The 72,089-nt window shown below is 37.9% G+C and overlaps 2 protein-coding genes across 3 annotated transcripts; one reads left to right on the top strand and one right to left on the bottom strand.

The window, feature by feature from the left end:
- Window positions 1-21,021: 21,021 nt before the first annotated feature.
- s100b (S100 calcium binding protein, beta (neural)) lies at window positions 21,022-22,161 on the bottom strand. Its single transcript, XM_057325802.1, has 3 exons — window positions 22,082-22,161; window positions 21,633-21,793; window positions 21,022-21,520 (listed from the first exon to the last, which is right to left on the bottom strand). The coding sequence occupies exons 2-3, from the start codon at window positions 21,768-21,770 to the stop codon at window positions 21,371-21,373; spliced, it is 288 nt and encodes a 95-aa protein (XP_057181785.1). The 5' UTR covers window positions 21,771-21,793; window positions 22,082-22,161; the 3' UTR covers window positions 21,022-21,370.
- Window positions 22,162-43,042: 20,881 nt separating this feature from the next.
- sh3bp4a (SH3-domain binding protein 4a) lies at window positions 43,043-69,140 on the top strand. 2 transcript variants are annotated; one of them, XM_057326406.1, is made up of 5 exons: window positions 43,043-43,149; window positions 56,229-56,428; window positions 56,801-59,172; window positions 67,452-67,640; window positions 67,841-69,140. In XM_057326406.1, exons 2-5 carry the CDS (start codon window positions 56,308-56,310, stop codon window positions 68,063-68,065), a joined length of 2,907 nt encoding a protein of 968 aa, XP_057182389.1. In that variant the 5' UTR covers window positions 43,043-43,149; window positions 56,229-56,307; the 3' UTR covers window positions 68,066-69,140. The 2 variants fall into 2 exon arrangements, with proteins under 2 accessions (XP_057182389.1, XP_057182390.1); XM_057326407.1 differs by having other exon boundaries at window positions 43,061-43,149; window positions 56,226-56,428.
- The last annotated feature ends 2,949 nt before the right edge of the window (window positions 69,141-72,089 follow it).

The raw sequence follows: 72,089 nt of genomic DNA, 5'->3' as shown, positions 1-72,089 counted from the left end.
TGCTCAAGGGTGGAATTCCATTCTGTGTTTGAAAGGGGACAAAATGATGAATGATTTTGCCGCCGTTGAAAATTACTGAAGCAGGGTCACGTCTTAAATGGAATAATTCACACCCTATTTCGACATCTCCCTCACTTCCTCTCTCGCTCCCTCACACGTCGCTTCACTTCTCCATCCCCAATGTGAAGAACATCCCGCTCGGTACAAATAGGTCTGATTGCCGTCCTCTTAATGTCCAATCTAGAGAAGACAAGTTCTCCTGTCATTATATTCGACCCCGGTGGGTGACAAAAAAGCTGTGACCTTCTCTCAAAATAACACATGGTACAGCTCGTTCTGTGATTTGAAAGTACGGATTTCTCCACCATGCAAATCAAAGGCTTTACAAAACGAGGTGGAATTCGAAGATTTATTCACTATACAAGCATTTCTGTAGGGTTTCATGTTGGCATCTTTAAAAAACAAGTAAAATGCCTTTGAAGCAAAACCAAAGTGCATGTCTCAGAAGAAAAGGATTTGCTGTTGATGCTTGTGATAATGACAAGCCGTAATGAAAGTATTTCACATTCTCCAGCTGTGAGGTGATACGTGTGGGAATGTGCGTGATGTCCTTCACTCTCACAAAGAATGCTGTACGTCGCAGATAAAAACACTTAATAGTCACTGATGAACAGATTCATTAACGCATCAATGTTGCGACCTGCAACAACCTGGCGAAGACCAATCCGTCGTCTGCATCGACTTAAAAAACCTACTAATACAGTACTAAAAATAATTACAAAAAAAACGATTGTCGCTGTCCAACGATTTATTGCGATTAATCTCATCCAGAATAAAAGTTTGTGTTTACATAATATGTCTGTGTACTGTGCATATTAATTTTGTATTTATAAACACATACATGAATATATATTTAGTAAATATTTGGATGTATTTGTTTATAATTTAAATTAAATATAAACGTTTATTAATTTTTATATTTGATAGTTTTCTTAAATGTATGCATGTGTGTTTATAAATACAAAATTGATATGCACAGTACACAGACACAAACTTTTATTCTGGATGCAATGAATCGCGATTAACGCAACAACTCAGACACAACTACTCAGTGTTGCCAGATTGGGCTTCTTTTGAACGAGTTAGACCGGAGAAAAATGCATTGGGCGGGTGGACAAAACTTGGGCTGCTTATGAAATTTAAAACCCAGCCAAGCAGCTTGCCTTTTCATTGCTTTTGTTTAGTCAAGTTATTTCAAAACGTTCAAAAATAATGTGTAGCGAGTGCAGTCATAAACACATTATTCCTCAACACAGTCCTATTGGTTCAGTTTAACCAATCAGGTCTGGGTCTGGGATAGGGAGACCTGTCAATTAATCTACCGTTGAGATGTGATGACTCGTGAGTGTTGGGGTTTTGGCGCGATAAAGGACCAGACTATGTATATTGAAGTGATCGCAATGCCAAAGTGGCCCAGATATACTGTATATGCGCGGTAGGTAGAGTAACTCAAATGTCACAACGTGGATTACACATGTGGTGACAGACTCGAAGACTTTGTAAACTATAACTGAATTCAGTGCACAGTTGAATGATTTAATAAAAATCTAACTGAATATGGGATTATAGTAAGTTACTTCTGTTCCTCGTTAGCACACCTTTAAACTGTACAGACTGTAAATTACTCTGGCAAAGTCGTCCTTGACAGCTGCTGGACTTTACGGTAATCGCATTATTGTTGCTGTGGTTCTTTTTTGTTCTGTCGTATAAGTATGTATCAACAAATTGCACATTTTTGGCTTCCGTGGTGTGTGCATGAAGTTCATGAACGAGTGTAAAATGCCTATTTACGTTGCTTTCCTATTCATTACAGTGGGCACTTTTTGCACAAAAATTTGCATGCATGTGTTTTTTGAGGGTGAACGTCATTGGTTAATTTCTTGATTGTCGCTTTGAAGTTGTTTCTGGACATATTTTCTAACTCTCTTTAATGCATTTGTTATGTTTGATCCATTTTATCTGTTTTCCTGGTTTTTATTATATTTTGTCATCTGGTCATACTTCGTGTTAGGAGATAAAATGGTCATTATCATCATTGATTGACATTGCAATACATTTCTATAACATTATTTGGCAGTTAAAATTTGAGCTGGTTTTTCTTGGAGTGGGCGGGTTTTAGTGAGCCTTTGGGCTGGAAAACTGGCAACACTGCAACTACTGTAACGTCATATTTTGAACGACATCATAAATGAGGCTAATGACTAGCTGCTAGCTTAGCAACTCTCACAATACAAATAGACATTTCTCCTATGAATAAAAACACTCTTATCATCACTATTTGGACTAAAACGAAGCCCATCTTGGCATGTTTGAGTTTGCCCCAATAATGTCATCATACAGTACTAGAAAGTCCAGATCAAGATGGCTTTATTTAGTCTTTAGCGGCTAATTATAGTTGCAAGCTGTTTGTCATGACCGGCCCAGAGTGTGAGTCACAGATTGCTCAAATGAGCAGAAGTGTGTGTTCTAGATACTCATTTCACATAATCAACAAAATATTTACTAGAAATATCGGTGGATAAACCCGTAGGGTTTGTATATGAGAGGATTCATGAGGTTTTAACCAATTTTGGGGGAAAAGTCTAAAATGTTAATATTTTATTTTAAACAGTACTGTATGAAATGTAACACCGTGTCTACACCAGACATGGCGCGGCGCAATGCGACACATGGCTTGTTCTAATGGGATTGTCTCGCCGCATTGCGCCACGTCCGGTGTGGACAAATAAAAAAATTATAATGGGTTCTAATGCGTTCTATTGTCTCTTGTCGCGTTTCATCGCGCCGTGCCGCATCCAGTGTAGACACGGTGTTATTGTGTGAGTGAGAATATTCTGTACACCACATAGTGAAATATATGAGGTAGATTCTGTAAGGTAAGTTATTGAGGTATAAAGTGCTGTGAGGTAATTTATTGAGGTACAAAGTGCTGTATAATGCTAAGTATAATGTTCTGTAAAGGAAATACGAGGTTTAAAAAAGTGCTGTGAAGTACATTATGTAACAAATAAATATATTAAGTATAAAGGGTTGTGAGGTAAATATACATATGTGAAAAAATAAGAGACCACTCCAAAATGATTTTGAGGTTTTTTGAATTTACAATTTTGTGTTTGACTAAAACGATCATTTTAGTTTCCTTTTGTAAACTACTGACAGCATTTCCCCAAATTAAAAAAATAAATATTTGCAAAATATATGTTTTTTTTCCTGTAGCTCAGTGGTTAGAGCATGACGCTAATAACGCCAAGGTCATGGGTTCGATCCCAGGGATGGCACATAATTAGAAACAATTATATAGTATAATGCAATGTAAGGCGTTTTGGATAAAAGCGTCTGCCAAATGCATAAATGTAAATTTATATTTTTTTTACTTATTTATTTTATTATTTGTAAAAAAATGGGACAAATGGGTCAAAACAACAAAAAAGATGCAATGTTTGCAGATCTTGAATACATAGAAAACAAGTTCATGTTCATGTTTAAACAACACAACACTGATGTTTTACATGTATTTTAGAATCAGTTCAAAAATTAATATATGATGGAATGAGTCTGATTTTTGACAACTTTCATGCGTCTTTGCATTAACATTGGGAACCTTTATATCATTCCTGATGCTTATTTCTGTTTAAATTCAACAAACAATGGACTAGAATGACCACAATACATGCAGAAATGCTGAATAAAGTCTCTTATTTTTTCATGCTTGTATAAGGTATAGAGCACTGTGAGGAAATGAGACAAAAGATGCTGTGAGGTAAATATGAGGTAAAAAGCTCTGTGAGGTAAATATATGAGATAAAAGTAAATATTTGCTAGCAAATAATCTGTGGAGGGTTGTTTCTTTGCAACTATGCGTTATGTGAGCTATTGCTCAGTTCAATTCGTTGTAATGTTTCCACATTTAGATTCAAGCTTAAATACATTTACATCCAAATGTCTTTAGCGAATGCATGTTGCGATGTGATGTTAGGCAGCCTCAGTTTTCTAAAAGAGAAAATCTCTCAACTATGCTGCCAAATTTAGAAGCTCTTGATAAAGACCAAACACGTAAAAAAACTAATCTGAGGCAGGTGATGGCAGAGAAAATGTTTCCAGCTGATTTATGGAACAATAAATAGCCTCTGCGTCCATCATTGAAGTAAACGTCCAACATTGTAGAAAACTAGGCCAATGCAACATTATCAGACATTATCATCCAACTGAGAGCCATTTCAAATCTAACAGACCTCTCAGCATGAGCCTTACGGTCATTCATGGACGACTTCTCGATATCCTATAAAGGCAAGTGTGTCAGTCAACCCTAGAGATGTTAGAAAATGCTGTGATGTCTAAAACAATGTAACTGCAAATGGACTTCAAGCATTTACTGCAAATGTGATCTCAAGTGTTTTTATTATATGTTATATATCTGTCGCCATCTCTGTTTCAAAATTGCAGGTTGCTTCATATAAATTTTTATGCAGATTTTAAAGTACCTGCTCAATTACTGATTTTAACTTATTTTTAACTACAAAAAGTTACAGATTGGACGAGCCCCATTTGAAGCCTTTGTAAACTAGCCGATACGCACTCACCTGTGAAAATTAAATTCTGAATTAATGTGCCATTTTGTGGCTTTGCTAGGCAACCATAAACTACTTTTGTTGTGCCAAAGACCCCTTAATAACAACTTCTTGTGTTTTTACTTGTTTACAACACATTCATCTCTGTCTTTTCGCATTCCCCCGTGTTTGGTAACAATTTACCATGTGTAAATAAAAATTATATAAAAAAATCTCATATTTGACACATTTCTATATTCACACAATAGAAATCCCTTTACCGTCCAGCTTTATGTGTAAGTGTGCGTTACTCCAGATCTATAAGCTCTAAGCATCTTCAATTCGAGGAATCGAACGTTCTTTTGTGTTGCAAAAAGCCTCAACGCACATCGAGTAAATCTCTTTTTCAGGGATTTTGCTGTTACACTTGTACAATTGTCAATTCATGCATCTGTTTTCTTGTCTTGCTCAGTTCGCACATGTTCGTAGTGTCAAAGACGGCGAGTGCCGGGGAGCCGCTGTTGTCCGCCCGTTTCAAATTGTGCCTGTCTATTCAGAGTATATTCAATGCTCCATTGTGTTGCTAGTATGTTTCCAGCGAATTGCCACCAACGGCTCACTCCACCCCTCCCTTTCGAAGCACTACGGTGGCTGACGAAGGACTTGGATGTCATCACATTTTCGCTTCTTTGCCGAAGAAGATAACGTATTATGAAACGCGCTCTGTACAGTTTGTCCTTTTGGGGCTACTGTAGAAACAACATGGCGCATTCCCAGGGCTGGGAAGGTTACTTTTAAAATGTATTTCACTACAGATTACAAAATGCATGCTTTAAAAAGTAATTTGTAACGTATTTCGTTAGATTACACAAGTTCTGTAACTTAATCGAAATACTTTAGAATACTTTGGAATACTGATAAGGTACGTAACACAAAGGGATCACCAAACAGAGGACTTGGTTTTCCTCTGCATTTTATTTTAAACATTAGTTTTCCAAAATATATCTCAAAGCAAAAAAGCACACAATCTAAAAAAAGAAAAGGAAAAATGCTGACGCTCAAAAAGGCAGCACAATGCATTAAGAGCCGGGGTGTGTAAACTTTTTTGAATTGGAGGCCAAATGTCTTCTGGGAAACATGTGGTTATACATGCTTAATGTGAAGGGAAGAACTACATTTTTTTTATCTATAAACAAAATAAAAATCTTTACACATCATCCTGTTTAAACATTGTCACCCCCTTCTCTGAATGCTGCATTGTGTTTCATGGAAACTTGTTTCCATCACTAAATAAAAAATTACAATTTTGTTTTTTCAGAATTGCGAGATTTAAACTCGCAGTTGCAAGTTATGAAATCAGAATTGCATGAAAAACTCACAATTGCGAGATCTCTTAATTTTGACATTTGTATAGTAAGTTTATTTCATGCAATTCTGACTTTATAACTTTATAACAATTCCGATTTTTTTTCTCAAGCTCGCAATTCTGAGAAAAAGTCTGTTTTTTCTCTCATTGGACTGACAGATGCAATTGTGAGTGTATATCTCTCACTATTCTAAGAAAATAAATCAGATTTGTGAGTTACAATCTTGCAATTGTGAGAAAAAGTCAGAACTGTGAGATAAAAGAACTCTGAGATAAAAAGTCGCAATTACCTAAACAAATTACTTAAACAAGGGACTCGCAGACATTAAAGTTTCAAGGGTATGTCAATTTGTTTATGTGGCAATTTGTATGAATTGGCTCATATTGTGTAATGGATTATATGAAAGCTTCTATTGCGTGAAATACCTTTTTCAGAACAGTTCTAAATAAAATTAATATGCAATTTCTATGAACCCAGATCCCTCTTATTTAGTTAAAATTATTCAAATTTTGCATAATCTGCGAGGGGCATGAAAATGAGCAGTACTGTAGTTTGGGATGCTTTTGCAGATTGTTAGAGTCAGAGAATCACCGATCGCCGTTTACATGAATTGCCCGTTACAGTTAATATAAAGTTTAAATGAAATAAATGCCATTGAAATTCCAAGTAATCACTTTGGTAATCTAAAATACTTTTCGGATGTAACTGTAATTTGATTACCACCATTTAAAAAGTAACTGTAATGAAATACAGTTACTCAAATTTTGTATTTAAAATACGTAACTAAGTTACATGTATTTCGTTACTCCCCAGCCCTGCTTATTCCATGCAAGGGGACCCGCGGTGTATGTAGACAGAAAGATCTCATTCTAAGGTAAAGATAACGCTTCATTTTGTAAGGTCTTTATACATTCAAGCTCAATATTAAGTCTCATTCAAAATGAGAAAGAAATCCGAGATTTTGAATCCAATTAAATGAGACACATTGAAATGAAAATGCCTCTTTCCTACAGGGCTAAACATCTTATATTAATAATAACTCATGTTCTCATGTTATATTTTGCAGATGTATTCCTGTATTACTTCTGAGGTTTCGTCTTAAACTCCTTTAGTGGCGTGGAATCTGATTGCTTACACTTGATATGATCAATTCTGATGGTGGTAAATCCCACACCGTGATTGCTGCCAACACTTCTTGTCGGCCCTTGTGAACTCCTGACCGCCGAGTGGTCCGTGAAGATGTTTACCCCTGTGAACGGACAACTGAAAGGTATGAGGCACATGTGAACGATGAACATCTGGGTCCATCAAAGAACCATCAAGCTTGTTGCCATTCACAGAAAGAATTCGGCAAAGCATCTTAAACTAGCGTTTTATTTTCCTAAGAAATTCTGAATTGTGCTTGCACCTGCAAAACTCAACACTTTGTGGGTGTTATGTGTGGTCGCTGGGGTGTTGTCTGTGGTTGCCAAGGTGCTTGTATCTGGCTCACTGAGGTGTTCTAATGGGTTTTTAAGCATGTTGCTTAGTGGCTCAATACTCCAAATCTGTGGTCTGTAGATGTAAGCTCACATAATTTTCTATTTTGCAAGTATTTAGGTGAAACTTGGATCACCAGGCTGTACACACAGAGACGGTATTACATTCCACTCGGGGGCCGATTTCTCATTTTCTTTCCCATCTCTCGTTGTATTTCTCATACCATTGTCTCATTCCATCATTACTGAAAACATGATGGGCCGGGGCTAGGTTTCCCGCACATCCAAATGGCTCTGTTATGGGTGGCCGTGGTGAGGTAATCAGTGAGGGACAGCAGGATAGTGAGGTCATTAATCTGAGACGTTATTTCTGGATGGAGATTGATAGCCCCGAAAATCCAAGATGGCGGCATGCCGGAGCTAGCACGGGTATGTGCTGCGTATTAGAGGAGCAGAGGAACGTGGGTAAAACTGTGAAGGAAAAACTTTGAAACAGTGCATTATATTCCAATAAGAAAGACAAATCACAGATGAGATATCAGTTATTTCTGCTAGACATCAATGAGATTAAATGGCGAGCAAATAGAAGCCTTATCTTTGTCTGCTGGGTCTCAGATATGTCTTGGGAGAAAGACTTCACAAACGTCTTCAGTAGAGATCTCAAAAATCAAATCAATATTATTGAAGATCTCAATATGAACTCAAACATTTCTCATCAAATTTACCCCAATCCACATTATTTTACCTCTTCAACATTCACTTTACACCTCCGTACTCTTCATGAGTTTCTGTCTTACTTTCATTTCTCCTAAGCAATTCAGGAGAAACATCTGAGACTGGTTGAAACTAAAACAAAACACTGAAAACTGTAAATGAGCAATGTTTGAGCGATAACATTTTCAGGTCATATATTAAAACAACACTCCAAAGCCATCTTGAACAACAAAATACGGCCATCTTACATTTTATAAATTAAGTCTCTCTCTCTCTCTCTCTCTCTCTCTCTCCCAGAGCGCTCAGTTCATTAATTATGGATGTGACAATGAATCTCCAAAGACTTTTCTGATAAACATTGATTACAAACAACAGCAAACACGAGAAACATGAGGGAGTAAACAACACATCAACCGATGAAGTGAGAATTTCTATTTAAGGCCAAAACAGATACTCTAATGTATCGTTCAAAGCTATGAAGATATTAAGGTTTCATAATGTCTTGACTAAGACTTGAAGTGAAAGATCTTCAAACGGAAGTATATCTTCACACTGTGTTTCAGGGCAAAAAAAGAGACCTAGCCCAGTCATTTAGCACCAGATCCGTATCAAAGCGAGGTTTCGTAAAAGTGCGCGGTTCAGAATATTTAAAAGTTTGGAGAGAAGACTGCGGGCTCTTCTTTTGATCTGATCCTACGCTCCTCTTGATATTTCTAGTGTAAATCAGCTCAGGGTCAACCGCTGTGTAAACCTCTTTAATAAATGCATTTACATTACATTAGGCCTAATTATTCAGCGTTTCACATTCTCAAAGCTTGTTTGAGAAAGGAGCCGGTAATGAGATTCCAATAGAGCATTTAATTTGCATGAGAAATAACAAAATCTTCATTATGTTCAGATATTTTTTCTTTCCTAAGCACAGACACGGAGATAAAAGACGGCTTGTTCTTGAACTGATAAGAGCTTGGATTTATTTTATGACCCATAATATCTAACTTTAATATCTTTGTAAGTCCCACTGTGATGTTTTTATCCTGCGCTCTGTGTTCTTACTTTAAAGGGAACATGGGGAATGAGACACAGAATGAAACCCAATGGTGAAATCTACATGATTTGCTTTGTTTTTCTCCAGATGAAAATGTTATTCCTCATCAGGCATAAAATATATCTTGAATGTGTCTTTATTATGAAATGATATGAATTCAAAATGAAATCAGATTTTTGAATACAAACTTATCTTAGAGAATCAACACAGTTCAAGTAAAGTAACAAAAAGTTTACAAAAGACAAAAGTGAAAAAACCAAGGACTTGGCCATTTGCTCTCTATGGAATCTCATTCTCATTGTTATCTACTGTAGGAGAAACAACGGATAAATTGGGATCTCATTTGTGATTCTTCTTTCCTCAGGGTCAGAAGAAACTGGAAGCAATCTGCATCGAAATGTTTGAGCGCACACACACAGTACGTTTCTCTTATAGTAACACTCATCTCTTGTCAACAACAGTCTGTATCTAAACTGGCAGGTGCCACAAATGTACAAATCTACCAGCCTGTAACCCCCTCCTCTTACACTGTGGATTGTGGGTAATTTCTGGGATCAAATTTGGTCACCATCGAGCGAGTCCCTCTCCTCTTCATCAAAGCCGAAGATGCGTCTGTTCTCTTACGGCTGTGCCCTTTTTTTAGTCTGAAAGGCGCTTTGGTGGGTTTAATACATTTAAGGGCCCTCTGCAACAAATCAGGGAAGAAAAAAGAAACGGAGAGAGAAGAGATGACAAAATAAACCATCTTTCCTTAGAAACAGGGTCCCAGAGGAGAACACAACCTCTGCTCCATCTAGCTACACTTTTGATTGTCCTAGTCTCTCTCTCTCTCTGTGCGTTTGTGTGTTTTGTCATGTAGCATCTCACAGTCACCTTAGAGTCTTGGGCAAAGGGCTATTGAGGTGTTTATTTTGCGAACTAGAGTAGCTGAAAGGCCTCAATTGGTTGAACCCACTGCAATGCGGGTAAAAAATATAACACCAATTCATGAAGAAATTAATCTTAATGAATCAAGCTTGTTCATGAGATTGTAATTATGCATTAGATTACGTGTTAGGTTTGCGTCGCAAGTGTGAATGTGCAAGCCTGACTTGTTAAAATTCAATTTAAACATGTGAAAACATTCACATTTAAGGGAAAATAGCTGGGGCTTCAAATTTATTTTGGCCAGTTTTTCTATTTAAAGATATAATGAGAGAATGATTCAATGTTAAAACATTGTAGCCTTTTAGATTTATATGTTTAAGTATATGTTATTATATGTTACCTGTATGTCTATATACAGCCGCAGAAAGAAGAGACCATTTCAAAATTATTTTCAGTTTTTCTGAATTTACTATTTATGTGTTTAAGTAGAATGGTTACTTTTGTTTTATTCTGTGAACTACTAACAATATTTCTCCCAAATTTCAAACAAAAATATTGTTTCTATTTGCATCTATTTGCAGAAAATGAAAACCGGAGAAACATGAAAAAATAACAGAAAAGATGCTCTGTATTTTTTCAGACCTCAAATACTGCAAAGAAAACGTTTATATTCACTTTTAAGCAATATAAAAGTCATATTTCTACATGTATTTAGGAAAAGTTAAAAAATTGGTGTTTATTTGATAACCTTGATTTTATCACAGTTTTCATGTGTCTTGTCATGCTGTCAGTCTTTCACATTGCTTTTGGATGACTTTATGACACTCCTGAGGTTTGGTTTTGTTGAAATTCAACAAACACTGGACTGGAATGGCCACAATTCATCTAGAAATGATGATTAAATAAAACATTTAAATGGTCTAAATATATAAATATATATATACTGACTCTTTACTCTAAAGCTCACGGATAAAACATTTTTAAATTAGGTCAGAAACCGGCCCGACTCCAGGGACGGCGTTATTGCTACAGGCGTTCCTGACCCCGACCAATCTGACTTACACTAGAACAATAAAGCCGAGCGGCAGAACAGAAAAAGTCCTGTTATAAATAACCGTCAAAACTTTTGAGGAAACCATTTATAAGGCTGTCAGCGATCGCCATCTAACACGCCTCGAACCCTGTGATAAGGAAACTATTCTGATACTGCACATGTAGGGCTAAACTGGGACAGGGGGAACAGATGCTTCACTGTGTTGGCGTAACAAACAATGTGCCACTGTGAAACTGTTTAATATTTTTCACGCATCTAAAATTAAGTGGAAGTGTGAATTTGAAACGTACACCTAGAGTATGCAAACACAACATGCTACGCTTGTATCGTACAATTGTTTTCTAATCATTTCAGAGCTGGGAGGAAACACAGAAGAATTCAGCAAGTAAAAACAGGGAAAGAAATAATCTGTATACACTGTTTTGGTTAAAAATGAACAAAAATCGCAACGGCAAGTTTATAATAACGATTTATAATTTGAGTTGTTGCATACGATAAACAATGTCATTTTGACGGCATTTGGCATAAACCCATGTAAAGATAAATACGTAAAGTAACCTGCAGTCTTATGTTTCAAACAGAGATAGAGAGGCAAATGTTATGGATTGCAGCTATAATCCGACAATCGAATGAAAGTAAGAAGTCACCTAGCAACCACCCAGAACACCCTAGCAACCGCATAATGCCGTGGCAATCACACCCAAGACCCTGAAATTATAGTGGCGAGTTTTGCACCACAGAAAGCGAAAAATTTCATTTATACCTCTCTAGTGTTCGATTTTAAAATCACAGCATCACATGACTGACCTTTAATCCAGAGGTCAATCTCGCACTGCAACCCTGTCTCATCTCCTTTAAAAACAATCCCATCTACACCTGGGGTTAACCAGCCCCCAAAATAAGCACGCTTGTTTGTCGAGCAAGCTGTAAACATATTCTTCTCGGAGACGGCACAGTTATATCAGAAACAGAGAGGGATAATGAATTCGAAGAAGAGTCACTCGTGGAATGCAAAAACATCATTTCAGCACAAGAGTGTCCCATTTCCACCAGTCCTGTGGGTGTCCTTGAGCACGCGCTGGATATGAAGTGAAATTTGTTGTGACGTCCTGGAGTATTGGGCCGTGTTTTGCTGCTCGGCGAGACGGATAATTTTCCATCATTATATCGAACCTTCGGCTACAATTCTTTTTAAAGTGATACGGCCGCATGTAGTGTAGTGTAGGTATCGATGTTTAGGAGAAGAGTACAAATAGGATAAAATGGATAATGTTTGTTTTCCGGCGTGGGATGCTGATAGCTACCGAAACGGATTTGCCTGCTCGAGGCGTGATAAGCCCCAAGTCCCTGAAAACGAGTTCCTTTATTGAAGAAAGATAGATTACTTACGAACGTGTATTTGGAAAAGAAGTATAAATTAGGATATAGATATGCTTCTACTTAACAGCCAGTTCTTTTTTTGTTTTTTTACAGTAGACCTGGCTCTCCAGCAGGCCCCTTAGGGCCCACGCTTTAGCACCAAAGAGTTATTCCCAGAAATGTGTACTGCTTGTGTAACATAATTCCAAACCTGTATGACTTTCTTTCATCTGCAGAACACAAAAGAAGATATTTTGAAGAACGTTGGTAACCAAACAACACTGAACCCCATTGACGTTCATTGTATGGACACAAAACCTTTTTTTGTCATACACAGGTTACATTGACAGAATTGTTTTTTGGGTGAACTATCCCTTTAATGCATGATGCATTTCCCTAAAGGGCGGCGATAGCTGTGGGAATAATCTGATGGCGCTTAAGTGTGGGCCCCAAGGGACCTAGTGGAGAGCTGGGTAACGTCTAAAAAAACAACATGAGCCAATCAGCTTCTGACTATTAAACAAGCACATTTCCTTGTCCCAGTTTACCTCTTCAAAACTTTTTTCCAGAGCATTCTTACGTTCTTTTGAACGCACTTAATGTATGATCGGGTCAAAGGGCGAACGAAACACTGGCCCGTAAGTAATACTCCAATTAAAACGAGTTCGCTTTCAGCCTCCCCGTGAGCAAGGGCAGGTGCTAATGCAAGAAGGCCCGCTCACATGGAGGTCACTTACAGGCTGCTATAGGTTACACTTGGACATCTGTTCTCACTGCTGGGGTCTACGAGCTCCTGGGGATCCTTACACACACATACACGTGTATATATATGCATGTTCATATTATACTATAAGCGCACACACTTTCTTTCCCTGTCAGGGTGGTCACTGGAGTCGGGCGGTGTAAGTGAGTTAGGAATATTTGCAGGTGGGCTAATTATTCTTGTGCTGTCATGTTTCCAACCGAGCGTGCAGGACTAACCCTGATATAATCCCCTCAACACAATCAGACTTTATTTAATTTTGCTTCTCATATCATGTGCATCCATGCAGCCCCAAGACAGCATCTCGCCAAGCTTCTGAGACCCTTTCCATTTTTCTTTCCATTTAAACAATGAGCATCAGCGAGAGAGACAGGAAACAGGAGCAAAAGATTGCTGGCTGAAATTCAACGTTAAAACTGAAGGTTTTTCCAAGTGCGTCTTGGTGCACACTGACGACAAAGTCCATTAATCTGCTACTACAGGGTGGATTCACTTGACTAGATGTTTTTAATAAAGTGTAAATAACGTGTAAAAGACTAGAGAAAAAAATGATCACAGTTAGAGTAATGCCTGTCGCATACTTCTTTTTTTTTTATGTGTACGCGAGTGTACGAGTACAGCCGAATGCACAGCCTGGCAAAGTATACTGCTTTCGACTCGTACGCGTACACACGGGCATTGACGCATGCGCATTGTGACATATTGCAATACCTCTTCAGGTGTACAGGAGTCAGATTTTCTTCATCTACCTTGAATCTATGCTCCCAGGACTCCAAATAGTGGTTAAACTAATTACTGCAAGAAATTGAATGCCCATGCGCGACCTGCGTGTACTTTATACGCGATGTAACAAAATTCCGGCGGTGCGCGTACTATTCTGATGACGAAATTTGCATCACGCGCATTGTACACTGTCCCTCGCGTACGCGTAAAATGGTAACTACTGTATACTTCAGCCTTAAAGCGGCAACGAGTAACTTTTTGACCTTAAAATAAAGTCTCTAAAATTATTTTAGTGGTAGGACAACTTTTAACTGGACGAATTTTACTGCCGTTACTACCTAAGCAGCCTCCTATCGGCTGAAATTGCACTTGTAACTTTGGTGTTCGGGCCGGTACAAGCCCCGCCTATCCCCTGCTTTACGGCATACGTCACGTTTTACTCGTAGCCTGGGAGAAGTTAGCCAACAGCAGAGCTAACAGTAAGACGAAACGAACCAAAACATCACCATGGCAGAGCCAGCCAAAAAACCAAAGAGGGTTTTGTCGGAGGAAGCAAAGAAAAGAAAGCGAGAGTGTGATCGGACACGAGGCCGGTCACGAATCAATATCGGACGGGCTTACACTCGGTGGCGCGAGCAGCAAGAGGCAACGGGTTGCAAAATGGATGCAGACCTAGCGGTCTGGCTCCTGGATTTGTAAGTGTTATTTGTACATTTTTTGTTACTGTCCTGTACTTTTGAACGTATTTGTTATTAGTCTGTGTCATTGGCGCAACACCGGTTCGCACTTTATAAGCGTAAGGTAGCTGAGAGATAATATATGGTTGCCGGTTTCGATAGCTAGCATGTTTTCGTGTCTCGTCATGAATGTGTGTAGTGCTTGTAAATGAAGACTAAACATCCAAACTAAACGTGTTGTGGTAAAAAGTAGCACATTATTTTGTTCAGACCAGTAAACCACGCAAATGTTGAACAGTTCAGTCGTTGAGTAGGCTAATGTTGTCGTTATATATATATATATATATATATATACTGTATATACATGCTATGCGCTGTTTTCATAGCGTATCTGGGTCCGCCGGGTCCGTCGGCTTTGTAAACAAACTCATGTGTATTGAGCTGCCAGCGGGAAATCTTTCCGACAGTTTTTACGACACTGCATACAGACAATTCCGCTTATCAACGTGGGGCAACAGTGAGCAAAAGTTACTCGTTGCCGCTTTAAGAGTCATATACAACATGTGCACATATGGATAAAACACATCCAATCAACGTAATGCGGTCAAACTTGTCAGCGGGAATAGTCAGTGGAGTCTGAATATTTCTCTCACTTTCTTATTTCCTTTAAAGTCCACTGGGGGAAAGCGTTTGGAGAATATAATAAATAAAAATTCCAGCTATATTACAAACCGTCCACATAGGAGCAATACATTCAAACTATCCGATGCAATGCTATACATACAGTGGCTACATGTTCCAAGGTGTGTCCGAACTTTGTCACTTTGAAGGGACAGTTTACTCTAAAATGAAATTTTTTTCATTATTTACTCATCCTCGTGTCATTTCAAACCTGTCTGACTTACCTTCTTCTGCGGAACATCAAAGAAGATATTTTGAAGAACGTTGGTAACCGAACGACATTGGCCCCCATTGACTTCCATGATATGGACACAAAACCCCCGAGACATTTCTCAAAATACCTTCTTTTGTGTTCCACAGAAGAAAGGGTCATATACAGGTTTTGAATGACGTGAGGGTGAATAAATGATGACAGAATTGTTATTTTGGGGCGAACGATCCCTTTATGCAGCATCTTTCTGAAGGTGAATTCGTTGGATAATAACCATATGCATATTTCTCATTTTCACCAGTCCAATAATATATTTAAAACAGATATGTAGACTCTGATTTATAAAATATTCAACACCACTTTTCATAACTACAATGGCTTTTGATTCAACTTAAGCAATAATTATTGACTAAATCGTGACAAAATCAGCCCTCTTGGAATGTGTGTCAACCAATCAGAAAGCAAAACAGACAGAATAACAGAAAGATATAGAGGATCTTTCTTTCTTACCTTTATACCTCTAAAGATACAAACTATATAAATGTACAGATATCTATGCTGTCAGTTTAAAAGGATGCTGTTGAATTCATAATGCGTATCAAATCAGAGAGGTTTTGCACTCCCTGATGCACAACATTGAGATGAGTCTAACGTATGCACATGCATACAGACATAAACAATCAATCTGTGATTGGCTGGCACTCAAAGTGAGTTATGCTGCATCTCCAAGCATCTACATAATCAAAGAAGTGTTTATCCACGAAGGCGGATGCCATTAAATGCAGACTGTCTGCATATATATACAGTAACTCACCTTCACCTCTGTCTCTCGTTCTCTGTCTCTCGTTCTCTCTCACTCGCTCTCTCTCTGGCTGTTTCCTATTTTTTCCGTCAAGCATACTCAAAGCTTCCTCGAATCCCTAATGATGGAAAGAAAAAGCTGGTAAATGACTGTATATTAATCATTGCACATTCCAAATGAGAAACGCTATCTCTCCTGATGACATCATTTCCTTAGGGGTTTGTTGCTGTTTATGTTAAACATCTATTATTATGTGTTTCATCTATTATGTACTATAATGTTGACAAGGCAATGCTCTACCAATTACAGAACTGGATGGACGGACAGACAAACATCCGGACTAGAAAAATTCTTGTCCCCAATGTTTATTACATCATGTGGGATTTTCCTACCAAAGGACCAAAACGAGCAACAACCAACAACACACAGCAGGGTTAACAGCCCAGAACTGGCTTAGTTGACAGTCTGTTTGGTATTCACAATTGTATTTACTAACAGGAGTGACTCCTACTTCCTTCGGTTTATGTGGCCGCTTAAAGATACTTTCTGCATGAAAGAATAACCAGTCAAGCTTTTTTAATTCTTGCGATATGAGTCATTAGGTGTCAACGACTTCACACAACCAATTAGCATCGAAGGAAAACGAGAGCAAAACACCTATAACCTGCAAAACAGGTGATGGGAAGGTTTTGTAAAGACATTGCGTTGTGTTTCTGATAAGGGAAACAGTAGCATTATCCATTTATTTAATTTTTGTAGTAACAAAATTATTCTGGCGTGATTTTATATTTTTTGTCAAAAACAAACATTGAAATGCAACAAAATAAAAAAATCGTATTTTATATTTAATTAAGTCAGTACAAATGTTTTTAAAAACTAATTGTACACACAATTTCAACAGAAACAACAGAGTAAAGCTGCAAAATATATTCTTCAAAAGTATTCTTGAAATGATTTGTAATGCATAAATTGTATGTCAATTGATAAACTTACAATAGGTTGGCGTATGTCATTCAAGTGCCGCGAGAGTGAAACAAAAGTATACAGAGCAGTCTCCTCTCGCGGTACTATGATGTCATACGCCGTTCGGTCTGCGCAGCTCCTCATGAAATCAAACACCACCAGTGACAGGTTTTTAAACATGGCGCCTCCCTTCTCAATGGATACTTCAATAGGCTAATTATAAGTTTGTAAACATTCGGGATGCGCGCGCATCTCGGTTGCAGAAAAACCCGGAAGAGTTAGCCTTTATAACGACTAAAGAATTACACGGATACGGTATACAAAATACTTAGACTTAGAAAGATTATAGAAAACCTTACCTGAAATAAAATAAACACAGATCCGGATGATTTCGTCAGTCATATTCAACGACGGTATTCCATAGGAAATAATACCATAATTGTTGCCATTCTTATTCTGACATTCAACAACACAAAAACACGTTTTTGAAGGAACTGTCTCGTTGCTGCTTTGTTTCCAGTTTTTCTGCAACTAGTATGCGCGCGCAGCTGGCAATGACGTAACCGTGACGTCGACTCCAAATTGGTCCATACAATTATTTAACAAAGGAATCCAATTTAGTCCGTCTAACCAACATGTAACATGCAGCAGGGTCGAATGTTCCTGTCTTATTGATAAATGTGTAGCAAATAACTGATAGTCAAACCCATAATCTACGAAAAGGATGCACGCAGGTGCGGTAAAGACGCTGACTGGATCTCAAACCGTCGGCTCATATCGCCGTTTCGGTGAGTTATCGGTGGAAACAGACACTCACACCGGTGTTCTGCCAATTTATGCTACCCATGAATCCAAACTCTGTTCATGCTCACGCACGAGCTCTGGTGTTGACAAATCCTGTGACCGTCGTATTCCATGACCCTACAGTAGTAGGCGCTGTTGTCACTGTGCAAATAGGGCTCTCACTAAATCCTTGGTGTGTGGCTTGTTGTTTTTGACTAAATCCTTGCTGTTTCGAGTCTTACGAGACCCTTACCCTAACCCTAACGTATCTAAACCACATATGATTCTTAAACTTGCCTAAAAACAAACGTGAGGCAACGTATAGGTCACAGACGTCTGCATGCGTATATTTGACAATAAATAACGCTTTTTGCATGTTTTATACACCTAACGTTACCTTTTATGAAAATTAATGTTCACGTTAATTCAAACTAAATCTATATTATATACATATTAATTATGAAATATAGTAAAGGTGTAATTTTTTTTAATTGATTGTTGTCGTATTACCATAGTTTTACTCTTAACCATGGTTAATCTGTTGCCCAATGAGGACGAGACAATGGTAAATGTATGGTTTATGTGTTTTTTTTTACAAATACCACAGTTAACTATAGTTGCTGTTGTAAAACCTAATGTTTTAAAGGGGTCATATGGCGCGAATGCGTGTTTCTCTGTGTCTTTGGTGTGTTATAAATTGCCCATGCATGTATTAGACACGTAAACTTGCCAAAATGTAAGTGTCGGAACAAAAGATGCATTCTATCTAAAAGCGAATGCTCACCCAGACCTGAAACGCCTCGTGTAACCACACCCCCACAAATCCACGTCAGTTGGTGGTATGATTTGACTAAGACCGCCCAAATGTATACGCAAGTAAGGTGTGTGTACCTGTCGTCACAATTTCTTTGAAACCTGATGTTCCAAATATGGTAAGAGGCGTTACATTTCCGTCACACGCTTGCAGTATTCAACCAATCACTACGCACTGGTTAACTGGCCAACCATAGCACAGCTCGCTTTTCAGAGCGATGAGCTTTGTTAAAAATCTGCGTGTTTCAGAGAGGCGGGGCAAAGAGGAGATCCAAACATGCACGGTATGTGGAAAATACAGCGTTTTTGAACCTTAAATCGTGTATACACATTGCATTTAATCTAAAACAAACGATAATATTCGTTTTAGCCGTGTCATATGACCCCTTTAACCTTTTTCAATGAATTGTAACATGTAAAATGATGACTTCTGTATAACATGTCTTTGAATTTCAATCTTCAGATGAGGTTTTTCTTGATTGAAGTGATGCCATAATCGTAAATTTGGTAAACACATAACCACCTCTCTCTCTCTCTCTCTCTCTCTCTCTCTCTCTCTCTCTCTCTCTCTCTCAGCCCAATCCTGGCCCAAATTCAACTCACATTCTACCCAGGTGTCCAATCTCATGACCTCATGGGACATTATTCTGCCTCGGATGTAGCAAGACTGTTCAGAGTCAGACCACACAGCCTGCTGGGTAAACTCACACACACATAAATACACACACACCGCGTTTCTTGCTCGAACCAGCCAACGCAATCACCCGGCAGCATTTATCCTTCACTCCAAAAATACTATGGACACTTATTTCTAATTAAGTTTTATTTATTTATTTATTTATTTATGCTTTATTGCATTGTCAAATAAATCCAATGTCTTGATCATATTGCGTCCGCTCTCCGCCTAAACCCATTTCTTTCTCACCATCTTGAGGGAATTCTGCTAGAACTTTGTGATGGTACAACACTGCCTCTTACAGGACAAATTCTATAAGTATCTGAGTCAATACTTAAGAATTCCTCCACTCAAACTTGTAGGACCCAAGATTTGTGTGCTGCATATAAATGTGTGGCTTATATTCCATTCTGCTTAATGTCCATGTACACATAATTGAGGTGCGTTTGCACACGATATTTATCATATTCAGGGTGTTGTTGGGCATGTCTATGCCCCCATTGATCTGTAATTAGCACATGAATCTGAAGACTTCGTATTGATAGTTTGTGTGCAGTAATGAGAATACCTGAGCGTTGTCGAAATCAGTGCCATGGGGGTTGTTTAGAGACGTCACCTAGCCAAGAAAATGTACGTCCTTGTTATTCAGTTCAGTAAGTGAAGATAGATAATGCATTAGTCTGTTTATATAAAAGTGAACAGAGGTATAACAACAGCTCCTAATCACAAATGTATTTAGTAGTTGATTATTCAAATTCATAATTAATTTATATTGTTGAATTTATGCAGACGAATGGATGTGGATGTTTGTCAACTTTTAGTTCAACTGGAATAGAATCCATTATATAGAAACAACCAGCTTTACACGTTATGTTTCATTTTCACAATTTTATTCAGCTAGTTTTCTGTTCTAACATTCAGGCCTGAAAACTTATGAAGCTTGAAATTTGTTGGCCTTTCTGTTAGACTTTGTAGGAACCATGGGCCTTTTTCATGAGCGAAACCGATTTTTCTGTGAGCAGTTTTCGAAACCATTCCTGCAGAAATAGTCGTGGTGAATTCGATACAATAATAAAAGTAAGAATGGATTTATGAACGGCTCACGCAGGAAATCGTTCGGCTTGTGGTTCATGAATGAGGCTCAATAGTTTCCCTATAAAACATACGCTTGACATCGACTGTTAGTTTATGTTACAACTGCTATGGAAGACTGCACATTCAAGAAAAAAAAACTTTAAATTCAGCTCTGCTTGTAAAGTTGGAGAAGAAATAGCATTCGTAATACAGACAATCCATTTGAAGAGATTGATTGGCAGCTATATGTCTCTTTTACGGATGGTGATAAACATAAAACAAGTTGCTTAGTAGATATTTTGAAAAAAAGTCGATTCATGGCTTTGGTGGGTCTTTTTAAAGCAATTTGTGATTTGTCTAAGGCCTCAGAACAATAGACACAAGTCGATAGCAGCCTAATAGCCTAAAGCTAATCAGAAATACATTTCACAATCAGCCTGGAATTGAAGTGACAAGTGCGCCAGATTGGCCTGTTCTGAGAAAAACTTTAAGGCAAAATAACAGAGCAATGATTCAAAATAAAATATCAATTGCTGTCAAGGTACATTCGAAAAACAAAACAAGCCTTACGAAACAAGTTACATGTACATCCTGGCCGAACCAAACCACAATTCTATGATATGAAGTGCAAAGCAAAATTAAAGAGAAGGAATATATCATGATTTATTAAGCTACGGAAATCAGACTATAGTGACATAAGTGCTGAATTCGACTCATTCGTCCTCATGGTGTTTGAAAAACTCATGGCAACAGATGGTAACCATGGTGATGAAGGTCATGAACTCCTGAAAGTCGCATTCCGAGTCGGCGTCGGTGTCCAAGCTTTCCATCAAACTGTCCATTGTAGCTTGATCTTTCACTTGCTGAGCGAGAGAAAAGAGATATGAAAAGAGCTAAAACAAGCAATTTATGTCGAAAAGTTTGTTTATTTCGACAAGCTTTGAATCAAAACGTAGCTTAAAAGTGAGGTCTTACCTCGATGAGGGACGGAAATTCGTTGGTGAGCAGTTCCTTGAGTTCACTTTTCTTTAGTTTGTATATGTCGCCTTCTTTTGATGAATATTTATGGAAGACCTCAATGATGGTTCCCAGGCAGTTCTCCAGGTCTGACATCTTTACGTTGAGTTCAGCGATTTCTGGAATAATTACAGTATTACAGTAGACGCAGGGGTGACGCAGTAAAACCGTATTAAGATGTTTGAAACGCTTTTAAGCTGTTGAACTTTTTCCTCAAATCTTTTCTTTCTGAACATGGCTGGCAAAAGTTTTAAAGCTATTTTTGGAGTGTTAATTAAGTTTTTCACTTTCTCAAGTCGTAACTTTAAGTTTGCAATATTCTTTTTAGTTCAGGCAGCCTGAATTTAAAAAAGTTATCATTACTATTTTTTATGTTAAAATGAGGAAAAATGTTGATAAAAACTTACCAGCAGCGTGTCAGAATGGGGCGTTTTAGAGCAGTGTGAGAAGACACATTTATAGGTCCGTAATGGAGGGGGCTGTTGCTTTGAGGTTCTGACCTGTCAATCACCAGAAGTGACCAATGAGCTTCTGACCCCGTTCTCACTCCACCACACACACATGAGGAAATATCAACACACATGCACACACACATTGCACAAAGTCTCACAACTAATGAAATAAGTTATAAATTTATTAATATTCAAAATGTTGAATATGAAATCTGAAGTTTGTGAAATGTCCTTAACACTGCTTGCTTTCATTTTTCTTTATTTAATTTTATTTTATTTGAACATCGCAGATTTGTTTGTTCGTTTACGTCTTCTGTTTGTCTGTCCTCAAGCTCCAGGCCATGAGGATATGTTTTCTCTCCGTTTGTTTTCCTGTTTTCCTTTTGATCTGGAAGTTCTGTCGCCCCATAAGCATCCACAAGTATTTTGTTGTCGGGCAACTCTGTGGACGACAATAGTGTGTTTGAGGAAGCGAGTGGTGTGGCATGTTAATTAGCCGCTGCTTTTCTGTCATAGAATTGGTCCAGACGTGTGTTCTAAACACCAGTGGACTGTTAAACAGCACTGACGTCCAGACACACACACACTTTTTTTGGATTAAGAACAAGTCTGTATGGTTACATTATCAGGGTTCGCGACCTGGTACGATAAAAAAACAAATCATTTTTACAGAGCAGTTGTTTGTGTTTGTTACCCTAGGCGAGATGTTCGGGGACTGTCTGAATGTAAATGAACTTGTTGAATAGAAAAATATTGTTTGAATTGTAGCGCATTAAATTAAATAACTGTAATCTCCGAAATAACATAATATTATGGAAATAGAGTTTGTGTTGGACGTCGGGTAGCTAACCTGTTTTGTATTGAAAATGTTTATCTTATAAAAGTAAACAAAAAAATGTGTTTTTTTTCACTGCTTAGCGTTTTTATTTAACATTTTGTTCAATACTTGTTTGAACTATCCTACACTGTAAGAAAAGTCCTGTAAAAAAAAACAGCTTTTTTCCTGTAAAATTACACGTTTTCCTCCCTGTTTTCTTGTAAATTTGTGGTCTTTTTCTGTAATTTGATGGTTTTTGATCGTATTTCAAAAATACACTGAATTTTTATACACTGACCATATAAATATTTTTTACCCCGTTATTCTTGTAAATTTGCAGTCTTTTTCTGTAATTTGAACAAATAAGTGAAAAATCTGTTAAAAATTAACTGTAAAATTCTGTACAATTACATTTTTTTTACAGTGTACAGTTACATGATTAAATGTTTGTTTAGGTTATCATTCACATATATTGTTTTTGCATTCACACATTTTTTGTCATGACCCCACAATTGACAATATCTATATATAGAAAGAAAACAGGCAAACAGAGACATAAAAAATAAAAACATTGCGCTCCTGGCGATTGCCCAGGAGGCCGGACGGCTGGCAATTGTCAGACAGCCTTTTTTTCTGCCGCGATAAATGCGTCTTTGTGGCCTTGTGTACGCAGCACAAGCAAATCGTTGTTGACACCAAACACTGCATCTTGTGTGAGGCTCGGTGTCCTGACGGCCCCTCTGCAGGGTCAGATGGTTATAACACCCGGCGCACAAATCAATAACCCATCTCTCCATCCTCATGCGTTGATCTGTTCATCACGTTGCCATCCGAGCGGCATTTGCGACGGACTGACTCATATGACCGCTCAATCATGGGCGCTGTTATTTTGCCGTGACAAATCGATGATCTTGATTCAGTCTGTGATGGTGTGTGGGGTCAGGTTTTGTCTGTATTGGGGGGTCAAATGTGCCTGTAAGGATAGTAACACTTGAATAAAAACCCAATGCGGTTTATGCTGGGACTTGTGTCTTGTTTAAAAAGGTGCCGAAAGTTTAAAGCTGCAGGTCTAAATAATATGGAAGAGGGTTTTTTTCACCAACCCTTTTGGGTTTATTTTGTGACTGATGTAAAACCTAACCATATTTATTATAATTAGCTTGATAATATTTGTGTTTGCTTTACCACAAATAATTATGTATAACACAGCAGAATAAATGAGCCTTTGTTGACCGCTGGCTTGAGGAACCAGTTTTCTCCATGCCATTGTGTCAGACATACGATTGGCGGCCCAGTGCACTCGGGGATACTGGTGGTGTCCGAACAGAGAACCCATTCTGAGGACCAGCCACGCTGAATATCACATGTCCTCTTTGACTGCTGTTTACTTACTACTGCATGCCAGACCATATTTCTACCTTTTCCAATACAGAGTAGTTTTTGTAAATGTGATATTTTTGCTACGATAAAACCATTCAATTTAGTTTAATTTTTATTTATTACATTATTACTTTTATAACACAGCGGCATAAATTGTTGCTAATGCAACTAGCAAACTGCTGCTTGGTGGTTGCACATGTCAATCAAATGGTCACTTCTGGCCAATTCTTTATTTTTTGACAGAATACATTGAAACTGTAAGGTTTTGGAGATGTTGATTAAAATGAAAATATGAAAACCAAACTCATTTTCTCATTGTTATATGATGTATAACCACAAAATGTGAATGGCTTACTTAATTTCTGCGTATGAAGATAAATCTCTCATGCTATTTTGTATTATAAAAATTAATGATATCAAATAATACATTATTAACAGTTTGCATTTTTGCTGTCACACCATAGGACACATGGCACGGTTTATGTGTCATATACCCCTGTTAAGAGTAAAATATTTTAGCTTAGTTATAGACGGACTCGTTTTTTACCTGCTATTTGAAAAATTTCCTTTAAATATTGTTTCCTTGGCATATTGAATCATTTCTAACAGTGGCTAATAAGAAATACAGTACAGTTGGATATTATCCTAAAGGAAATTGTAAAATAATGCTAATTACAAATCCACAATCATTAAAATCCACAAACTCCAATACAGCTGACAAAGTTGATTTACTTTGAGTTTAAATACGATTCAATTTTACAAGAAAAGATCTGGCAATCCTCATAGGAAATTACAGCACAGCATTTCACTGGCTGATCTTTTGAACGTTTTTGTGTGTGCTTGATCATAAGATTTAGTTCGTTTTGTCCAATTTAACTCCTGTTTTTTGTAGTGCGCATGCGTGTCCTCCGTTAAAAGAAACAGAGCAACGAGGTTTTTTTTGGCATGTTCTTCAGGTGAACTTTTCTTCGCATACAAATCGGTCAGCGAGATTCAGCGCCCCTTCCTGTCGTTTCGGCCGTTGCCATGGTGATGACCCGTTGTCGCGCTGCTGCAGCGCTTCGTTCCCACCTCTGGCGGCGCAGGAAAGGTTCGCCAAAACGCTGAGTCATCGCCTGGCAACCGGCCATGGCAACGGACGAGTGCAGATCTCCGGCACCCCGATGGTGATAAAACTCTTGGTAGGACTTAAGAAGAAGTCCAAATATCAACACTTGACATTTGCTTGAGTCGAGCTCTTGGTGCAAATTTACCTCTTATGTAGGCTATGACCACATGGGGTCACTGCCGCTTTATCCCATGAAAAACCTATGTGGTGAGTCCAAAAACATCAAAGAACGATTTTATTTATAACAACAAAACATCTACAAACATCTTAAAAGTATTTTAATAAAAATTAAATGGATCGACTGATTTGTGGGCTCTGTGGATGCACTTGTATAACCAAACTGGATTTAACATTATGATAACTGAAATCAGGCTATGAATCTATAGTTGATGTCTGTATAGTTCACTTATTAGTCAACAAGTACGTAAATATGCCTTGTTTTGTGATAAGACTCTTGACCTCTCGTCTGTCTCTTCTGCAATGTGTGACCACTAGGTGGCAGACTCGGATTGAATAAAATTTGGATCACTTGCTCATTTACTTGCCATATACGAATGTTTACGCTGTTATGATGTTTACATTGCAAATACATTCAAATAATTATTCTACAGAACATTTGAATTTTACTCTATAGACTCAAATGTAGGAACTTTATGCAGTTTATTTTAAATTATTATGAACTTTTTATTGCATTTTTTTTCTAACAATTTGTATATAAAACAATTGGAGAATCACTTCAGTACAGACTTGGACAAGTTGTTAAAGACCCTTGTATTGCAGGGTCATAAGGGGTTATAAAGCTCTTGGTTCCTGTCCTAAAATATAGGTTTCTAATCTGACCTGTATGTCATCTGTTTTGTCTGGTCTGCCTCCACAGATAATCCACCGGAAATGCAGATATAAGATACTTAAACCAAGGCCATCCGACATATATCCGGCATATCTCCTACAACGTGGAAAATTGGTGAGTTGGTTCATTATGGGCTGCTTTCAGTGGCTCATATAAAAGGTTTACTTTTTTCGAGACTAAAAGTTTGTTTATTGACATAACTCACTAATAAAGTCCAAAACTAAATCACATTCTTAATAAGAATAATATTATATGTATTATTAAATTACATCCCAGTGCCGTCCTGCTAAATCCGTTATTTGGTCACTCTTGATCACAGAAATTTCCAATTGCAAGTGAAGGCCACATTTGACATTGATACATTGATAGTAATATCCAAAAAGTGTTGTGGCCTGCTGCAATAAACTATGAAATGAGCAAACCACATTCTCACTATATACTCCTGTACTATAGCCCTTAATACTCCACACAGGGCTGCAGGGTTGATTGGCAGCACAAAAACCTGATCGATATCTGGCACTCTGGAGCCACCTATAGAGAAAAGAGGTTTGATCTGGAGCATAGAATGGGTTTGGCTGTAAATCAAGGGTCATGTGTTGTAAACAGATGTTAGTCGGGTCGGTCTAGTGCCCACCCGTCATAGCGGTCATTACCGGAAGCAAGATTTAACCTTATACCTCTCAAAGATGAACCGATTACGTTCAACATCCCACAGCACAAACATACACGTGCACACGCTCGCACACTAACCTTTATTTAAAGGTGGAGTGCATCACGAATTTTAATTGCAAACATACTATTTTCAGATCATAAATATATAGAAAATAACTGTAGTATGTAGTATAATTTAAGGGGAGGGGCATTCTCATTCAGAATGAGTGAGTGCAACATGAGTCATCGGTATTTCTGATCCACGTTTTTCAAAGAAAACAGAGCATTATAAATAATCCCAAAAATAGCCACAAATCTCCAAATTTGATATCATGGGGTATCCTTAACAAAACCACCCACCGCAGTATAAATCACGTTTTTGCTGACACAGGCGAAAATGTAAATCAAGCTGTGAAATATTTGGCCATTTACCCTCCTAGACATTGTCTCATTATCGTCCCATAGTAAACAAGCTTTAGAAACAACACAGGCGCTATAATTAAATCGGATTAGGTGGATTATGAGGCCGTTGTGATGAATTGGCTGCCTGTTGCATTCTGGCACACGAAAACAGTTTAGCCTGCTCTCACCTTGCAATGTCAACACACTTAAAAATTCACATAGTCAGCGATGGACAGTATTAATTAAATGTATTTGAAATACGTACTTAATTACTTTTGAGTATTTTGTCGTTTGTATTTTCCTTAACAAAAATGTAATTTGTAATTAAATACTTTGAGAGACTGTATTTTGTATTTTAAAATACTTTTTTCAAATATGTCATTTTATTCTTGCGTACAATAACTTTCATCACCAGGCAGGGGTGGCACCACTGTTCCGAAAGTGGTGGGGCAAATTTTGATACTTAAATATGTAATAAAATTTGAGCTATCACTAATAATTTGAACTAAACAGCTTGTGGCACAGCAAATGCAAGCTGACACACAATTTTTTTTAATTATTAATGTATAAATTAATTTTTCTAAACAGTAAAGAACCCTCGGGATTTTGGATTATGGTGATCTTTCATTCTATTAAAGGGATACTTGACCCAATAATGCATATTCTGTCATCATTTACTCACCGTCAGATTGTTCCAAACCTGTATACATTTCTTTGTTCTGCTGAACACGAAGTAAGATATTTGGAAGAATGTCAGTCCTCATTTCCCTTTACTGCCATAGTAGGGGAGTCAATGGGGAAATGAGATCGGACATTATTCCAAATATCTTACTGTGTGTTCAGCGGAACAAAGAAAATGTATACAGGTTTGGAACAATCTGAGGGTGAGTAAATGAAGACAGAATTTGCATTATTGGATGAAGTATGCTTTTAAATTGCTGAAAATATTTAAGAAGATAATCTTTTAAGGCATATTTAAGCATACATTTAATACCTGTAGTATTCATCATTTAAAAGTGGACGATCATAGCGCATCTGGATGAGCGTTAAAGCGCGGGTAACCCACCCACTAGCTGAATTAGAAGTTTTGTATTTTCAAATTACAAGTTACTTGTATTTTAATTTAAAAAAATATTTTCACAGCAGTATTTCATTATATGAGTAAGTATTTGTAATTTGTAACTAAATACTTTTTTATGTACAGTATGTGTGCACATCTCTGCACATAGTCAAGCATTTCTAAATTTAATACAAAAACATACACGTAGTAACACAATCCACAGTCAGGATGTGAATGAAATTAGAACTAACGCTCACTAAATATAACACACAGAAATGCACACAAACACACACACACACACACACACACAAAAACGTGTGTGCTCACCCAGTGTCAGGGTCACAAGGCTAGGGCAGGTGTCAGCTATTTCATTTGGTGATTGGTAGGGATAAGACAAAGTAAATCCAGGTCAGCAGACTGCTTGCCGCCGGGGGTCAGAATTCTGGACTGAGATAAGCTGTTTAGCCAGAGTCACCTTACTGCTGCTCGGGTCCTGGAGCTCGACTGGTTGCAACATCATGGTTATGAGTTGGAGAAAACACATATTGAATGCGAGTGGCATCTAGTGGCAAATGTACAGTATACACTATTATAGTGTAAGATTTTATCTGATAGATAGATCTTGAGAACAACTGTTATACGGTAGTGTGGATAAGTGTTGTTTAATATTACTCCTTGTGTACAATACATGAGTCATTCACATTCTTACTCTAATTGCAAACGTGGAAACAGTTTATGAACATTTAAGTCACAACAAATCCAAGCAATTAAAGCTCTGGGCATGCTATAAACCAACTTCACCAGATGCATGCACTTTTTGTATTGAAGGAGCACAAAAGTGCTGGGTACTTGATATCCAGTTCAACTAATGAATTTGAATAATAATACTTATTAAAAAGAAAATGGGTATTATTTTTTCTCACAAGGGTGGTTGGGAATTGTGGAATAGCACTAATTTGTGTGGTTTCAAGGGAACGAGTTTTGTTTTGGTGGAGGAATGTATAAAGCGCATGAGGGGTTGTTTGCTTCATTGCTCCATTTTCATTTTGTACAATAACGTTATAATAATTCAATAATTCTCAAGATAAATTGAAATAAAAAAGGAAGAAAGTTTTATTTGTAGATTATTATCCTACTCTTACATGAAAACACTCCTGTTTCCAAAATAAATTTGTTATGGATTTCAATTGAAAAGCAAATCTCAAAACAATTTATCACATACTTGTGTACGTGCAAATTATATAGTGACTTCCCGCAGGCTGAATGTTTTGAATGAGATTTTTGTAGGTATGTTGTTGGAACGCACTCGGCTCTTTTGCCTGATTTTCTCTTGACGCCCCATAGCACAGTTGGCCGAAAACAAATACAATTTACACGGCTCATAAAAACTGAAAGATATTAGACTTCCTAAAAAAGAAAATAAGACTGTCTTCGTTTTTTTATAGCTTTTGTTTTGGTCTGTACTGTATTTGCTCTTTATGTTGTCTCCTATTCTTCAACATTGTTAATATTCCTCCTCTATTGACTTTAAATCTGCAAAGGGTGAATAATGGAAGTGTGCAGATGAAGTGTGTGTTTTGATCTGTGGGTCTATATTCGTCTGTAAATGCAATTTACTGTGTTATATCTTCCATCAGAGACTGAAATTATAGTGAGCCATTTTACAAATCCATTTTACAAAATGATAACATATCGTGTATAGCTGGCAGGTAAGCTGTGATAAAACATGAGTTTCATTTAAAGTGTCTCTGGTTTGAAAGACACCATGATTCTATCTATTGAACAGCATGCAGTTCATTTTACCATTAAATAAAATGACCTTTAAATTATCTGTCATGCTTTGAGGTGAAAACATCACTAGCATTTCTTGTTTTCTCAACCAATCACAGTCGTCCGTCAGAGGGCAAATAGACTCCGTTGTCAAGCTTTGATAACAGGCTGAAAATTTAGTGTGTTGCCAAAAATGTAACTTGCTGCTTCACTTCTCTTAACTCCATAAGTGCAACAGGTTTTTAATTCGGCCGTTATGTTTATTTAATGGCCGGTGGTAAAGGGTAAAGTGCCCGGCATGCACTTTTCCTTCACTGGTTCTTCATGGATTATATCCAAATGCTAAATGGGTTTTCTGAGCCAAAGTATAGGTGAATTTTCCTTACAAGTCAAAATAAGAGTCACACAGTTTCCAGTGTGTCCAGCATGACCAAGTGTGTCACACACACATCAACAAAGATAAACCAGCATACAAATAAAAAAGTAGAAGTCTAATTTGACTTTCAGACCTGCATTTTTTGATCCAAGGTCAATTTTAATTCTGGGTTAACATGCTCAAGGGTCACTTTGTTTTGTGTTTCACATAGACTCGCTTAATAGGACTACGTGTTATAAAATATATATTGAAATTGAGGAAATCCAGAAATAATGTGTGGAAAGGTTGTCAGAAATGTTGGGAAATGTTTCACACTTCATGGTTTTAAAAGCTCCGTAAAATTCAATCCTCGAAACAATCTGTGAATGTATTTGTGTTTGTTTTTTGGGATGTTTTCATTTTATTAAACATGAGATTGTATCTGTTCAGAAACCCGTCTGCGTTAATTTCACAGCATTTTGCACAAAACAAACACAACCGATAGCATAAATAAAAGAATTGAAAACGGGTGCTGAATCAAACACAACCTCTGTTATAACCCATTATGTCTGAGAGGAAGATATACTTCTGTATTCATGTCAGCGTGTCACTTCCTGCCTGTGTGTCACAGCGGCATACAAGAATTGCACCATGGCATCAAATGATTAGCCTTTAATCTTTGATTTAGAGCTACGCACACACCTCGATAGCTCAGAATAAGTGTGATGTATCACTGGCAGATGGCTGTGTGTTCTCTTTGTATGGAAGGAAACGGCCCACTTCCAGCTGCAGACAGAGGCTGGAATAAACACCAACATCCAGTTCTGTGTGTATTCCTGCTTAAATATCATTCACTTTTACAGCCAAACGTGCCATGTTGAAGATGCATGAGTTTGTGTTCAGTTTCCTCATTTCCTTACATGTGTATGTGTGTATATGTGTTATTTTGAATCATAATTGCAGCTAAATAGTTTTAACATGCTTTAATTTTTCCTCCATCTTTTTTCACAGATGAAAATACTAATAAAACTACACCGATGAGTAACCTGTGATCAAAATTTTACTTTTTAGGTATAGTGTCCCTTTAATCGTGCTCCTGTGTCAGTTGTTTATCTTTTGATTTGTTTGTTTTTTTATTTGATTTGATTTGTTTTATAATCAAAAATTTATAAATTTGGTCACTGATAATGAATAATGAATAATGAGGCTTGAATGCAACAGTAAAACATTTTTAACCAGGTCATGCACAAATTATGTCAGTTTCATTTTTTTATGTTTTTATTTCTCTTATGGCAAGAAAAACAAGATTTGAACTTTTTGGGTGCATGAGTATTGATGTTCATCTATGAAATGGCTTTTCGAATAACTATGAAAAGATTAATAAAGTTGTTTTCAGTATACAACACAATTTTTTTATTTAACAACACTGTTAATATTGTTGGCTGTGTAATGTTAAATGGCTTGTGTTTTTAAAGGAATAGAAGGAATGATTTACCCTCAAGTTGTTCCAAACCTGTATACATGTTGTTGTTCTGTTGAATGAAAGAAAGATATTTGGAAGAATGTTTCTAACAGTTTTGGGTCACTACTGACTACCATACCGGAAACATTAAAATGGTTTCCCACATTCTTCAAAATATCATCTTTTTTGTGTTTAACAGAACAAAGAAATTGACAGGCTTGGAACAACCTGAGGATGATTAAATTATGACAAAATCTTAGTTTTTGAGTGAGCCTTTAAGTCACTTTGGATAAAAGCATCTAAATTAATAATTATAAACATTTTATATAAACATTTTCAACAATTATGTTTTTCTAGTTTCGGAAGGGTGCATGGCAAACAATTTGACAACCACTGCTATAGACTGAGACACCTGTGCCTTTCCCTCTGTCAGACAGAACTGTCAGAAAGGTCGGTTTTATCCGGTCACATTGCCATGGATTATGGATGTTACTGTGGCAACCGGAAAGAGCAGGACACTGTATGTCTCTCTCTTCCTGCATCTAAAGAAGGTGAGCAGTGATTTCTGAAGGGTGCTTCTTAGCACTGAGCCGTGCTCCGGGGTCCTTTCACTCCATCAAACAGCTGTTAATATGGTCCTGGTAGAATGAAATACCGCATTTCTCATTTATGTAGCAGGGCTTGTTAAATAGACCAGTTACACTCAATAAGTGTGGGTTTATCTTTATGTGAATACATCTTAGCTGTGATATTATAAAACTAAGCAATGCCTGAATTACATTTTAATTACAGTGTGTGGATTCGCAAGTGGATATATTTTGTTTTCTTTGTGAGCGAGTAAAGCATGCAGTAAACAAAATTTGTCAGTTTACGAAATGTTTGCTTACTTATAGCAAGGACTTGCCACTTGTATACAGTACGTAAGGGATAATCCACAGCTAGCCGTGCGTTAAAGGGTTTTAATGCACGACGTGGAGGCCAAGAACTGCAAATTGCATTACAATCCTTTAACGCACAGCTAGCTGTGGATTATCCCGCTTATACCATGGTCATTTGCCAAGTTAAATCTTTTATTGATGTTTACAGTGAAATTTTAGATCAATCAGGTGAAAATTACAGTGATTTTGTCAGTTAAATTTCAAATGTAATCAAACTTACTGGAGCTACCTGTGCGTTAAAGGGTTTTAATTCACACCTTCCAGCCAATCAGAATTGAGTATTCAAAAAGACCATGGTATAATGTAAAATTAACTTTAAAGTATAAATGGATACGAATTGTAAGCAAAAAATTAATATTTTTCTCTTCAGTTATCAGTTCATGCTGTAAACAGTATTGGGGGTACTACGCTGAAACTGAAAAGCTTCAAGATGCCTATAGAATTCCGAAACTGTTGGTATTAGCGACACCGGTGGTCATTATGTGGACTGCAGCCAGCACCTTTTTAATCATGCTCATTAACACATAGAATAGCGAACAAGCCTTGCTCAAAACATTCACTTAAATCAGTCCTTTGGATTCTTTTGGCAAAAAACGCCTTTGGTCCAATACATAAAGCCAAAAAAGCTACAATAATTAAGAGAAAATATTTGTTTTATCCTATAAAAAAACTGTTCCAGCTCTACTTTCTGATAGCTTCCGTCCCCATTAACTTTATTATACTTTAATATGAAAATGATTGATTAAGATATTACAAAAAATCCATACTGTAAAAAAATCGGTATAATCCGGATTATTACTGGTGCCAGAAAAATAGCGCAATATAAAAGAAAATTCACGTAAATTTACTTGTTTTACTTGTTGTAATTTGATGTTTTTTGCTGTATTTCAAAAATGCGTGCAAAATTCATTTGTTTTGCATTATACGTGAACATTTTTAACAGTTTTTAAAGCGTATTTTTGTATGGGCTCTGGAACCCTGAGGTGAATAATCACAAAATATTTCATTTTTTTGGTGATCTGCTTTTTTAAGAATATGCTGAGCTGCTCTCTTTTAAAATGTAAAAGAGTTTGACATTTCGAGTGTTGGGGAAAATAAAAATGAGCTTACAGCATATGTTGTGACAGCTTATTTGGCTATTTTTAGCGCTACATCCAGAATTACATCCAGAACCAAAGTAAATTTTACTTGTGGTGCGTTTAGGGCTTAAACTCTCTGTTAACCCTAAATCTAAAGCTTCATCTACAGTCTTCCCTGCGTCCAATTAAGATCAAGACAGTCGCATTGAAGCTTAGCAAATGTGACAAAGAGGCCGGATCATGACATATTCACGTTGCCATGACAGTCAATGGCCTTTTGAATAAGAGACTTAAGCGCTAATTAAGCAAAAGATTGAACAAGAAGTCCAGGCTGTACATTCACAACAGCTCAGTGTTTTACATACCAAATAACTGCAGGTGGTTCTTCAGGGTTTTAGTTGTTTTCTGGATGAATTATAACAAATCTAGTCATTCCTGGGGTGGGTGTATACAACAACTGATGTGAAAGATTAGTCAACTTGTTGATTTAAGGTGATGCACCTGAGAATTTCATTACTCACCCAAAGTGAAATATCTTTCATTTGCTCATCCTCGTGTCATTTCAAACCATTACGACTTTCTTTCTTCTGCAGAAAACAAAAGAAAATATTTTGAAGAACGTTTTTAGCCAAACATCATTGGCCCCCATTGAATTCCACTGTATGGACACAAATCCACTGGGACATTTCTCTCAATATCTTCTATCGTGTTCCACAAAAAAGTGATAAGAAATGTTTATATTAAAATCTTTGACGTTTGCAGGTTTTTGTGTCTTGGCAAATCCTAGCACGTGAGTAGACACATGATTGGATTTTTGTGAAGAAAAGTGAAAGATAAGCAATAGTGATCATTTGCTCTATTTAATCTCTTTGCTGTCTAGGTGAAAGTGGTAATATTTAAGAGAACTCATTTGCAACTGACAGGCATTCTGAAAATAGATAGAGCAAATAACATTTTATTACACCAAACTATCCTAGTCTTTGCAAAAAGTGGTGACCCACGGATTATGTATAATGACACCATTTCTCACGGAGTGGGTTTTAAAGTGTGACAGCATAATTGTCTTGAAATTTATTGTAGGCGGCTTGGCAATTCGTTAGAAAAGTGGCACTTTGATGGCTACGCTGGCGCTTTAGAGAGGATGGATTAAGATTTAACTTTCTTTCATTGTATCTACACTGCAAACGTTGCAACATCTTACTGTATGTAACTTTGCGGCAGCTGGAATTTTACCGTTGTGCCTGTTGTCTCGGACCAGGAGACCCGCCGGTCAAGTTAAAAATGGTTCAGCTTTGACATGAATCAGTCAAAGTTTATTTTAAACATTGAGCAAAGTAGATCCATCTTGGGGCGCCATTTGCATATTTACATACAGAATTAAATGTTTATATAGCTATATTGGAGTTGTGTTATTTTTTGGATGACCTATTGGCAGAAATGCAATATATTGTACATAACTGTGTCTTCCGAGGTGTATAAAGACCTTACAGAATGAAGCGTTAAGTTTTTATTATTTTAGAATGAGCTATTTTTATCTACATACGCCGCAGGTCCCCTTACATGGAATTCACCGTGTTGTCTCTACAGTAGCCCGAAACGGACAAACTGCTTTACAGAGCGCGTTTCGTAAATACATTATCTCCTTCAGCAAAGAAGCGAAAACGTGACGACATCTTAGTCCTGTGTCAGCTACCGTAGTGCTTCGAAAGGGAGGAGGGTTGGGTGGAGTGAGCTATTGGTTGCAATTCGCAACCTCACCACTCGATGCCGCTAAATTTTATACACTGGACCTTTAAGTTAAAGTAGTTCTATTACAGTTTTTCTCAATCGCTTTGGCTCATTTCTTGAATGAGACTATTTTTTCTCAAAACAATAAGTTTGGGTCTCTGAACAGTTAGTTTCTTGTTCACATCAGACTTGAGTTTCTTATTGATTTGAGCAAAATCAGAATCAGAATCAGAAAGAGCTTTATTGCCAAGTATGTTTGCACATACAAGGAATTTGTTTTGGTGACAGGAGCATCCAGAACACAGAAACAGCAACAACAGTACACAGAGACCATAACACAATAGAATACAGTACACAGATGATTTAAATAAGGGCCTATGGGTATAAAAAATTAAGAAATACAATACAATAAACATAAGATAAAGATATAGAGTGTAAAGCTATGCATGTATGTAAATATGTACAAGTAAAAAATAAGAATAGACTATTGTAGTACAAGGTATGTGCTATATACAGCAGAATGAATGAAATATAATTTACAGAAAAAGTTGTATAAAAATAGATAGTGTATTATCTGGAGGATATAATTATTATTGCACAGAGTCATTAATTGCACGGTGTGTAAAAACATTTAACTGTTCAAGAGGTAGATGGCCTGAGGGAAGAAGCTGTTTTTGTGTCTGGTTGTTTTGGTGCTTAGTGCTCTGTAGCGCCGACCAGACGGCAGCATTGTGAAGAGATGATGGCTTGGATGTGAGTGGTCCAGGGTGATTTTCTGAGCCCTTTTCCTCACTCTGGATGTATACAGTTCTTGGAGGGTGGGCAGGGGAGCACCAATGATCTTCTCAGCAGTCCGAACCGCCCTCTGTAGTCTTCTGATGTCTGATTTTGGCTTTGGCACATGTGTGCAAACACTAAGTACAATTGTCTGCAGTTTGAACAACAACTAATTGCATATGGCTTGTTGATCAAAACCGATGAGTCGATTCTCACTTAAACTGTCAAACTCTTCACAACTTCTCAATCATTTTTCCTCGTGTAAGCCGTAACATTCAAAACGATCCATTCAATTATGAAAAATGGGTATACAGGCATGTATATTCCATAAATATCTGACATTGTTTGTAATGTCTGCTAAATTGGCAAATGACCTCTAATTGCAATACAATTTGAATCAATCAACCATTCAGCCATTTAACCAATCAAGTTTGGGAGCATATATATGTAGATTGTCCACAACACAATCACTTCCATTTTTTGAGAATGAAGGACTTCCACAACCCTGAACTGCAGCAACATGCTCGTGGAAGAGCAATTGGAAGACGTGCAAGAATACGTGGTGGTGGAAGAGGAAGACATAATAGAGGATGAGGTGGAAATAGGAGCGTCAGAGTCTCTGATGAAATCAATGCCACACTTGTGGTTCATGTCATAAATTAGTTATACCACATTTGCCTAATTATGTTGTTGTCTGGGATAATGTCAGCTTCCACCGAACCAACATTGTTTGGGACTGGTTTGTTTCACATGAAAGGATAACTGTGGAGTTCCTTCCACCATACTCTCCATTCCTAAATCCAATAGAAGAGTTTTTTTTCAGCATGGAGGTGGAAAGTATATGATCATAGACCACAGGCAATGGAAAACATCAGATGTGATGTTGATGAAAATCTTTGGCCTGACCAACAAGGGCGACAGGATTTCCACCTAGAATAATTTATTTCATGGATGTTATTTTGTAGTTATTTTGTGTATTTGTGGTAACATAATAAATATTAAATGTACAGTAATTGGACAAGCAAGATTTCACTTTACATGTAATACAGTCGTACAAAAATAAACGTACTGTATAAATACAAATGTTCATATAGCCTACTTTTTTCTATTGACTCCTCTCAACAAATATCAGATTTTTTTTATAAAACCTTAATTTCAATGATTGACTGTCATGGTGAAAAAACAACTAAACATTTTGACCAGTGTGGCTCACACGATGACAAAAATACTTTATATTTTGGTGGCCTTGGCCAAATTACTGACACGATAACTAGGTTTTGAAGCATGAATGAAATGTTTTGGGTGAGTAACTACATTTTGCAGACATGCAATAAAGTTCTGAAGTTCCAGCAAACAGTTGTGACATTCGCACTTACAGTTTAGAGAATGTTAAGACTGTTTTGATAAATGTGCCAAAGCAATTTTTAGAAAAACTGTAATATGAAGGAATTCATATGGACTTTAATGATTCAACCGTATTTTGAATTTTGCATTGCTTTATGGAAATAATAGAGCGAAAACTACACAAAACACGATTGACTGATTTTTGTGTTTGAGTAAGCGCTGGCAGAAAATGAGCATCACAGAAAACCAATTCATTTCGCTTCACTATAACCTTGCTTCCGCCCGGGGTTCACGGTCCCCTCTGGAAGCTTTCGAAATGTCAGCACATCACAAAAGGCTGACGGCGAGCCATCAATATTTTCGCACGATTTCACAGGTTGGGACCCATGAATCTAAGATGTAAAATGTGATAAGGTGAGATTGATTCTGCAGACCTATCAAGCGTTGCATCTTAAAGAAATCAAATGCATTCTGGTGCAACGCAAAGTTTTACCAGGAGTGGTTCAAATGCATCTCATTTGAATATATTTATTCTACATTCACATGCAAATTTGGAAATTATATCAACACCAGAAATTTTTCAAAAGGTGGGTTTAAACTGTCAATCATTTCTTTCGTGATATCCTAGGACAGCTGTAACCAATGGGATCTTAAAGTGCTAGTTCACCCAAAAAAATGAAAATTCTGTCATCATTTACTCACCCTCATGTAATTTCATACCTGTATAAATGACTTTGTTCGGATGGACACAGAGAGAGATAATTGGAAGAATGTTAGCAATTTTCATTTCTGTGGCATCATTGACTACCATAGTAGGAAAAATTAAAATGGTTGTCCAAGGTGACCCAGAACTGTTTGCTTTCCTAAATTCTTCAAAATATCTAATTTTGTGTTCAACAGAACAAAAAAAGATACAATATTTTTTTCCTACTATGGTAGTGGATGATGTCCCAAAATTGAAAATTGATACCATTCTTACAAATATGTTTCTTTATGTTTATCAGAACAAAGACATTTATAAAGGTTTGAAACAACCTGAGGGTGAGTAAATGATGATAGAATTTTCATTTTTGGGTGAACTTTCCTTTTAAGATTTAAGGCCGTGATGGGATTGGGCCATTTCCTTATGTCACTTCCCATAGTCACGGTCGCTGGAACGGCTCTCATATCTATCAGAAGTGTGTGCCTCTTGTACAAATGGAAATGAAACGACAGCGAGGGCAATCAAATAAATCATCACGTCCGTTCCCCAGCTCCCACAATGCATTTCAACCCCGTAGCCCTTTCCTTACTAAATGGGCACTTTTGCTCTAAACACTTACACCAAAACCTACGGCCATACTTTTAATGCAGCATCCTACCTGAAATTGCACATCATGTGGCCAGCCAAAAAGGCAAAAAAGCAAAAATAAAGCCCCACCCCTCAATTTAATTTTGTTACGAATTGTCATGAGATTGTTATATTTGCCATGTTTTGTCTGTTTGTTTTTTTTGCACGTCCCTCCCTCGCTTGCAATAAAATTCTCTTTCTTCTCATTAATACAAACCAGACAAAACACTTTTTAAGAGCGTGCGTTGTTCCACACATGGCTAAGCACAAACTCTTAAGCAAAGCTGGTTTTGTTTAAATCTTAATTGCAATGTCTTGCATCTGTGACTCGATTTTCCATCACTCTGGAGATTTAATGTTAACAGAACTTTGGAAACATCCCAAACCCCAACCCGACAAATTCCCCCCTGTGACATACTTTACAGATTACACTGACTGCAGAAAGATGCATATGCAGAAATCATTGTTCACTCATTTTTCTTTAGCCTCCAATTTGTCAGTCAACAAACACCCACGCGTAGCACCAAATATTATCACAGGATCTCTCGGGAGTCATATTTTTACCTAATTAAATTCTTATACACAAAAAAAGGCCTGTTCATACTCTTGTTGTGTTTGTTTTGCAGCCAGGTGCCAGAACGTGCCTGTCGCCGCATGACCTCGGAGCTCAAACACAGCTCCAGATAAGGCTTGAATGCCCCTGTGTGTTTTCCATAGTTCAGTTCCCAGACAGCGAAACCTCTGGCCTGAGAATGCAGCCCGGCTATTCAAAAGTACTGCAGACTGCACAAAATGCCCTCAGTGTGATGATACGTGCAGATAAAAACAACAGAAACGGTCCGAACTGTTCTCGCTGATACTGTACATACTGAAAAAGTAATGTTTAGTGTTAGATACAAGTTGTGATGTGCTTTTTATTGCTGTACAAAGCGACTTTGACTTGTTCCGAAGTTAGCAAACAAAAGAATAAAATGTTTTGCCACACTAGTGTCATGTAAAATAATTGTATATTATAATATAATTATATTGTTAAATAATTTTGCTCAAGTACATAAAAATCTTTGTTCAAAATTGTCACTTCACCGTTTTGCAATGTAAGCTTGTAGGAATGTTTTATAATTATGATTTTATGGGAAATGTCAGTGTGACATTTGACCTCAATCTACATTTACATTTAGTCATTTAGCAGACGCTTTTATCCAAAGCGACTTACAAATGAGGTAAACAACGGAACAACATAAGGACAACAAAAAGCATAAGTGCAATAAAACTGGTCTCACTAAGCCTACCACAGTATACAGAGATAAGTTAGTTTATTTGATTTTATATAGAAATAGTAGAAAAGATATAGAAGTCAGAACTGATCGGTCAGGTGGTGACGGAAGAGATGTGTTTTCAGCCGATTCTTAAAGATGGCCACAGAATCTGCTGAGTAAATATAAGTATGTAAAGTAACCTGCAATTTTTTGTTTCAAACAGAGATGGCGATATTTTTATTGCAATACTATGATGCGCAATGATGTATTTGTAGTATATAAATACTAGCGCTGTCAAATCGATTAATCGATTCCAAATTAAATGTTTGTGTAACGTGTGTGTAAGCTGTGTATATTTATTTATATATAAATGCACACACATACATGTGTGTTTCATAAATACAAACATATCGTTTAAAACCGAATAATCGCGATTAATCGATTCCAAAATAAATGTTTGTGGTTATATAACATACTGTATTTGTGTGCTTATATAACATAATGTATCTTTAGATGTGCGCACACGCACATAAACACAAATGTTTATTTGGGAAATTAATTAATCGTGATTAATCGTTTTGACGGCTCTGATTAATACCATTGGGTATATCAAAGTATTATATGGTGGTAAAAGTTTGTATTAGGCTACCGTAAGCAGAAACAGCTTGCATTCTTTGAATAAGTCTTCAGAAAATGTCACAATTTATTCAGCGGCAGTATTATAAGAAAAACACAAGCCCGAATTCAAGTCATTATACAAACAGATGACCAATTTTTTCAATTCATCCGTATACCCCACCGTCTAAAATTCAGTACGTGTAAACAAGTGTAGATAGTGTAGATCTGCAGAGACCGTACAAATGTCAACAAAAGGACGCACACACACACACACACAGAGGACTTCTCCAGTAATGAGCTGTTTGCTGGCATGGCTGTATGCTAATTCCTCGTAACCTTTAGACCTGAGTTATGAGCCTTTCTAGTGTGTATATTTCTGTGTGCCTTTGGTTTTATATCACCTCCGAGCTTTGACAGTTTCTCACAAATAACTTTAATGAACTGTGCTGTCTCTGCTGGTGCAGAACGATGGCTGTCTTTCAAGTCGACGTGCGACAAAATCGTGTGATCCACCTTTTTTCTCCCGTGAACAAAGTAAATCACTGCAGAGATGCCGTCATGCCCTGTCGGATGCTGTCACAGCATGTCGTCTAATGATTTTATGGTGTTTGTTTGGCTTGATGCTTCTGTGTGAGATAAAGTTGATGGGTTTGTGGTCTGTTCTCTGTAAAGGCACATATCATGAGGCATTTCGTAGGCTTCTCATCCTTCTCTCTCTCTCTGTTTCTCGGTTTTCTTTTCTATAAATTGTCTCCCTCAGTTGTACCAAAACAGGTAAACCTCATCACCCCCGGAGAAGCGAGGGCATGGTTATACTGGCAAAGAGCTGTCTTTTTGTTGCAGTCTCAAAGATATCAGCCGTTCTCGTTTTACTCCCCAAGACTGCTATCAAATTCTTCCACTGGCCCCTTGAGATGCTCCCTACAAACTCCCACATATTTGTGCACATGAAGGTTTTGTAGATTTTTGGAACTTCAGACTCGGGCCTGTGGGCTGTTTCTTTGCTTTGTTTTTTATTCAGGCGTGTAAAAACACACTAAATACAGTATATTTTGAGTTGTACATAGACAGACAGACAGATTTTTTATGGGATAGATAGACAGACAGTCAGACAGACAGATTTTTATATTTTAGATAGACAGACAGACCGATCAATTTTTATATTATTGTCATAACATATTAATGTGTTTATGAAATATATAGATAGATAGACAGACAGATAGATTTTAAAATTATTGTCAAATCATATTAATGTGTTAGATAGATAGACAGACAGACAGGTTTTAATGTGTTTATGAAATATATAGATAGACAGAAAGATAGATTTTAATGTGTTTATGAAAAATATAGATAGACAGACAGATAGATTTTAAAATGATTGTCAAGTCATATTAATGTGTTAGATAGATAGACAGGCAGAAAGGTTTTAATGTGTTTATGAAATATATAGATAGACAGAAAGATAGATAGATTTTAATGTGTTAATGAAAAATATTGATAGACAGACAGATAGATTTTAAAATTATTGTCAAATCATATTAATGTGTTAGAAAGACAGACAGATTTTTATATTATTGTTGTATCACATACCACATGTTATGAATAAGTATTAATAACTAAAAAAAATACAGCTAACTAAAACACGATAACAAAATAAAAACATGATTTTTGTTTTTTTAAACAGAGTTATCTGTTTTTGCACATAAACTATATATCATATATTGTCTTATATTACTGTGTACTAAATTGTTTAAACATCATTTTATTACAAAAAAAAATGTTATGAAACAAACAACTGCTGAACCTGTCATTTCAAAAAATTAATTGATCTTGCAAACTAGACTAGAAAAGTGACTTTCCTCGAGCTTCCGCGGTGACAGATGGCGAACCAGTGCCATCGGATCGCAGTCCCCGCCCGCCAGACTTCCAATCCCGCCCCTTCCGTGACATCACGCGTGCTCCAGCCCCGCTCCGATGCGAGACGAGTCTGCCAAAGAGCCACAAAGAAGCACAAAGTGAAGTCACCAACTCCACACTGTGACCGTTCGCTGCTCTGGATAAACATTCCCGGTCGCGCATCGCTTTTACACACACAGGGGTGAGATGCTTTAGTTTCTTTTCAGTCTCTTGAAGGCGTTTAAAATAAGGATTATTTTATATATCTTCGAAATGTTTGTTACTGTATCAACGTGTACACGCGCTGCTTGTTTGATCGTTTCATAAGGTTGAAGTGAAGTTGCGCTCAAACACATTCGTCTGTTCGCATTATGCGTTTAAATAATAAGCATAAACTTACAGTTGAGGGTTATAAAGATGTCGTGTGTTTGTGTCATGAATAATGCTATTAAAGCGCTTATTTGTCTCTCATCTTCGCAGTTTCCCTCTCATTTAGTCATTCTGTCATTGTGTATTTGCCTTTTTATCAATCTGTTCTGTCTTTTAGCCACTTACTGTATCATGCCACATAAGTTTGTTTCTTATTGATGTTTCTTTTAGCCCAAAAAAGGTCAATAAACTACAAGACTTATAAGAATTAAAGCTATGGACATCTTTTAATCTATTAACGTGTATACAGTTACTACGGTAAAAGCATTATAAATGATCAGGGTTTAACTGAAAACAGGATGTTAGAGTCGTGCTGTCATTTAAATTGAATAACATTGGCTTATATGAAGTTACCCGACTTTCATTTGTGCAAAAATGGTGTGAGACAAATTGGTGTGAACTATGGTTACCGTGGTAAATGTCCATAAGGAAAGCTGTTGTCATGTGGTATTTGGTTATTTGTTACCACGGTTATCAATGTTTGATAGTCATGACCACCATGGTGGTCATTCCCATTGGTGGGGACATTCTATACCCCCCTCCAGCTATTCCCTACATCCTCCACCCTCCCCTTCCTACATTCCTTTCTCTGGAGGGAACCGAACTGACCTGTGGCACATCTCAACCAACAAGACCCCAGCTTCCCCCGCTTGTATTAACAATTTATTTTCAACTTACGTGGGATATTAATTATGCATGCCTCTCTTAACAAATGGCTCCTGCTACTTTAGAGAGATAACAATGTGTGTTTGTGTGTGCGTGCTTTGTATTTCGTACAAAACAGCTACAGTATATGATCCGAATTAAAAGTTACTTTTGAATATAAAAGTGTCAATTATAAGCTAAATTCACTGGCGAGGTTAAGTTTTATGCCACGGATGCTGTTGAGAACTTTTTGATGAGGGAAGAATAAACGTATTAAGTTTTGACAGTAGTGCCCTTACAATGGATGTCTATAGGACAAAGATGTCCAACAGGGCATTTAAAGGCTTAAAGGGATAGTTCAACCAAAAATAGAAATTCTGTCATCATTTATTCACAACCTGTATGTGACTCTTGAAACACAACTGAAGATATTTTGAGAAATTTGAAATTTGGTGTTGTGTCCATACAATGGAAGTCAATGGGGTCCAATGTTATTTGGTTATCAACATTCTTCAAAATATCTGTTTTTGTGTGTTCTGCACAAGAAAGAAAGTCATACAGGTTTGCAATGACATGAGGGTGAGTAAATGATGAAAGAATTTTCATTTCAATTTATGCTTTTAAACCCTTTGTAGTGTCTTGCCCCATAGACGTCCATTGTAAGTGATTCACCGTATGTGTGATTTCTGTTTTATGGATGAATTGAAATTACTTTAATCCACAGAAAGTGTTTAGATCACCCATCCGCCGAGAGTTCATTTTTCAATTATTAGTCTTGCTTACTATACATGAAGTCATGCTAGTTCAGCTTAGAACATCACATTAAAATCCCCCTCGAGTCAGATGGCAGAGGATCGTAAAAAAGACAGGGCATAAAACGCCAGATCGTTTTACGAGGATTTAACGTTTCAGAGCTCCGGCCATCAGTACAGATTACGCTGTGAGTAAATTGAGGCTTTTTGCTGATTTGATCCTGAGGCAAGCCGGCCTGAAACACTTTGCACTTTCTGACTCCCGTTCATTGCAAACGTCACCAAATTCCTCCAGCGTTTCCATTGGCCGCTCTTCTGAAGAAAATAAACACACGCGGTCATGCGATTGGAAGGCAGTATAATGCGAGTATTATAAACGGCCAGTGTTGTGATACTATGTTTATAAAGCCAATGGTTTCAGTGTAGCTAAGGGTAAGAATTACTCGGAATAACCTAGAATTATATATTCCTCTTTGCTTTTCCTGCGTGGAGATGTAGGGAGTGTATTGTTGATGGTATCAGTGGGTGTCTTTAGCCAGGATTGTGACCAAGACCTGGAAGGTTTGTTTTCGGGATTCAAACATGAGATAATCAACAGTCTGGGGCTCAAATTTAAGCCGGTTGTCAAACCCTCTGGTCCATGAGTCATCAGTCGCAGATGTGTTTATTTGTAAACTACCAGTGTTTGTTCATTTGTTAATTAGGAGAGTGTGTGTAAATGTCTATTGAGAATATGTCAGGGTCGTATTTCATGCAGAAATAAAAAGTATGAATGCATAGTGTTTGTTTGGCTAGGGCTGCTCGATTATGACAAATAATAATCAGGATTATTTTGACTAATATTGAGATCACGATCATTCAACACGATTACTCTTTGACTTGGGAAACAACATTAAAAAAATATAAAAAATACAAATAAAATAAAATAAATAGTAAAAAAATAGATTTAAATTGTGCGTCCATATTAAATATAATGATAATATTATAAGAATGAGAATGCTTGCGAAACAGGATCTGGCACATTAAATGTTTTACCTTGATTATTTTGTTTTCGTAATTGATAAAAGCCAAAATTGAGATCAATTACGATTAATTGCGCAGCCCTATTTAAAGCCGCAATACTTTTTTCTTAAAAATTAAAGTACATATAAACTAGGGCTGTTCAACAATTGATCGTGATTAATCGCATCCAAAATAAAAGTTTGTTTACATAATACAAACACACACACATATATTTAAGAAAAATATAAAACATAAAAATGAATCTATGTTTATATTAGGGCTGCACGATAATTTATTGCGATACCACTAAATCCTATTGAAATCAAGCTGGCTGCGATATGCAATGTGTCGATATTTTTTTTAATGCGTAGCTTGACCGTGAAGCACGGCTCTGGGATCAGTAGGAAATGCTGCTCGATCTAAAAGCAGTGCGAGTTTGAGTCGCTTTTAATGTGCATTTGAAAAAGCAACACCCGTCAAACATGATCATTATAAATATACTTTATTATCATAAAAATACCTGATGAGGCTTGAGGAACAGTGATAAAAAGATGTCCATAGGCATTACCTAGATTCTAGAACATGTTATGGTCTTCTTCTGCAGTGCGTATTTGGAGTTTCCGCACGAGAGCGCCCTCTGGCTTTCGTATGCAGCAGCATTTTCCCGTACTTCACTCAAAAGCTGTGCATAAATCACGTGATATTTATCGTCGGTTTATCGCGAAAGCCCTAGTTTATATATATATATATCATTTAAATTAAATATGACTATTAATATATACATGCAGATTTTTCCTAAATATATACATGTATGCGTTTATAAATACAAAATAACGACACACAGTGAACAACAGACATATAGGCCTGTTATTATGTAAACACAAACTTTTATTCTGGATGCGAATAATCATTGAACAACCCTAAATTCCATGTTAAAAACCTTCTCCTTACTTTACCTGGATTTGTAGATACTGATGATTTATAATGTGAGCTGTTAGGTGCGGTTGTGTAGGAAATCACATAAAGTAACATGCAATTGTATGTCTTAAACAGTGATGGCGATAGAGAGGCAAAGACACAGATTGTAACTTTTAACTATTACAAACCATTACACTATTTTGTCATTTTTATAGTCATTAAATCTCATTGTTCTTGGTAAATATGCAAGAAAATTATTTAAATTGAAAAAATGTTTGGTAGTCTTTGATTTAAATAAATTAAAAAATCATGTACAAAACAATCCCACACAATAGTAACGTCTTCACCAAAATGTCACCTTAATTTTTGATTCAGCTATCTGACATGTGCGTTTCGTCTGTACTTTGCTTGCATTCTTCACTGTTTCTGCTTCCTGTATTTGCCCTAAAGGAAGCTCCGGGTTATAAGAGAGATTCCTGTGCTGTTTATGTAGTATCAGCTGAGGAATGATATTAAATTCCAGTCTGTGGCAGTCGACTTACAGCTGCAGGGAGCTTCAGACACACTACAGCTGGAGGGGAGGGATGGTAGCTACTCATCAGCCAAGCATTTCCTGCCTTTCTTTCCTTTAGTTTCCTCTTTTCCCCCTTTTCTTGCTGTCCGCCAGACTCTGTCTTTTTGTTTTGTGTTTTCTCGCAGTCTCTCCAGAGCACTTCCTGTCATAGTGTGGCCGTTTCCTGTTTATGTAAACAGTGAGTGGTCGTCCAGGAGAATGCCTGACCCTCCCCGAATACCTACTGGTCTTTCTTTTTTTTTCTTTCTTTCTTTCTTTCTTTCTTTCTTTCTTTCTTTCTTTCTTCTTGATGCGTCAGTGGGATTCGTGGCATTATGAAACTGCTTGATTCAAGCTGGAAGGTTACTTTCCATTTTCTTTAGGAAAAATCCACACAAGCGAGTTAATTTAGTTAATGAAGCTTGTATTTAATGAATGTATTAGTCAGACCAAGAGTGGAGGTTTGTTTAAGCATCATTTAATTCTGTAAAGTGTTTCTAAAGATAGTCGAACACAAACAAACTTTATCTAGGAGTAGTGGATGACGAAATGCTTATGAGCTTGTGTCATATTTGTTTGCGAGCCAAAATGTTTAAAACTATCATTTTTTAATGTCTCAATGTTTGTTTAGTAAATCGAATTCCTTTCTTAGTGTCATCTCACAAACACCTTATTTAAAAATGTTTAAATATCGAATTATTATGGAACTTATTTCTTCCGATAACTTTTCCCAGTCAAGTTTAACAATCATCTTGATAAAGATTTTAGTTATAGGATATGTCACGCAATACCAAATTTTGGTTGCACAGTTAAGTGGAATGAAAAATATCTTCGTGGTTATGTAATTGTAGACACGTGACCTGGACGCCACACCGTCCCCGGTAGCCAAACAAACACACACAAGCAAATACACAAGCATCCCTCGCGTCTGTTTTTTATTCAATTTCAGGCCACATTTAGTGTGTAATGTAAAGTATGATTCCGTTGCGGCATGCACATGTGAAATGATAAATGGGATGCGATTTCTGCTTCCCGTCAGTACTACTCTCCAGAGAAACTATGTGTACGTGTGTGCGCTGGAATAATGAGGTTTGACTTCATGGTTTCGCACTGTTTAATCTCTGCAGGGTTTCTCCTTCCAACGAGACAAAACTCACACACCCACTGATACACACTGGATAAAACTTAGAAAAGAAACATTGTAACTTCTATCTTGTAGCTGGTCACCCATACGAGGAAGTGAAGGGTAGCATTGTTCTCTATGTGTACAAATTATGCTAACTTTAAAGGGATAGTTCGCTCAAAAATGACAATTTTCATCATTTGCTCACCCTCGTGTCATTCCAAATCTTTCTTTCTTCTGGCGAACACAAAAGATTTTTTGAAGAAAGTTGGTAACTAAACAACACTGGACAACATTGACTTCCACACAAAACCACAGAGACCTTTCTCAAAAAAAATCTTCTTTTGTGTCACACAGAAGAACGATTCACAGACAGGTTTTGAAAAACATGAGGGTGAAGATATGCTGACAAAATGTTTATTTTGAGTTGAGCTTTTTTGGTAATGACCTTTAGCGCCACCTGTGGCAGCACTGAGAACGACAATAGGACAATAGGCTAATGTCAGTAGGACATTAACATAAAACTTCTATTTCTTCTACTTTTTATTAGTATGCTAGTTCTCTGGAGATCGAACCAATGACCATTCAGTGCTAATGCTGACCGAGCTACAGGAGCACTCTTCCAAAGTAAGCCTGCGAAAACCATACACGCCCTGACGTTTTATGGTAGATTGTAACATAGATTTATATCACATGGCAAAATCTCCTGAATCTGTGTGGACTAAAGTATGAACTCAGCATCGTTGCACTTTGTAGGTCTTGCGGCTTGAGTTGAAGCAGACTTTTAATGCATTTTTCTCCCGGAGGAACGGAGCCACCCAAGAAAAAAAAGGAGAAGAAAGCCACAATCGTCATCAGTTTCCAAAAGCACAACAGAGTTGTATTTCATAATTAATGGGGACTCAGCACAAAATCCAGTGCTTGTAATCCCTCTTAAACTCCCATGGAGCTCGTGTTGTTTGGTAGACGTGCCTATACTGAAGTAAATCTTGCAGGGTTTTGGAACGCTTTCGGTGTAAACGTCTTTCAAAGTGTTGGGTGGTGTTTCTGGGACAGGGGTGAGCAGTCCTTATTGTTATGTAGAGCGTTTCTCGAGAGTAGACCTGACCCGACGCGAAACGACACAGTTCATTTATTGAGGGATCAGTTTAAACCCTAGCTAATCCAGGCCTCCTGAAAGGAATGTAATTTGGCATCACTTTCTTTTGCCTTTGGAGAGGAACATTAGGATTTTAAGAACAATTTACTGGCTCGGCGTTCCTTGTTATTGTGCAGTCATTTATGTAAACTGCGTTCTGTGTGTAATTTAAATAACAATACGATGTGTTTGTTTACCACTTGTTTTTCTTTAGTAAAGTAAACTTTATGGAACAATCAGTGTTTGAACTAGCAGAAGTGCGGCCTTGTGGTATGCAAATGCTTTTGGATGTTAAACAATACAATGCGAAACAACAGATGATAATAGATTGTAAGTTATTAAGTAGGAATGAAGTGAAATCATAAACCTTAGATAAACTACTAAATCTGGGTATAAACAAGGTTGTTGGTTTGTTTACTGATAAAAATATATATATAATTTGAATCCATTGTTTCTTTGGCTAAAGGAACATTTTCTCAGTTCTCAGTTGTGTCTCATTTCATTTCCTAAAATTAAAATAGAAACAAATTAGATAATTGTTCAAATACATGAGATGTATGGAGGTGTAAAATGAATGTAGGTTGTGGAGGTAAAATAATCTGGATTTGGGTACATTTAATGAGAAATGTTTGAGCTCATATTGAGATCTTCGATTCATTTTTGCAGAATGGGCAAATCTGAGCTCAGTTTGTTACATTGTTGAGATCTCTTCTAAAACTCTGAAGACATTTGTGAGGTTTTTGACTCTTTTTCTCAGGAGAAATATCTGAGACACACGAGACATAAAGGTCCAGTGTATGAAATTTAGCGACATCTAGCAGTGAGGCTGCGAATTGCAACCAACGGCTTATTCCACCCCTCCCTTTCGAAGCACTGCGGTGGCTGACACAGAACTAAGATGTCTTCACGTTTTTGCCTGTTTGTCGAAGGAGATATGGTATTTACGCAACGCACTCTGTAGAGCAGTTTGTCCCTTTAGGGCTACTGTAGAAACAACATGGCGAATTCCATGTAAGGGGACCCACGGTGTATTTAGATAGAAATAGCTCATTCTAAGATAATAAAAACATACCGCTTCATTATGTAAGGTCTTTATACACCTCTGAAGACATAGTTATGTATATTATAGATCCTCCAGAAAATTATGCACAGCACCTTTAAACTAAAGTCTAGATTCCCCCAGTTAATCTCATTGATGAGAATAATGTAGATGTCTGTGACTCAGCTGAACCTTATCAAGTTAAATGACCAATTTCTAATAGATAAGAGACTATCTATAAATGAAACCTGTAATTTAACAGACTCCTCTGAAATTAGCCCCATATGGCCACTTTGTAATATTACCTTCATCCACGCCCGGGCACGGGCACCTCAGTAAACCTTTGTTTTAGATCCCGTACTGTTACAGGAACCGGCGAGGGCAGTGAAGGAAGAAATTACTTTGGCCTTTGCCGGAGGGGGATATACGAGGGGGCTCGTATTTACCGAGCAATGGGAAACCTTCGCAAATCCTGCTCGGCTTGTTCGCACAATTACCCCGTGAAAGCATATAAAGCTCCTCCACATTATAGATGAAACTTAAAGTATGATTTTATTACCGCATTAACATTTTGGAAGTGTAATTATAATAGTAATGCTCAAACGACAGGTATTTCATCGCAGGCTTTGAAATGGATGTGCATGGAACGTAGCGACTCGGTTTGAATGAATGAATTCAGTCAAACAGCATTTTTATCTGTTTGAAGCCGTCTGAGAGAAGATGATTAGGAAAACCGCTCGCACTGGAACCGAGTCTTGAGACTTCTAAGACTGTTTCTTAGAGAATCGTAATTCCCAGGCCTGCAGCGTAAAGTAGTTCCACTCATCTTCCACGCCGCATGCGAGATAGGACTTCTTTTGTCTTGTGGGACAACTGAAAGTCATATATTACAAGCGTTTCACATTGTAGATGGTTTCGAAACGTCTCGGAGGAGGTTTCGAAGGTACGAGAGGCTACCTTTAAATTCTGATTCAGCGTTTTTTTGGGGTGACAGATCATTTGTCATGTGTGCCCATAAGTGCTGATTCCGTCCCCATCACCGTATGAAGGTCTTTGTTCAGTAGAAAGGGGAAAAATAGCTCGCGGCATGATTCTAATACAGAGGAATTGTGGGGAGCGGCAGTTCAAGCAAATATTGAAAACTCATATTTGTTTCTGCCGTGGAACACAAAATGTCAGATTATCCGGACCGTTCTTTATCACTATTATGAAAGAAAATGAGGATTGACGCTCCCATAAGAAAGAAAAATCACATGCGAGATCTATTTAACATCTCCATTATTTCTTCTAGAATTTAGATAAATTTGGAGCAAATGGAAAGTCTCCTGTGTCAAAAAAGAGCCAGAAATCTCACATATGTCTCTGTTAGAGTTTCAGAAGAGATGTCGGCTGAAGATCAGGGCCCGTATTCATGAAAAATCTTAGCGCAAAGAGTTGCTCCTAGTGACAAAATTCTAAGAAAATTCTTAGAAATGTGGGCGTTCCGCTTACAATTACAGAAACGATCCTAGTAAAGAAAAAAGTAATTCGTAAAGCATCTTAACCCTTAATAGAGATCTTAAGGTCCAACATTTTAGGAGCAGCGAGGAGGACTTTTAAAAGACGAAACACAAAAAGTGAGAAGAAATGTGTTGCAATGCATGACAATTTCCATATTACTTTGAAGGTTTATCAGATTTTTTATTTTTAAAGTTTTTTTTGTGTGTGTTCAACTTTTGTTTATCTTGGTTTTGGTTTTCTTGTATAGTTGCTTTGATGCAATGCAAATTGTAAAAGCGTTATAAAATAGAATTACATTGAATTGAACGACACAACGAGTTAATAAGACACAACACATTAGATTGTGCAGGGTTCATGTTTGTGACCGATCCTATTAGAGACACGCTAACATCTCCAAGACAACGCAGAAATGCCATAGCTCCAGAAATAGAAGAAATCATTACATTAACATATTTGGCAACTGGAGAAATGCAGATATGATTTGGTTCTGTCACAACCTTACATTTACATTTATGCATTTGGCTGACGCTTTTAACCAAATCGACTTACATTGCATTGTATTATACATTTGTTTCTGACTATGTGCAATTCCCTGGGATCGAACCCATGACCTTGGCGTTACTAGTGCCATGCTATAACCACTGAGCCACAGGAAAGCACAAACTGTCACTGTTCATTTTCTATAAAATACATTGACATTAACAGCATGATAAATAAAAAATAATAATAAAGAATATAATAAATAAGACTAAGCTAAATTCGACTCCTACGTAGAAGTTTTTAAGTTAAATTAAGAGCTTTCTTAGAGGATTCTTAGAAGCTTTAAGAATACGGGCCCTGGAAAACATCTGCTGTGTAAAAACATCCGATAAACGTCTTAGAAAGAGCAGTTTTACATACATTTTATATCATAAACATCTTCTAGATGTCTATATTACATCTGACAGCAGAGCAGACGGTGAGCAAAGTCAGCAAACTATCAAAAAAATATGTTCAGATTTGCAAAGTCTGCAATCAAAAGTCAATATTATTAAAGCTCAAACATTAAATCCAGATTATTTTACCTCTGCAGTCTACATTTGTTTCACACCTCTATATTCTTCATGCATTTGATCAATTGTCTGTTTTTATTTCTCCAAAGCAACTTTGAGACTCATTTCTTCTGAGATGTCACAAAAGAATTTAGTTCAGAACATTTACATTGTGTTGTGTTTTATATATGTACGTGATGTCACAACACTCCTCCCACAGGCGTGACTAAAAATAGCGACGCCCACACGCGTCGCTGCAGTTGCCACATTAATCTCTAAATTGCTGTATCACTTGCGTCTGTGCTATCCGGTTATAAAGAGAGAAGGTGGAAAGCGATATAGAGGGATTCTCAGCACAGAGACGGATGGGAAAAACGGGAAAAAAACTGGTAGCAAATCTCTCTTTTCCAGTTAGTAGAGCCCCAGGTGCTGTTATCCGAAAGGATGATTACACCCTTGTCAGTGCACTAGGGTTCTAATCCATCAATCTCTTCTCCTGTGTCTCCTAATGCCTCCATTGACACCACTTTAGAGTCACACATCAAGCTGGGAAGCCACGGACTCATGGAGCATAAAATGAGATCTTATTTTTGGTGCCCTGGATGTTGAAGAATTTGTTTTTACTTGATCAAATATAGCGGAGAGAAACCAGGGCCGTAATATTTACAATTTCGTAGTTTTAGGCCGGGAACGTGCTTTCGCCGTTAACCGTCAGTTTTTGACAGCTTGAATTATGAATAACATAAAAGCATGAGGATTTTCTTTCAGATGGACCGTATAAAAAGCCAAATAGTATGGCTGACCTACTTCATGCCATTTATTAAAGGTAGATATTAAGAAATGGATGTTGAAAGGGGTTCAGATGGGCCCGTGCGCTTCTGCAAGTCTTTTGCGTGAAAGGAGTTTTAAAAATACATGTTAAAGATGCTTACCTCCTTTGAAGGGTTCATTAAACCTTCAGATGACAGAGATGAAAGCTCGTCACTCCATAACCTTCATCCTCAGACTCCGTTTCAACCTCCGTACGGACAAAAGCCTGCTTATTATTGTAACTACCAAAGTGAAATGTGAACTATTGACATTATAACAGCCAGATTTCAATGATAAATTGTTATCAGCCGATCCATTTAACGTAAACCTTTTGGCCTTGCTTGATATTCATTGCGTGCTCTTGATTATTTAGTCCGACTAATTATAGATTGTTTGACATCTCAGTGTTGTTTGCATGCCTATCACGTCAAGAGCAGATTAATAGAGCTCATCGTCTCCGAGAGAAGTTGAGTCAATCAGGCATGGAAATTGAGTCTGTTCCTTCTTTCCCCAAAGCCACTACTGTAGCTCTCCTCACCGTACGTCATAACAGGAAAAATGAAGTGCATTTAATCCCCAACAAAGTGCAGAAATTGATTGTTTTATATACAGCACCGCATGAATTCCCAGGAGCTAAAAGTTTCTCGTTCGCTTGGAAAAAATCAGTTTTAGAATGATATTCATTTTCACTCAGCAGGTGACTTAGTTTAGTTCTAATTGATGGGACCCCTGCTGTACCATATGCGTTTTAGGTGTCCTTTGATAACCTTGTCTTTCTTTAGAAGCTGGAAAATCAAACATACTGCCAGTGATAATGACTTTTTACCCGTATATTAGCTTTATACATTCACTGTATGAGTGCGTTTTACGGTATAGGCTTCCTTTATATTATTCATGCTGTGAATGACTTTTTCATAAGGATCTTTATTGCCTTGTTTGAAGTTTTGTGGTTTAAGTAAATGTGCATGTAAGGCAGTATTATTCCATACAGTTTTTAATGGCAAGCGTCTGTTTTTTTTTCAAGTAAGTGATGGGAAAGTCAAAGTTTCTTTGAGTTTATTGGGGCATTTGGCACTTTTATGTGAAGCAACTTTATTTATTTTTAGCGTTGTTTTATGAGGAATATGAGGTTCCCAGGGAATTGAACCCACAACCTTGATGTTGCCATCACTGCTTTTTTAGTTCAGCTGTATTGAGTCAGGTTAAGTCAATAGAATGCACATGGGCAATAAGCATCTTCATTGTCACTGGTTGGATGTAGGGGTATACTTATTGAAACCTTGTCCTTGTTGCCACACCTTTCAAAATGTGCAAAGACCTCCAGGCTACAAAAGATTTGAAACGGCATTCTAAACTCCTAAAACAACAAACACGTAAACGTCTTTAATAATGCAATATCGCTCGAGTAGGAGTGCGGCCTCGTGCCTCTGGCCTAATCACAGCCATGAAGATATAAGAACACTAACGTACATACACGACTACGAGAGCGATATTGCATTTATACATCAGTTCGACGGCACAAGTGTGTAGATAAACCAGAAACAACGTCGGAGTGTCTTTAAACCCCTCCGGTTTTAAAGGAAATGGGGAACTACTTTCTTCCACCACGAATCCAACCCCAGTATAACAGTTAAACCTCCGCTACTAAGTCCAAACAATCACTTCTTTTAAATTTGCGCTGTGCTGAGAGAGACTTTTAAATGGCAACTCACCGAGAATGTGTTAATCCCCTCGGAGACCCTCACGTCCTGCACTGTAATTTTTTTAAACAATGAATGCAGAGCGCTGTGAATAAATTGCTAGAGACACGCCAACACTGACAACGCTTAGTTTCACTTAAGTGTGTTCCAATTATCAATTACCATTTATGGCCATTATCCAGTTTTGAAGTTTGTGCAGTGTTGAGATTTAGATCTCATTCATCGTACAGCAGTAACCTAGTTTCGGTTCACAACGCGAACAATCTTTGCCTTGGAGAAAGATATGCCTGTAAGTTTATTTACTATCTGTAAGCGTTCATATTATGTGTTAACATAATATTGATTCTTGGAAGTTAAACTGTGATCGATATAATGATAATGAAAGAAAGTCCCATCGCATCACATGTATCACCTCTGCCAAGATTAAGTCTCAATTTTAATCTCATGCGATACATTTCGAATCACATCTTGTCCCAGTTTGTCCCTTCAGTTATACCCCACTAATCTCCAGCTGTGATCTCTCTGAAGAAGTTTGTCTCAATGTTCCCAATCTGATTGCCGTTCGTCCTTTATACTCAAACTTTTGTCCTCCCACACAATGCTAATCAAGATTGTGCCTCTTCTATTTGTTTCCTCAGCAGGACGAAATGGAAAACTGCCAATGTCTGATTGTCAGGTTTGGAGCAATGGTTAAATAGCATAGCCGATGCAAGGGACGACATGGCTGCCCACAGGATCAGAGTGACGAATAACAACAACGTGCTTCCTCGATGTAAATCGGAGGGCACGCTCATCGAACTCGACGAGGGAGTGACAGAGGCAAGTCTTATAGATGTCAAAGGTAGGTTTGGGAGATAACTTCAATTTGTTGAAGGAATAATTTGCACAAAATTACATTTTTGCATCATTCACTTATTGTCATGTTGTTCAGAACCTGCACAATTTTTCTTTATTCTTAAAGGAGTAGCAGAAGTTTTAAAAACAACAAGAACTTTAGTTGATAGGAACTGGGGGCTGGCAAGCTAAAGTATGAAAAACACATTAAAAGCATTATTAAAAATAAATAACTCCTGGCCAGAAAGTCTTTTCAAGCTTTAAGTTACTTGAGAATGAATAAATGACAGGAATGCCATTTTTGAGTGAAATGAGTTTCAAAAATTCAGTACATTTTAAATCAGTAAATCTTAAATATCATTATGTTCCTTCCTTACAGTGCCTTCTCCCAGTGCCTTGCGTCTGGCCCCCTCGACTTCTTTTGGGACCGCACGGGAAGTAGTCGCCATAAAGGATTACTGTCCATCCAGTTTCACCACTCTGAAGTTCTCCAAAGGAGATCATCTCTACGTGCTGGACACGTCTGGAGGGGAATGGTGGTACGCCCACAACAACAGAGAAATGGGGTACATTCCTTCAACATACGTTCAGCCGGTCGGCTACAGGAACTCTTCGCTCAGCGACAGCGGTATGATTGACAATCTTGGGGACTGTTCCGAGGAGGGGGCAAAAGAGTTGGAGCTGCTGGGGGAATGGACTAGCAAGCCCCTACTGTCTTATGACAACAACAACCCATTCTCCATGCTCTCTTCAACGAACCCATTCCTCAACGGATCCATGGATGACGTCCTCGATCAGAACAGCAACGATAGGGCAAGCCAATGCAACAGCGTGGATTTGCTTTTCTTTGACTCGTTTGCACCTTTGGCCCCCATCTTCAATTCCAGCAGTTATGGCACCACGAAAGGGTACAGCAATAGTGTCTTTGACGGCACGTCAACCAGCCCTGATTTTGAAGCTTTGCAGATGCAAAGATACAAAGACAACCCCTTTTTCCGGAGCAAGAGGTCTTACAGTTTATCAGAGTTATCGATTTTACAAGCTCAGTCGAATCCTCCATTGCCTTCATCAGGGTTTTTCACAGGGCTCAAGGCTCCTTCACCGGAGCAGTTTCAGAACAGGGAGGACTTCAGGACTGCATGGCTAAACCACCGAAAACTGGCACGGTCTTGCCATGACCTTGACACCTTGGGGCAGAACCCAGGCTGGGGTCAGACGCAACCAGTAGAGACTAACATTGTCTGCAAGCTAGACAGCTGTGGAGGAGCAGTCCAACTTCCAGATACAAATATCAGTATTCATGTTCCTGAAGGCCACGTTGCAGCAGGCGACACACAGCAAATCTCCATGAAGGCTCTGCTGGATCCTCCTTTGGAGCTTAATAATGACAGATGTTCCACTGTGAGTCCAGTGGTTGAAATCAAACTAAGCAACATGGAGATAAAATCATTCATAACCTTGGAGATGAAGGTGTCAGTGGCAGTTCGGACAGAAAGTCAAACAGCGGAGCTTATGTGTGTCAGAAGTGATTGTAAGGAGGGTCCATATTCTCCCGTTCCACAGGCGTATATTTACGGCGACACAATTCAAATCCAGCTGGATAACCTGGAACCATGCATGTATGTTGCAGTTGTAGTCCAAAATCAGCGTTTGTCCTTCAATTCTACTGTTTGGGATCATATGGTGAAGAAAGTTACATTGGGGCTCTATGGGCCCAAACACATTCATCCATCTTTTAAGACCGTGGTGGCCATTTTTGGACATGACTGTGCCCCCAAAACCCTACTGGTCAGTGAGGTTGGGAAACAAGCCAAGTCCGCCCCACCTGTTGCTCTACAGCTGTGGGGGAAGCACCAGTTTGCCCTTGGAAGACCTCAGGACTTGCAGATAGGCATGTACTCCAACATGTCAAACTATGAGGTCAAAGCAAACGATCAGGCCCGGATCGTCCGTGGGTTTCAAATAAAACTAGGCAAGGTGAGTCGGCTCATCTACATGATAACGTCTCGGAAGGCAGATGAGATCACAGACTTCACGTTACGCGTCCAGGTAAAAGACGATCAGGATTGCATCCTCGCTCAGTTTTGCGTTCAGACGCCACAGCCACCCCCTAAAACCGGGATGCGGAACAACGGCCAGAGGCGCTTCCTGAAGAAAAAGGAAGTAGATAAAATAATTTTGTCCCCTCTGGCCATCACCAACAAATACCCACAGTTTCAAGAGCGCTGCATCACTAACTTGAAATTTGGCAAATTGATCAAAACTGTCATCAGGCAAACCAAGAATCAGTATTTGCTGGAATATAAGAAAGGGGATATCGTCGCTCTGTTAAGCGAGGAGAAAATCAAACTCAAAGGACAGCTATGGACCAAAGAGTGGTACATTGGATACTATCAAGGAAAGATCGGGCTTGTGCACGTGAAAAACTTGCTGGTACTGGGAAAGGTCAAGCCCATATACTTCTGTGGGCCGGACCTTACGACTACAATGCTGATGGAACAAATCCTAAAACCCTGCAAGTTCCTCACTTACATTTACGCCTCTGTGAGGACGATACTTATGGAGAACTTAGGGAACTGGCGGGCGTTTGCTGATGCTTTGGGTTATGTGAATCTTCCCCTGACGTACTTCTGCAGAGCCGAACTGGATAGTGAACCGGAGAAGGTGGCCTCTGTGCTGGAGAAACTGAAGGAAGATTGCCTCAACATGGAAACTAAGGAAAAAAAATCATTTCAGAAGGAACTAATGATGGTAAGGTCTTTGCATTTTTGTGTGTGGATTTGCTTAGTTTGCAGACTAAATGTATTTGCTGGTGTGGGCATAAATGCTTAACTGTTGAAAGTGTGGCCGTGTAGCACTTGTTTAAACCTTTTATGCAGCCTTGCTTTTCGGCTTTTTCACTTATCAATGCTTATAGCTAATTCTGTCGAGATTGCAGTAAACTGTTCTCAGCTGTCTTTTCTAATCCATACAGCTGTAGAAACCTGCAAGTGCCGCTGAAACCCTGACTGGCTCTCTCACATTCTGAATGAAAGGAAATTTGTGCTTGATATCATTTTTTTTATTATCGGACAGGATGTCCAAAGTTGCAAGCGTACCGTCCACCTCTGGTTTATCTACACAGTGTCCACTGTCTAGCAAAATAAACTCTGAAGTGGAAAATAATCGACCACAGCAAACAGTACTGAAAAAACGATACCCCCAACATTTTGAAGTCATGTAAGAACAGCATAGCACAAGAAACGATTGTTTGGACAGACATAGCCAGAACATTTCTTACATATTCTAATTCCGCTAGCATTGACCGATATCCCAGTCATAAGTAAACAGGTTGGTGCACCAGATACTGTATGTCAGCTTAAGGTTTGCTTATTTGAGGAGACAGTGCATGGAGAAAGATATGTTATCACTCTGTGAGACTGAGAAGGGAGAGATACTAGTTCCAGTCTTATCTTTAGGCTAAGCATTAGCTTCTTATCATGCATCAACAATACAGATGAGAGTTTGTCTACACATCTGAGTGTATTTGGTTACTTCCATATTGACTTTGTGATTCAGATATTTCATGTCCCTGAGAGTTAAAGCGATATATCAGGGAATCTTGGTTTTATCTTAACCTCCACAACAACCAGAGCTTTTGTTAAAAGTTAAATTATTCAGGACTCAAGTGGGTGGTAAGCGTTTTTTTTTACAGGACACAGCACCTCAGCAATAATTCACATCTGTTTGCGAGTGTATCTGTTCGTTCCTGTTGGCTAAAAGCTAGCTTCGTCATTGTTTCTCTGTCACGCTTTTAAAGCGAACACATTTATCAGGCAAAGATGAGGCTATTATTCCCAAGCAATGACGTCAGAAGAGAGCTGCTTGTCTCTGTGGGAGTTAATCGATTTTGAAATTACAGTCTGTGGTCCCTGATGGACAACCGCCCTTTTCTTGACTCGCGCACGCCATTATTTAGCTATTTGTCTCCGCGCGTTCTGTAATTACGCTCAATGCTAGTGACATTTCGAGCTGTTCAGACAATGAGGTTTATATTTTTACACGGCCAGCCGTGGAGCTAAGAGTAGCAATTTGTAGGTCTTCCACCGAATCCGCCTTTGTGTTTTGACTTAACAATTTTCTCAGTAGCTGTACGTACTATTGGCGTTCTGCGCGCATATAAATCCGCTTAGCCTAAATCCATAAATGTATGACTTGTCGTATTAAAAGGAGTTTTATTAAGACACAAGTGGCAGCCCACTGCCATTAGTCAGCAATCTGTACGTTTTAAAAGCTTGTATGCTAAATGGTTTGCTAGAACTTTCCAAAGGCCTTTAGAGCTTGGCAGCTGCCTCAGCCGTATCTAAACACTCCTAAAATAAAGCCGCACGAGCAGGGCGACCGGGCTAGGAAAGCAAACAGGCTAAACTGAGCCATTCCAATTTATTTGAGCTTGGGTTAAATATTTGAAGTGGGCAGAAAAGCGGTTATCTCCAGCTAACAGTGAGCCACCTGCTTTGCGCTTGGGAGCGTGTAAATGTCAAAGTCACTGAAGTCAGAGACTTGTACGGCAGCGTGTTTGCATTCGTCTGTGCTAACTTTAGACTCTTTTGATGTCTAACTTGGACTCGTTAGTGACATAATTTCAGGTTATTGCATCTGTGCCTGTTCTTCAAACAGGTCCAGTCTTTAGTGTTTAAAGGCACAGCTCACCCAAAAATAAAAATTCTGTCATCATTTATTCACCCACATGTCATTGTCATTGTCATGTCAACGTGTCTGTGTAACACAAACCAAGATATTTTGAGAAATGTCTCAGTGGTTTTGTGGACATACGATGGAAGTTAATGGTTGCCAATGTTGTTTGGTCACAGACGTTTTTCAAAATATCTTCTTTTGTGTTCTGCAGAATAAAGAAAGTCATGCAGGTTTGGAATGACACGAGAGTGAGTAAATGATGACAGAATTTTCATTTTTGGGTGAACTGTCCGTTTAAGGTTTTTAAGGCGCTCACTTATGGTTTATTGGTGTATTCAACTAGGCATCCAGTAGACAAAAACTATAGACTGAATTGATGAGTATAAAGAGTTTTAAAATGCATCATTTATAACCCCAAGGGGGGGGGGAGTTAATAGATCCATAAGAAATTTCCAACAGTTTGTAGACACGGTGTGAAGCATTTTACATTCTTTAGAAATCAATATGAAAACCGACCTCCACCTCTCCTTTCCCTCCGGTGGCATTTGTAAAATAAGATGTTTTTTCTGTGGCAGTTTTCTGCAGCATTTACAGCCTTTATATTGAGTGGAAGTAGTGTATTAATGCTCCGTCTGGTTGCTATTGTCAGTATCATTTAGATTTCATATGTGAGGAGTTCTTTTCTCAGCTTGATCTCACTACTAAAACCTTGTCGACAGAGGAGAGAGATTTCCTAGGGTTGTTTTATTCCCTCCAACTCTATGACAAAAGATGTTTTCCATTCATTATTTTTATGAAATCTCCAGCAACTTTATCACCTTTATTTCAAGGTTCTCGATCAAGGCTGATGATTCGGGTGTCTTGTGGTACAAACAGTCAATCCTGACAGGTGTAATCTATCTGATGATGGGGTAAACCAGTTAATGGAAGGATGCCAAGGTATGGCTGGATAAATTTAGAAGTGATGATACGCTTCTGTCATGATGGATTGTTCGGTAAATTAATGTGTGAGATATTATCTCGCCATTCCTGAACGATTTTGGGACAGGGTCATGTGGACCCGGACGTTAAGATGGAAAGAACTTCAGGTTCAGGTAGATTTGGTAGATTTGGTTTGCAGTGTTGCGAGTTCTCACATTCCTTTACCTTACATAACTTTACCTGAAATTTATAATAAAGTTGTTTTTGTTAGAGTTGTATTACAAAGTTAGAGATAAGAAGTCATTTTCAGAAATCATTGGAACGGTTTATTTCAAAGAAATAGTTTACCCGTAAATAATGGTTTTGTCATTATTCACCTTCAAATATTTTCAATATTTAGAAGAATGTGTCAGCTGCTCTCAATCATACAATGAAAGTGGATGGTGACCAAGGGCCGTCAAACTACAAAACAAAGTTTTATTCAATAAAAATCGTGCTTGACATTTGTGGTTTCTGCACTTTCATTGTAAATACTCTTTTGTGTTGCACAGAATAAAGAAAGTCACATGGGGTTTAAATCACACAGGTTGAGGACAATAAGTGATAACAGGATTTTCATACTTGGGTGCACTGTTACTTTAATATTCCCGGCCAAATGCAGAAAAAGCCTGTTATCTAAAGAATAAAATTCAGCTTATTATGCTTGTCTCAGGAGAAATAGAAAATCCTTGACGGGTTCTTTTTATTCAGTTTTTCAACAAGGAAAGGAAATCTTTCGTTTTCATCCAGCTCTACTTTTTCTTTCTTTCTTTCTTTCTTTCTTTCTTTCTTTCTTTCTTTCTTTCTTTCTTTCTTTCTTTCTTTCTTTCTTTCTTTCTTTCTTTCTTTCTTTCTTTCTTTCTTTGCAAACTAAAACGAATGCAGACTAGGAAAGACAGCACATGGCTAAACTGTAGAAAATGAGATAAGTGCTGCCACAGTTCTGAAGCATTCCACCTGTCAATCATTCCTGTCAGGTCGTCTCCAGAGAAAGAGGGCGATATCGTGAGGAGAGCGAATAGCAATCCTATTTTCAAGAACGTTTTAGACACACATTCAGACACTATTTCGACACCTTTAATGTTCTTTTTTGTTGGTGATTGGATGGTTTCTTGTAAAAATTGGTTTCCATCCTACTTCCAGGTCTGGGGATCAGAATGAGGAGGAATTTTGTTCAGAAGGGTACTTCTGTGTGCCATTACTTACATTGTTTTTATTTATATATGCTGGAATTTTTATCATGTAATTTATGAGAAGTCTGAGATTGTGACTCCTGGCACCAACTGCTTGGATTACAAGATGTGTTTTGTGTTTGTAATGTACATTTTAGCTTTAAAGCCACAATATGGAAGACTTTTGTTTTTTTGTCCAAAAGTCACTTGCACAGTGTGATATATTTCAATCAGTTGAACCAAATGTTCCCAAGAATGTGCAAATCCAGAGAAATTCCCATTTAAAATAATGGCCCGTCCCTTGTCTCCCTTGTAGTTGTTGCATATCAGTGACTTAATATCCGGCGCTCCGCACAACCCTCAGTTTCCAGTTGTAGAAACTACGGCAACATGCAAATGCAGAAGTAGTTATACAGCATCTGGTTATTATGGATCATGATTACTCTTTGGCGAGTAAAGGAAACCTAAAAAAGTGTAAGCGTAGGCCAAACGAGGCAAGCAGGCTTATGGACAAACAAAGACATTTTAGTAGACAGGTAAACACATTTTTCATGCACAGATTATTTGAATAGTTATGAATGCAGTTACCCTATGAAATACAGTGTATGTCACACAAAAATATGTAGCCAATAACGTTACTTGTACATGCTGTGGGTTCGTTCAAATTTACTTTTTAAACGATGACTGTATGACTGTTTTAAACAGGTAAAATTGTGTAGCATTACGCTACCAAATAAATGGACAAAGTCCAATATCAGTCGCGGGCTAACGTAGCATTACATTCCACGTTTCTTGCAAGCTAATTCATTACCATGACATAAAATAAAATTAATTCATTACCTCGTCCGTGAACATGATGGGTGATCTCCATACGCCTCTTGATGGTGAAAACGACATGTCCCATAATTCCACTCTCCTACATAACGTCATTTAGCCTCGCCTTTTGTTGTTGTTTCGAAAGTTCGCCATCTAGCGGTCCAAATATTCCATATTGTGGCTTTAAGAGTTGTATTTCTTTGCTTTGTTCTGCACCGTCCTTTCCATGAGACCTGATTCAGCAGTGTAGCCTCATTAATACAGTCACATTCCAAACAGGTGACCCCACCGGCCTCTGGAATGTTCCGCGGTCTAATTCCGGAACATTCCTTCAGTGGGGGAATTTCCTGATTGATAAGCAGAGGAATTCTGATCATGCCTGAGGTCCTGTTCTTCTATTAAAAACGCAAGAATCCTTTATCCTCATTAAACAGATGTTTTAGAAGTCTTTCTGACATTCAGATCATCATTCCAGGCAGGCGACTTTACGTTTCATTGACTTTGGAATCTGGGCAAATATTCTGACCGTCAACTAGAGCGATTTTGTTATTCAACTCAACATAGCATTTTTTCAAACCAGATTTTTGTCAGAAAGACAAAATAATTTATTTGAATTTAACTGAATTGAATTGCATATGCATGTGTTCCAAGCTTTTATTTAAAAAAAATTAAGTTAAAATATTATTTGATATTTTATATGATGTTTTGGAACATCTCTCCAATAAAACAGACTGTACAATCTCTAAATCTCTACTGTGTATGGAGTTCATTGTCCTTCTTTCAGGTCTCATCTCGCAAAGACACAGAATCTCAGGAAGTATGTACATAAATATAAGTCAGTTCAGACCTGGCCAGATCTCTGGAAATAGACACTGACCCTGGACTGATTAGACGCATACAAACAATAAATAACCCATCGGTTTTAAAGGCCATTGTGGACTTTAAGGCAAGAGCCGTTCGAATCTGATTTATGAAGGGAATGAATTTTGGACTGTCTTCCCTTTTGTAAATTAATAGTGTCTACAGTCCTTTGTTATATTGTTCAGATTCAAAAACGTTCCTGGACTCTCAATTCTCATCAGGGACGATTCAATACAGCAATACAAACCTTGGGTGTTTTGCAGAATCTTAAAGCTCATTGGGATTACTAGTATTTTAAAAGGATAGTTCACCCAAAAATGACAATTCTGTCATCATTTACTCACGTTCTTGTCATTGCAAACCTGTATGACTTTCTTTCTTCTGCAGAACACAAAAGAAGATATTTTGAAGAATGTTGGTAACCAAACAGTACCGGCACCCATTGACTTGCAATGGTTTTGTGTCCGTACAATAGAGGTCAATGGGTTAACGTTGTTCGGTTATCAACATCCCTTTAAAATCTATCAAAATAAGTTTGTGGTGTTTCCCAGTCTTTAAAGATGTTCAGCCAACATTCATAGTCCTCTCTTTTACAGTTGTATCTGAAAGCTTGGTTCTTTGTGGAATCCTCGCCATTAGACAAAAAGCAGAACATGCGTTGGTTCATCAGCTGCGTTTTAAAGGTTGGAGGCATGGTTTGAGTCTGGTCTTTTCCTGTGAATGTACTATTGAGATGAGTCTTCCAAGAATAATACATTAGAATGCCATTTGGCAGGGAAGAAGCTCGGCCTGGTTTGGCTGTACTCATTTCATCTCCTAATGATGGTGACATTTTGCCATCCCATCCCAAATGTCAAGAATCAGCAGAACCTTTCGGCTCCGTCCACAACCCTGTTGAGAATCTCTCCCTGGCCCAGATCGCAGTGAAGGAATTTGCCTGGAAGAACAGGCGTAAATCAAGCAAAAATCAAACTAAAACATGCAGAACAAATGTGAGATGCTTGGGGAAACAAAATAGATGGGAACTCATTTTGAAGCTCATTTGTACCCTGGAGTTTTAAGATATCATCATAACAAATGTGTGAATTCCATTATCATGACAATAAAAGTTTTTTTTTTTCAATCTTTGTGCCGATTGAATGTAATGCATTATAATGTGATTTGTCTTTTGCTGTTATACCGCATGGCACCCGATTAGGACCTAGTGTTATTTTGTGCTAAGGTTGGGCGATGTCTACCAAATTGGCAGGATGTGCGGACGACTGCGGGCCCTCCTGATGACAAAAATTGTGTCATGCAGGTGAATCACGATGCCAGCCCAACATCGTGATGGCTGTCAGCCATCGGCGATGGACGATGTCATCGTCTATCGGCCCAACCCTAGTGCTACTGTACCTTTAAAAGCACACGTTTTTAAAGGTTTCAATAAAGGTTTTGGATGGAGCTCCTTGTTTGTTTTGGTCCCACTTAAGAGCTTCATTGGCATTCCTTTTCCTAAGCTGCAGTTAATAAAACGGAAGTTCATTAGATTTAGATTTACAGTAGCTTGTAAAGTCATTCCACCGCCAGTCAGTAAACAATATTTATGCGTCCCCAAAAACAAAAGCATTCTCAATGCTCCAGAATAATAAAACCTAAGTCTGCTCTCCGTAGTTTCTGGAGTCGCACTATCTCTGAAGTCATACACCCGTTCTGAAAGTTTCCATCTTGAATCCAACATGCACGCATGCCTCCATAAAGCACAGAAAGGAAGTCCTCGGCTTTATTTACCCAACAGGGAGATGTCAGGTGTGCGGCCGTAATTGTATGTATCTTATCGGCGCGCTGAGATTCTGGTTTTTATTTTCTTCCCTCTCGTTCCTTCTTTTTGCAACAACAAGCATGAAGGAGAAAGGGGATTACCACTCCATTCCATCGGGCCCCTGGGGTCCCTTCTCATTCCAAACATGTCTGTGTGTGTGGGGCGGGAAAGAAAGTCGGTCGGGCTCTTTGAAGGGTTCTGTCATTCGCCGGTGACTGTAAAAACACCAAATAAGTCAATTTATACAGTAGATAGTGTATTGTCCTCTCTCCCTGCAGTGTGTATGCATGTGGTCGTTTTATTGGATGTCTCAAAGCCTCTCTGTTTTTAATCAGCTTAGCATGTTTTGTATTAGTGTGCATGTTTGTAACCCACTTAATTCACAATGCATCCTTATGTGCATAGTACAGTTGCTTTAAAAATGTGGTAAAAACACTCTAATCTGGTTATTTGTGTGCTTTAAAGACCCACAGACATCACTTTATAAATATCCAAAGTCTTATTAAGCTAATGAAGTTCTTTAATAGGTCACATTAGAATGTCATTATGAGATATGATGAACATTGTAAGCCGGGCCAGAGGGCAGAATCGCAGCTAATGTCGCTCGCCGCATGATAATTAAACACTACAGAAACGAATTTAAAAACACATGCATTAAATTCTCAAGAAGTCTGGCGGGATGTCGCATGTCAGCGTTGTTTTGTGGTTTTCACGGATATTAAACAGATGTTTTTCTCTTCCAGGCCCTGTTGAAAATGGACTGTCAGGGTTTGGTGGCGCGTCTCATTATGGACTTTGTATTGCTGACCACAGCAGTGGAGGTAGCCCCTCGCTGGAGAGAGCTCGCCGAAAAACTCGCCCGTGTATCCAGGCAACAAATGGAAGCTTATGAAGCACCACATAGAGATAAAACCGGCGTGGTGGACAGCGAGGTGAGACAAAACATGTTTACGACATCCCCTCCTGGACATTAAATGATATAAAAGCACTTTTTACATTTTGATAGCAAGACAATACTGTAAAAAAAGCATTTATGGAGTGTGTAGGATACAATTAGATTCAAGAATAGTGATGACCCTAAAGTTAAGCATTTGTAAGACTTAGGATAACAATAATATTTCTTTGACCGCAGGCCATGTGGAAACCAGCCTACGACTTCCTGCTAACGTGGGCCGCACAGATTGGCGACAGCTACCGTGACGTCATCCACGAACTGCACATGGGGTTGGATCGAATGAAGAACCCAATCACCAAGCGATGGAAACACCTTACTGGCACTCTTATACTTGTCAATTGCCTCGACATGCTCAGAAGCTCCGCCTTTAGTCCCGCCCCTCAGGACGACTTTGCCATTTAGCCCCACCTCTCTTCATGGCTTCACTCTTGTTCCGCAATCCATATGACAGAGTTACAGGTTCCTGTAGATGATGTCACCTCAGAGGAGCTTGATTTCAAAGAATTCACTCTTTTATTAAAGTTACTGTCAGCTGGGATGCCCACGGGGACTTCCTGTACCCGCCCACGTCCATATGTGGTAAGCCAATCAAGCCAAAACACATAGTGTTTGAAGTGTAGCTATTTTTGGAGATTCCTAAAGGAGTTTTTCTTCGCAATATCTATATATTTTTTATACCGGATGGCACAAAGGAAATTTTTACAATCGCTTTTCAAGTATGATTTTTCTCACGAAAAAGAACAGATCATCACTGAAAGATGAATGTTTATTATGTCACATGGATCCGTGTTTGCTGTCCTGTCCTGCATTTCATTGCCATCCAACACCACGTATATGGATTAGATTACATATTATTCAATTTATATGTTGCCTTTTGTGAATGCAATATTTAATGTTTCTCATTGTTAAAAGATGTATTGGTCTTACTAGGCTAATATGAAACTTTCATGTGTTTAAAGGGAGCTTATAGAGTGTTTAGACAGGTTATATCACTATACAAAGTTTGCATTTGGTTTATGGTCCGTTTCAGTTGCGTGTCAGTGTTTTTTACTCTAAAAGAATGCGTTCATTAATAAATGAATAGACTGTTGTGATTTTATTTATGATTTTTATGTCTTGCATTTCTGTTTTTTGTACGTTGGACGTTTTATGCTTGTTTGTTTGTTTGTATGTTTTGAATAATAATCAGTTATTTTACGGATTGAGTCCTGTATGTCTTCAATCATTGTCCTGTATGTCATTTCTGTGCTGGTTTTGAATAGCATCAACATGTAGGGAAAAAAGTGAATGTGTCTATTTATATATCTTTATATTCTGTGATTAAAGTTCTTTGAGATGGATAACATGTTTTTGTGTTAGATCTTCAAAATGTTTGACAGTGGCTGTTTGAAAAGTTAGACATAATTCACGCATCGTCTTCTTTAGAAAGAAAATGAAGTAAACATGCTGTCCCGTGTTGTTCCCATGGATTCAATAAAGCAGCTGTATATTTGGACATGTTTTTAATTTTTTTGTGTTTACGGAGTGCGTTTAAATTGATAGGTAAATTTGTCCGGAAAATGAGCGACGTGATGGGATATTATCCTGCACAACTACGCTTTGACTGCCAAAAAAGATCCTTCAAAAATGTGTGTGTGTGTCGCAGTGTTTTTACTTCAGTGTCACCTCTGTCTAGTTTGCAAACAGCTTTCTGCACCCCTAAGCGTTTCAGTTGAGCTGACTGTGAAAAATCAATTTAAGCTATATTTAAATGCTAAAGTAATTATAAGCTTGTGAAATGTGCGCTATAAAACCAATCAATTTTATTACAGTCATAATTAAAGAGGACTATTACATTAATCAATTAAGACAAAAAAGCAGAGCAAATTGCAGACATTCACAGACTTATTATTAGTTTCCTTATCAACTAATTTTCATCCTGCATTTCTTTAATGTCTTGTTACGTTTTAGATTAACACACCAGGTTTATAGAAACAAGAAAAAGTTGCATTAATCATTTAGCTTAAAAGAAAATAAGCCCCTAGATATCAATAATATGTTGTTTTTTACATTGTGACAAGAATTTCTTATTTCACAAACTACTAAACTAAAGACGCATCGACGAAAACCAATGAGGATTGTGTATTGTTGCGTAATTCCCTCTCCGCCGCCTTCTCATTTGGCAGGTGAGCGCGCTAACGCTGTGCGCATGCGTTGCGTAAACAAGACGCGCTCGTCGGATACGAGTGCTGGAAGGACAACACCGAAACGTGTTTGTCACGCGAAACTTAAAAATACCTCAAATACAGCACCACCAGAATCATACACACTACATTTATAGCATTTGTAATGTTTGGCAGTCACTTTTCTTCCATTATTGTTGTTCACAGATGAAACAGTCATGGTTTGGAGTGATTTGAGGTAAGTTCATGTTGACCGAATTTACATTTTAGGTGGCTTTTATATTGATCCTGCATTCTTTTTTGAAGAATTGGTAGTCATATGCAATAATTAAAATGTGTATGTAAGCGTATTTTTATTTCTTCTAGAAGCCACTGGACGTGGTCAATAATACAAACGGACGCAATTAAATGACGCGTTTGGAATTTGCGTTGCAACACTGGGTTCACACCAAACGCGAATTAAGCGTTTTACGCGAGTAAATTACATACAAAGTCAATGCAAAGACGCGTGTAGACGCGAACTCGCGGCAGGCGGTGCGAATGACGTGAACGCGAGTCAATCTCGTCTTCCACGAAGGCTGAAAATATTTGTCAGATCGCGTACACTCACACAAAAAAATAATGAACTTTTCCGCGAGTAATGAAGAGCGTGGAACGTGATTGTTCGCGTTTGGTGTGAACCCAGCATAAGCATGCACCTGGTTGTCATAAAACTGCATTAAATCTTAATGCTTCCTAAATAGGCTTAATTTCTTAATGTATATACATTTTCTTACTCCTTTGGGCTTTTGATGTGACTTTTGAATGTTTTCTTGAGAAAGTGCGCTTTAATGAATTAATGAACCGAAGAGTGAATTAAATGTGTTTTCGTTGAAGTTTATAGCTGGGCCTGAAGTTTTTAAGTTTTGCTTGATCTATTTTCATCATCAGGCTGAGGTCGTTTCATGTTGACAGCTTCAAACAGCCAGACAGCATGTGGAATCTGTGATGAAAAATCTTTTGGATGAACTTCTAAAGCACTTCTACACTTCCACACTGGAGTATGTTAACGTAAAACCCCTTCATCTCTAATAGACCCCTGCATCCGTGACTGAACATCCGGCATGAATGCAACACGTGGCGAAAATGTAACAGGTTTTCATTTTAAATTCCAGCTTACATTCAAATAGATTCTAATTTGCTTTTTTTGTTTTATGGTTCATCCGCTGGAGAAAATCCCTTTGATATTTTTTAAGTTGGCTAAAGTTAACAAGTTGAACCTTACTGTAACAAATTCTTTGAACAGAAAAGCCCCATCATGACCATTCACACACACAGGGCCTCTTGTCTAGGAAATTCCTGTCATGCAACGCCCTTCTCTTCCTCCCTCTAATAAGCTTGTGTTACTGCTCGCTATCAAATGAATAAATCACACCGATGACATAATCACCTGTCAGTTGCATCCATTTCAAAATTAGGTTAATTAAACGCCCTGGCAATGCATTAAGCATCACAAAGGGCAGCTGACACTGAGGTTGCCTGTATCCATGGTGATGAGACAAGACCACACGGGGGGAAGCAGGAGCACATTCCAGGTGGTTGCCAGGTTACGGGTAAACACTTGAACCTGATTGGCTATAAGGGAAGGGAAAACTGGTGAATTGATGTCAGATGTTATTTCAAAGATGTTATGTTTAAGGCGTCACACTGGGGTCACGCACATTATGAGTTTGTGCCTTGTTTTTCATGGTAACCGAATAATTTTCACATTTCTATGAAACTGAATGTGTTTTTATTTATTTATCTTGTGATAAAAATGTCTAAAGTTTCTTTTCAAACTGCTGCCTATTATTTTAAATATTTATAATAGAATAACATATAGTTTGTTTTTCCTTTATTATTATTCATATTTATGCATCTAATTTTTTTCTAATTTCGTTTTTTAATAACGGCATATTTTATGCTGCGCTCACACCAGGCGCGAATTATCATCAATCATTCTAATCAACTCGGGCGAGAAATTTGTGCGAAGAGCTCATTGACATCTACAGTTTGACACGTCCGGACGCGTGAAGACACTGCCCATCGCGTGATGTTTTCCGTGTCACTCGCGAGTAATAAAGAGCGAAGAAAGCGATGCTTCATGTTTGGTGTGAACACAGCATTATCTGCATTTACTGTACAACATATTCAAGACTAAGATAAAGTAAATAAAGACTATAACTTCTGTGAAAATAACGTGTGTGTATTAGTTTAAATAATATATTTATGGTTGTATGATCTTG

This window comes from Triplophysa rosa, linkage group LG25 (assembly GCF_024868665.1).
Source record: "Triplophysa rosa linkage group LG25, Trosa_1v2, whole genome shotgun sequence".
NCBI classification, from domain to species: Eukaryota; Metazoa; Chordata; class Actinopteri; order Cypriniformes; family Nemacheilidae; genus Triplophysa; species Triplophysa rosa.
The sequence above is the reverse complement of the archived record's forward strand: the minus strand, read 5'-3'. Positions and strand labels throughout refer to the sequence as shown.

Bases quoted from the DNA above. Each gene is read 5' to 3' on its own strand.
- s100b (XM_057325802.1), bottom strand. From the start codon at position 21,770: ATGTCAGACCTGGAGAACTGCCTGGGAACCATCATTGAGGTCTTCCAT. The intron at 21,521-21,632 runs GTAAGACCTCAC...TCTCTCGCTCAG, and splicing joins AATTTCCGTCCCTCATCGAG to CAAGTGAAAGATCAAGCTAC.
- sh3bp4a (XM_057326406.1), top strand. From the start codon at position 56,308: ATGGCTGCCCACAGGATCAGAGTGACGAATAACAACAACGTGCTTCCT. The intron at 56,429-56,800 runs GTAGGTTTGGGA...CCTTCCTTACAG, and splicing joins AAGTCTTATAGATGTCAAAG to TGCCTTCTCCCAGTGCCTTG. The intron at 59,173-67,451 runs GTAAGGTCTTTG...TTTCTCTTCCAG, and splicing joins TTCAGAAGGAACTAATGATG to GCCCTGTTGAAAATGGACTG.